General features: G+C 34.6%; 3 protein-coding genes across 6 annotated transcripts; 2 read left to right on the top strand and 1 right to left on the bottom strand.

The window, feature by feature from the left end:
• Positions 1–28,660: 28,660 nt before the first annotated feature.
• LOC112802095 (protein unc-13 homolog) lies at positions 28,661–33,731 on the top strand. 2 transcript variants are annotated; one of them, XM_025845117.3, is made up of 5 exons: positions 28,661–29,343; positions 30,357–31,208; positions 31,574–32,029; positions 32,218–32,407; positions 32,499–33,731. In XM_025845117.3, the coding sequence occupies exons 1-5, from the start codon at positions 28,924–28,926 to the stop codon at positions 33,425–33,427; spliced, it is 2,847 nt and encodes a 948-aa protein (XP_025700902.1). In that variant the 5' UTR covers positions 28,661–28,923; the 3' UTR covers positions 33,428–33,731. The 2 variants fall into 2 exon arrangements, with proteins under 2 accessions (XP_025700902.1, XP_025700903.1); XM_025845118.3 differs by having other exon boundaries at positions 28,793–29,343; positions 30,338–31,208.
• An 11,853-nt stretch (positions 33,732–45,584) lies between these two features.
• LOC112802094 (SNW/SKI-interacting protein A) lies at positions 45,585–50,210 on the top strand. 3 transcript variants are annotated; one of them, XM_025845114.3, is made up of 3 exons: positions 45,585–45,851; positions 47,313–47,411; positions 48,027–50,210. In XM_025845114.3, the coding sequence occupies exon 3, from the start codon at positions 48,031–48,033 to the stop codon at positions 49,855–49,857; it is 1,827 nt and encodes a 608-aa protein (XP_025700899.1). In that variant the 5' UTR covers positions 45,585–45,851; positions 47,313–47,411; positions 48,027–48,030; the 3' UTR covers positions 49,858–50,210. The 3 variants fall into 3 exon arrangements, with proteins under 3 accessions (XP_025700899.1, XP_025700901.1, XP_029154271.1); XM_025845116.3 differs by having other exon boundaries at positions 45,585–45,904; XM_029298438.2 differs by lacking the exon at positions 47,313–47,411 and having other exon boundaries at positions 45,622–45,851.
• Positions 50,211–51,382: 1,172 nt separating this feature from the next.
• Positions 51,383–52,390, bottom strand: LOC112802093 (lachrymatory-factor synthase). The gene has a single exon (XM_025845113.3). The coding sequence runs from the start codon at positions 52,090–52,092 to the stop codon at positions 51,541–51,543; it is 552 nt and encodes a 183-aa protein (XP_025700898.1). The 5' UTR covers positions 52,093–52,390; the 3' UTR covers positions 51,383–51,540.
• Between the last annotated feature and the right edge of the window lie 19,699 nt (positions 52,391–72,089).

Below are 72,089 nucleotides of genomic sequence, written 5' to 3'. Positions count from 1 at the left end.
TTTTAAACACCCAGTTAGTACCCGTAACTTTCTTACCATCCGGATGAGGTACTAGTGTCCAAACCTCATTCTTGTCAAATTGAGCAAGCTCCTCTTGCATGCCTTTCACCCATGATGGGTCTTCAAGAGGGGATCCATTTGTGACAAGAGTGTAAAGTTACTTGGTTCAGATTGTCTTTTGGTTGAGGATCTTGTTGTCACTTCTTGTGAGGGATCACCAATGATGAAGTTATGAGGATAACCCCTCATAGACTTCCATTCTCTAGGCTTCCTTTGTGGTGTTGAGCTTTGATAATTTTCTGTTGGTCTCACTGTTTCAGTTTCTCGTTCCGGATTTGGAGGCAAAATAGAAATGTCTCCTCCAATCTGATGAGACAAAACTGGACTGGCAGATTCTTCAATTTGGGCAGACTTGGGATTCTCTTTGCTTGTTCCAGCTCTTTCACAATCTGAATCATTATCTATCACAGTATTGGGAATTAAATTAGAATCACAAAAAGTAACATGTATGGATTCTTCTATGGTCCTATGTTCTTTAAGGTAAATCCTATAGGCCTTGCTAGTGGTGGAGTATCCAACAAACATTCCTTCATAAGATTTTGGATCAAACTTGCCAAGATTTTCTTTGTTGTTAAGCACAAAACATTTGCATCCAAAAACATGAAAATACTTAAGATTTGGAGGGGTTTCTTTCCAGAGTTCATAAGGAGTTCTTTTCAACCCTTTTTAATTATTGTCTTATTCAAAATATAGCATGCTGTATTTACAGCTTCAGCCCACAAAAATTTAGGAACCTCATTCTCACATAACATAGCCCTAGTCATTTCTTGAAGGCTTCTATTCCTTCTTTCAACAACCCCATTTTGTTAAGGTGTTCTAGGGCATGAAAAAGTATGAGTAATTCCAAAGTCATCACAGAATTTTTTAAAGTCTTGGTTTTCAAATTCTTTTCCATGATCACTTCTCAAATGGGCCACTTTCAAATCTTTTTCATTTTGAATTTTCTTGCAAAGGGTTAAGAAAGCATGAAAAGCATCATTTTTATGAGCAAGAAAAAGTACCCAACCAAATCTAGAGTAATCATCCACCACTACTAAACCATAGTGTTTACCTCCTAAACTTTGAGTTCTTGTTGGACCAAAAAGATCAATGTGTAATATCTCTAATGGCCTTTTGGTTGAAATTCCATCTTTTGGCTTAAAAGAGGATTTAACTTGTTTTCCTAATTGACAAGCATCACAAGTAAGATCCTTATCAAATTAGATTTTAGGAATTCCTCTAACCAGATTTTTCTTTACTAGCTTAAAAATTTGGTACATGCTAGCATGACTCAACTTTCTATGCCATAGCCATTTTTCAGATTCAAGAGAAGTAAAACATGTTACATTTTGTTCTTTCAAGTCCTCAACAGTTAATCCATACACATTATTGCATCTTTTAGCTTCAAACAAAATATCCCCAGTTTTTTCACAAACAACCAAACACACAAATTTTCTAAAAATAACTTCAAAACCTAAATCACACAATTGGCTTACACTAAGTAAATTATGTTTCAAACCATTTACAAGAAGAACATCATTTATACAAGAAGAAAAGCTTTTACCAACTTTACCAACAGCCACTATCTTTCCTTTACCATCATCACCAAAAGTGACAAGTCCTCCATCATACTCATCAAGCTTTATGAAGAAAGTTGTCTTTCCGGTCATGTGCCTAGAGCATCCGCTGTCCATGTACCACATATTTTCTTTCCTTTCGGATGCTAGGCATACCTACAAAATGAGCTCAAGTGACCTTAGGTATCCAAATCTTCTTGGATCCTTTCACGTTAAACCATCTCCTATGTCCCAAACCATTGTAATCAAAAACAACTTTGTAAACTTTATCACCTATCATTCTTTTACCAAAAAAACATTGAATGGAAAAATGACCGTTTCGGTTGCATAGCCGACAAAATCTTGGAGTTGCTGTTTTGTTAAAGTAGGTGGGATCTTGAAACCTTGTGTCATTAGAAGATGAAGCTCTATTTTCAAAGGAAGGTTTCTCATTAGATTTGTAAAACCCCAAACCAGCTTTATCAAAGAGTGGTTTTTGACTAGCCAATATTTGATTTAAATTTTCAGAACTTTGAGTGAACTTGGCTAAGTCATTTTCAAGGCTTCTAACCCTTTTTAGCAACTCTTCATTTTCCTTAAAACAGGTTACATATGCAACTACCGAATGATCACTTTCACAACTTCTAAGTTGAGCTTTCAACTGCTTATTTTCTTCTACAAGATCACAAGCAGTTTCGGCCTCCCTTACTTTTTCTTTAAGAAAACTATTTTCATCTTTAAGAATGATAATTTGTTGTTCAAGATCTTGGTTATCAAGTAGAAAATATCTTATTTTTTCAGAAAGGTGGTCTATCATAAGATGAAGATCTTCAAATGGAGTCTGTTTGGCACAGTTGCATATAACACCAGAAACCGTCAGGAACCCTGCAACCCTTAGAAATACCACAATGGACATGGGAGCAGATCACTATGGATTTTGTCATGAGATTGCCAAGGACTTCAACAGGACATGATGCCATTTGGGTAATTGTGGACAGGTTGACAAAATCAGCGCATTTCCTTCCGATTCGAGTTGACTATACATTACAAAGGCTGGCACGGATATATATTCAAGAAATCGTACGATTGCACGGAATACCTTCGTCAATTGTTTCAGATCGAGATCCGAGGTTTACTTCCAGATTCTGGGGAGCTTTCCAGAAAGCATTGGGAACAGAATTGCATATGAGTACAGCATACCATCCTCAGACAGACGGACAATCAGAGCGGACAATCCAGACATTGGAAGACATGCTAAGATCTTGTGTGATGGATAACCAAGGTAGTTGGGATAAATATTTGCCGTTGGTCGAGTTCATCTACAACAATAGTTACCAACAAAGTATCGGGATGGCACCATATGAAGCTCTCTATGGAAGGAGATGTCAGACACCATTGTGTTGGAATGATGATGGAGAAGCTAGTGTCTTGGGTCCAGACTTAGTGCAAGAAACTACTGAGAAGATAAAGGGGATTCGCCAGAAGATCCAGACAGCACAGAGTCATCAAAAGAGCTATGCCGATAATAGATGTAGACCCTTAGAGTTTAGTGAGGGAGACCATGTCTTTCTTAAAGTAACCCCGACTACTAGAATAGGTAGAGCCCTTAAGACTAAAAAGCTTAACCCTTGATACATAGGACCTTTCCAAATACTTAAAAGAGTCGGTCTAGTAGCTTATCAAGTAGCCCTCCCTCCATATCTGTCAAACCTTCATGATGTTTTCCATGTCTCACAACTTAAGAGATATATTCCTGATGAGAGTCACATTTTACAACCAGAGACAGTACAGTTACGAAACGATTTGACATATCAAGCATCACCAGTTCAGATCGTAGAAAGAAGTGATAAGCAGCTGAGAGGCAAGACTGTTCGCTTAGTCAAAGTAGCTTGGGGACAAAGAGGAGAAGAAGAACACACTTGGGAACTGGAGGATAAGATGAAAGCTGATTACCCGCATCTATTCTCAGGTAACTGAAATTTTGAGGGCAAAATTTTCTTTTAGGAGGGTAAAATGTAACAACCCCGGTTTTCGAGTACGCGAGATCTTTTCTGAAAGTACGGAGAACTCCGGAGGATCAGTAAGGGGAGAAGCTCTGATATATTATCAAGTATCTCAATCCTAATTGTCATTATGTCATCTTTAAGCTAGAACCTTTTATGAGGCAAGCTCGATAATGCAGTTATGAAGAACATAGTTTTTGAACCGTATCGGTTAGGAGTTTTGATCCGGTTTTTTGTAAATAGTCTCAGTTTGATGAACCGGACTCAATTCATGAGAGAAGAGAGATAATAGGGTAATATTATCATTATATTAGTAATAAAAGTTTCTTGAATGATATTATAAGGTTACCTGGTCAGTTTTAGTTAAAAACAGAAAATCGGTTTAACCGGGTTCACAGTTTACTGGTGCAGCTTAGCACCAGCACTCTCTGATGACTTTAGCAATGCTAAGGCCTCATTATTCATGTTTTATTCTCATGATAAATATGTTACTAGTGTTATTTATGCTAGTAGCTCAGAAAATAATTTTTAGAGATGTTTTTGCAAGTGTTCCGATACACCTAGTTTTAGTAGTTATACACCTGAGATATTTTAATATTATTTTAATCCACCTCCAAGCCAACCAATCACAACTCACCCTACACCCCCAAAACCCCCAAGGCTGGCTCATTTTCACTTTGTGGCCGAAAATAGGTAGAGAGAAAAAGAGAGAAAAGTTCTTAGTTCCAAATCTTCAAAGCTTGATTTCTGCTGAACTAAAACTCAAATCAAAATTTCAATCCGACCAAAATGATCCTCTCTTCTTTCTCAACATGATCATATGACTTATCAAGGCTGGGATCAAGGTGAGTTGGCTGCACCATCTCTCTTTTGATTCGGTTTCAAGGAAACATGGTTAAATATGTGTTTTCTTGATGTGATTTAGGAGGAAAACGTGCTTAAGGACCACCTGAAAGTTTGATTGAATTAGGAGCAGCAAAACCAGGTAGGGTGTCATGAAATTAATCTTGATTATTTGTGTTTGAGATGTGTGAATGTTGTATTATTTGGCTGTGCTAAAAAATTGGTTGCATATATGATTGATTCTTGGTGAAAATTTGGTGAAATTTTGATGAAATTTGATGAAATTCAAGATTTAAAGTTCATGTTCTTGGGCAGCTGGAAAAACGAAGCCCTAAGCTTAAATTGAGGGTCAATTTGTGTTGAAATCATGTAGAAAAGATGGGGTTTTAGTGGCTGCTAATTTATTATGAATTATAGTAAAAATCAGTTGCTGAAAAGACTAAAAAACGGGTAAAAAAAGAGAAAGGATATGAAGAATTTATGAAGAACATGAAGAACACTTTGAGTGTGATGAAGAAAAGACCTTATATCTTAAAAAGGGCAAGGAAGTAAAATTTTTGGTGTTTTAGGGGTTGTTTGGTAATTTCTGAAAGTTAGGGTGGTAAAAGTAGAAATATTAAAAGTTACGGATGGTAAAAAGTGAATTTTAAAGGTTAAAAGTAAAAGTGAGTTAATTTTCGAAAATTTAATAATAAAATAATAAATAATAATAAAATATTAAATAATAATATTTAATTAAAAATAATATTTTAATAAAAATAATAAAATAATGCGGAAAAAGCAGTTTTCTGTAAAAGCTTTAGAAAGACAATTTTAAGCGCAGAATCTCATAATTACCTTCATAAAACACTTAGGGAGTGGTAAGAACATATTAGTGAGGCAAAGATAAATAAAAGATAAAAAGTTGAAGAAAAGATAAAAATCGAAGAAAAAGTCTGTAAAGTTTTAACGACAGAAAAATAGACAGAGACTAGTGAACAAACTAGGGCAACATAGTTAGTCCTTGAGTTGCGACTAGGGTTAGGTATTATATGAAAAGTTAAACTATTTCAATATAGACTTAATGAACCTATACTTGGGACAGGCTAACTATTCATACCGAAATTTACATAAGTCTTAAAAACACACGTTAAACAGAGAAATAAGAGCAGAGTAAAGAGACTAAGAGCGGAATGCTTATCGAAGAGTTTTTTTGTTGCTTGAGGCAACCCAAGAGATATTGTTTGCTTATTCACTACTTAAAGCAACCCAAGAGCTTCTGTAGGGAAACTAGGATACCTACAGCAATTTTTCGTTCACAAGAGCTTCTGTAGGGAAACTAGGATACCTACAGCAATTTTCCGTTCCCAAGAGTATATTTCCTGCGAGTAGAAAGCAGAGGTTGTCTCAATAGAGCTGCTAATAATTATATGCACATTTATTTGAACGAAAAATCGTATCCGGGAAATCGGGAACTCGTGACCGGATAAATGTCGGGAATGCAGGTGCTAACCGACACATGAGCTCATGGCCTGTACTAGGACTAGACATGCATCATTCTTGTCTGCGCATCATTCTCTGTTGCATTCCTTTCTGTGTGTGGTCTGTTTCTTTATGTTTGTCTTCTTACATACTATTTTTGTGTTCTATTTTCTTGTATTCTTCTGTTTGTGTTCTACACTCTGTTGTCTCTACTTTTTATTTCTATCTTTATCTTCTGTTTATTATTTCGCTATATTATGTTATTCGTCTGCTAATCGACCCCAAATAAATGAACGTAACTAATAACCCCGACCCTACTAAGAACTCCCCAGTTCTTACCCCTTCTCTCCCTTCCTCCCCCTCAGATGGAGACAGGCGTGATCTTCTATGAGTTCGAGGACCCTTACGTCTACGATGATCCGGTACATCACAGTTACTTCATCATGGGATTGGAGCCTCGTATTAGACGATATGCATTACCTAATCGAGCCTTTCAACATCCTCTGTCTAGCCCGCATTTTGACCCTTATGCTCCTTACGACTTTTCCTTATCCTGGTTACATCCTGACGCACCTGTACATCCTTTTCCTGATGACCCCGAGCACGCTATACCAGCTCAACCTTTGAATGAGGTGGAACCTGAGCCTATCATTCCTGATGAGCCCGAGTTAGCTGGGGACTACGTACCTGTGATACCACCAGAGTGGGACCTTCCCCCTGAGCCGATCCCTGACTTTCCACAGCCTGATGAGCTGGCACTACCGGATGATGGGGTAGCTCCTATATATGCGAACGGACCTGTGCTCGCGAATGGTTTTGTACATAGTGACAGCAGTGTTTCTGGTGGATCTGAGGGTATAATTGTAGCTGCGGATGATGAGGAGGAGGAGGATCCTGAGATAGAGATAGAGCAGGATGAGGAGATGGACGAGCCTCACGGCGATTCTCCGAACGGCCACGTGTAGATATAGTTTGACTGCGGAAGGGGCATTCTTTTGATGACACTCTAGTCTAACATTATCTGATAGTTAGTCTCTCACTTGTGTTAGTACACTCGAGAGCTAGGAGCTATATAGTGGTTAGGCTAGCCTGGGTGCCAGTTTAGCGGCTTTTTGTATGGGCCAGGCCCTGGGAGTGTCGTGTAAATATTAGCTATGTAGGATGACGAGGATGTAAACTGACTTGATCTTGTGTAAACGCTACATGTTTTGTTATAGTGTACATGATGTATATTATCAGCTGTGTTTCTATATTTCTTTATGCCACTTTTCTATTACTCTCATTGTATGCTTGTTTACTTTACCTGAACATCCGCAACAAAAAAAAAGGTTACTCGTAAAATTGGCATCGCTCTAACAAGGAACAGGCTCCTATATTAGATAGTAAATAATAATTAGAAAGGATAAGTTAGTAATACTTAGCTTCTTGTATGACCATGGCATACTGGGAGTTGGGTCGTTACAAGTTGGTATCAGAGCAACTTGTGTAAACGCTTTTAATTTAAGAATGCCTACAATGTTTATTGAGTAACTGCAAATAGATTTAATACCTGTGAGTAATTGATTGATTATGTGAATATTGAATTGTGGCTGAAATTGTGATTGGAACGGTTGAGATTGTGATTTGGAATTGTTGATTAGTAATATTGATTGATTATGTGGATTGGGAATTGTTTGATGACCAATTGTTGTGAATTTTTGAATTTTAATGGGTTATGTTGGATTTGTTGCCGTTGAGTTGTTATTTGGTATATTGTAATGTTAATGAATTTGAGCTTCCTATGTATAAGAATTACTAATAATAATACTTCTGTGATTGTTATTATTATTTGCAATGTTTTCTTGTACTGGAGAGAAGGGGTAAGAACTGGGGAGTCCTTAGTAGGGTCGGGGTTGTTAGTTACGTTCATTTATTTGGGGTCGATTAGCAGACGAATAACATAATATAGCGAAATAGTAAATAGAAGATAAAGATAGAAATAAAAAGTAGAGACAACAGAGTGTAGAACACAAACAGAAGAATACAAGAAAATAGAACACGAAAATAGTATGTAAGAAGACAAACATAAAGAAACAGATCACACACAGAAAGGAATGCAACAGAGAGTGATGCGCAGACAAGAATGATGCATGTCTAGTCCTAGTACAGGCCATGAGCTCATGTGTCGGTTAGCACCTGCATTCCCGACATTTATCCGGTCACGAGTTCCCGATTTCCCGGATACGATTTTCCGTTCAAATAAATGCGCATATAATTATTAGCAGCTCTATTGAGACAGCCTCTGCTTTCTACTCGCAGGAAATATACTCTTGGGAACGGAAAATTGCTGTAGGTATCCTAGTTTCCCTACAGAAGCTCTTGTGAACGGAAAATTGCTGTAGGTATCCTAGTTTCCCTACAGAAGCTCTTGGGTTGCTTTAAGTAGTGAATAAGCAAACAATATCTCTTGGGTTGCCTCAAGCAACAAAAAAAACTCTTCGATAAGCATTCCGCTCTTAGTCTCTTTACTCTGCTCTTATTTCTCTGTTTAACGTGTGTTTTTAAGACATGTAAATTTCGGTATGAATAGTTAGCCTGTCCCAAGTATAGGTTCATTAAGTCTATATTGAAATAGTTTAACTTTTCATATAATACTTAACCCTAGTCGCAACTCAAGGACTAACTATGTTGCCCTAGTTTGTTCACTAGTCTCTGTCTGTTTTTCTGTCATTAAAATTTTACAGACTTTTTCTTCGATTTTTATCTCTTCTTTAACTTTTTATCTTTTATTTATGTTTGCCTCACTAACATGTTTTTATCACTCCCTAAGTGTTTTATGAAGGTAATTATGAGATTCTGCGCTTAAAGTTGTCTTTCTAAAGCTTTTACAGAAAACTGCTTTTTCCGCATTATTTTATTATTTTTATTAAAATATTATTTTTAATTAAATATTATTAATTAATATTTTATTATTATTTATTATTTTATTATTAAATTTTCGAAAATTAACTCACTTTTACTTTTAACCTTTAAAATTCACTTTTTACCACCCGTAACTTTTAATATTTCTACTTTTACCACCCTAACTTTCAGAAATTACCAAACAACCCCTAAAACACCAAAAATTTTACTTCCTTGCCCTTTTTAAGATCTAAGGCCTGTTCTTCATTGTTCTTCATCACACTCAAAGTGTTCTTCATGTTCTTCATAAATTCTTCAGATTCTTTCTCTGTTTTTACCCGTTTTTCAGTCTTTTCAGCAACCGATTTTTACTATAATTCATAATAAATTTGCAGCCACTAAAACCCCCATCTTTTCTACATGATTTCAACACAAATTGACCCTCAATTTAAGCTTAGGGTTTCGTTTTTCCAGCTGCCCAAGAACATGAACTTTAAAGCTTGAATTTCATCAAATTTCATCAAAATTTCACCAAATTTTCACCAAGAATCAATCATATATGCAACCAATTTTTTAGCACAACCAAATAATACAACATTCACACATCTCAAACACAAATAATCAAGATTAATTTCGTGACACCCTACCTGGTTTTGCTGCTCCTAATTCAATCAAACTTTCAGGTGGTCCTTAAGCACTTTTTCCTCCTAAATCACATCAAGAAAACACATATTTAACCATGTTTCCTTGAAACCGAATCAAAAGAGAGATGGTGCAGCCAACTCACCTTGATCCCAGCCTTGATAAGTCATATGATCATGTAGAGAAAGAAGAGAGGATCATTTTGGTCGGATTGGAATTTTGATTTGAGTTTTAGTTCAGCAGAAATCAAGCTTTGAAGATTTGGAACTAAGAACTTTTCTCTCTTTTTCTCTCTACCTATTTTCGGCCACAAAGTGAAAATGAGCCAGCCTTGGGGGTTTTGGGGGTGTAGGGTGAGTTGTGATTGGTTGGCTTGGAGGTGGATTAAAATAATATTAAAATATCTCAGGTGTATAACTACTAAAACTAGGTGTATCGGAACACTTGCAAAAACATCTCTAAAAATTATTTCTGAGCTACTAGCATAAATAACACTAGTAACATATTTATCATGAGAATAAAACATGAATAATGAGGCCTTAGCATTGCTAAAGTCATCAGAGAGTGCTGGTGCTAAGCTGCACCAGTAAACTGTGAACCCGGTTAAACCGATTTTCTATTTTTAACTAAAACTGACCAGGTAACCTTATAATATCATTCAAGGAACTTTTATTACTAATATAATGATAATATTACCCTATTATATCTCTTCTCTCATGAATCGAGTCCGGTTCGTCAAACTGAGACTATTTACGAAAAACCGGATCAAAACTCCTAACCGATACGGTTCAAAAACTATGTTCTTCGTAACTGCATTATCAAGATTGCCTCATAAAAGGTTCTAGCTTAAAGATGACATAATGACAATTAGGATTGAGATACTTTATAATATATCAGAGCTTCTCCCCTTACTGATCCTCCGGAGTTCTCCGTACTTTCAAAAAAGATCTCGCGTATAAATCTTAATTTCCCAACAAATAATTGAGCACATGTTCTCCGTACTTTCAGAAAAGATCTCACGTATAAATCTTAATTAAGATTTGTGGCTTGACTTCAAATCACAATCTCAACCATTCCAATCACAATTTCAGCCACAATTCAATATTCACATAATCAATCAATTACTCACAGGTATTAAATCTATTTGCAGTTACTCAATAAACGTTGTAGGCATTCTTAAATTGAAATCGTTTTAAACCCCCTACCTCGATGTCACAATTACAAGAGACCGTTGGCAGAATTGCTGCGAGACAGCTGGCTGGACCTCTACTAGTCACGCAACCATTTCTGCCCAGAAAGCAGCAGCATTACATCTCAACACAACTGGGACATCAGTAGCATTAGCTTCCACAACAATGACCATGGTTGCAGTGAAATGAAGATTTCGAATTCAATGGAATCGAAAGGCAGAAGCAGCTCTGGTAATTTAAAACGGAGCACAAGCCAAAGTTGAATTAAAACAAGAACAAGCAGTTTAATAAGAAATTGGCAGAATAAGGCGTGCAATTGGAGCATAAATAAGGGGAAAAGGCTAACCCAGGCCAATGGATGTTGAACCTAAGTATAGCGGAAGCAGGGCAGCATCGATTCCTAGCAACACCCCGCGGTGGTTCCGGCAGCAGCATCACCCCGCCAGTGGCTCCATTGAGACATGCTCCAACAAACATAACATAGCCAAGAACATCAGAGGCAGATACAAGCTATTTACAGAGTGACAAGGGTTCAAAGATGGTGGTTCTCATGGCTAGGGTTTAACTAACTCACCATTAATCATGGCGGCAACCAGAGATTCCGACGGCGGCGGTGGTGAAGAGGCGTGGCGTTGATGACAGAAGACTTCTCCTTTCCTCCTCTGTTGCATCGTATCTCTCTCTCTCTCCCTTTCTCAGATTCGCGCTTGCTCTCTCTCCAACGACGGCGGCTCCGACCGCACCAACGACGATGAAGACCTCGACGGCGGTGACGAAGCGGGCTCGGGCTCGGCTCTATAGACGGAACGGCGCTGCAAAGCAGCTCGACGGTGAGCTCCTCGCGGCTCCACAAACGGCGACGATGACTCTAATGATGACGGAACGTGCGGCAGCGCGAGCGGAGTTGAACAGTGGCAGTGCGACGGTCACGGCGACGGCGGGGCAAGAGCTCTTCCCTCTCTCTTTTCTCTGCTCTTCGTGCTCTCTCTCTCTGCGTTTCTTTCTTCTTTTGTGTGTGTGTGGTGTTTAGGAAGAAAAGGGGGTAGAGGCTGCGTTCAGTGGCTGAGGAAAGGGAAACATTAGGGTTAGGGTTTCTCAATTTGGGAAATTAGGGTTTCTGAGTTCGATTTGGGAATTAGGGTTAGAAATTAGGATTTTATAAAAGAATATGGATAGATATGAATAGATATTTTGATAAAATTGGAGGGTAGAGTGATTTTAAAATCAAATATACTCTCTTAAAAATATTTAGGAACATTATTTATCAACATATTGCTATGTTCAATCAATTATTTTTAATTTACATTATAAAATGAACAAGTTAATTATATTTTGTAAAGTACAATTTAAATTCAAATATCAATTTTCTAGATTAAATCATACAAATCTCTTTTATTTTTCTATCTCTGAAACTTTAATTTCAATTTATAAAATAATTAATTATAATAAAAATTATACATAAATATTAATTGACTTAAACTTAAAGTATTTATAAATATCAATCTAATCATTTATAATAAAATAATTCCTAGGAGTTCAAATTAATAACATAATTCATTTAAAATAGAATTTATTTAAATTAAATTATACAATTCTTTCTTATTTTTCAATTACCAAAATTATATGCGCATTTATTTGAACGGAAAATCGTATCCGGGAAATCGTGAACTCGTGACCGGATAAATGTCGGGAATGCAGGTGTTAACCGACACATGAGCTCATGGCCTGCACTAGGACTAGACATTCATCATATGCATCTATGTGTCATTGTTTGGGTGTGTATATTGTAATTGGTTTGCCTAAGTGAATAATTCTGTTTAACTGCTAATTGCTATACTTGATGTAATTGCTCTTGATTGTGTTTGAACCTCATTACCTGTGTTTGTAACTGATTGTTTGGATTGTGGTGATTGGATATTGATTGAGTTGTTTGGGCTTGAGGCCGTGATTGGTACGTTTGAGGTCTAGTTCTGTATAAAGTATCTGACTGGTTCAGCATAGACTTAATGAACCTATGCTTGGAGCAGGATGATCATTTATACTGCGTAGGTAACATAAAAGAAATCAATTAAGATTTAAATAGAAGCTGATTTTCTGCCAACTTTACTGAAATTAACCTTCTCTAGTATTAACTACTTAATTATTAAGCCTTTGTATCGAGTTCGCGTTTTAGTTTTAAGAAAATTCCAGAAAATTTTGTTTTTTTTCATTAAAGACATGTATCAAGGATAAACATTGCAAATAATAATAACAATCACCGAATTATTATTATTAGTAATTCTTATACATAGGAAGTCATATAAACCCAAATACAATACCTACCCCTCTGATAAAATAAAACTTCAAAGGAAAAGAGCGAGGGGACTCTATGAAAGCAATTAAAACCATAAAGAAAGCCTACTAATCGCTCGCAGCTTCAAATTGCGTCTTCAAACCTGTGTCACTAAAAGGGTGGAAAATTTGGGGGTAAGAACCAAACCACATGTTCTCAGTAGAGGTCGAGAATGCCGTGAAAGTAAAGAATAAAGCGCAAATAGTTAATTTCATTCAGAGACATCTAAAAAAAATTAACCTTCTTTAAAAGTATTAGTTAATTATTCAAAATCCTAGACCCATATTTTCTTTATAAAACTCTTAAAAGTTTCCTAAACTGTATGAATGACCAACCTGTTCCAAGCATAGGTTCATTAAGTCTATGCTGAACTAGTTTGATTTTTTATACTTTACTAGACCTTAACATAAAAGAAGTTACCTACGCAGTATAAATGATCATCCTGCTCCAAGCATAGGTTCACTAAGTCTATGCTGAACCAGTCAGATACTTTATACAGAACTAGACCTCAAACGTACCAATCACGGCCTCAGGCCCAAACAACTCAATCAATATCCAATCACCACAATCCAAACAATCAGTTACAAACACAGGTAATGAGGTTCAAACACAATCAAGAGCAATTACATCAAGTATAGCAATTAGCAGTTAAACAGAATTATTCACTTAGGCAAACCAATTACAATATACACACCCAAACAATGTCACATAGATGCATATGATGAATGTCTAGTCCTAGTGCAGGCCATGAGCTCATGTGTCGGTTAGCACCTGCATTCCCGACATTTATCCGGTCACGAGTTCACGATTTCCCGGATACGATTTTCCGTTCAAATAAATGCGCATATAATTATTAGCAGCTCTATTGAGACAGCCTCTGCTTTCTACTCGCAGGAAATATACTCTTGGGAACGGAAAATTGCTGTAGGTATCCTAGTTTCCCTACAGAAGCTCTTGTGAACGGAAAATTGCTGTAGGTATCCTAGTTTCCCTACAGAAGCTCTTGGGTTGCTTCAAGCAACATATAATCATACAATAAGTACATTACTCTTTCCTTTTTCTTTCATAATTGCAAATACGCAAGCGGGACAAGACCCACTTATATACATGTATTCTTGATTCTATCTCTAAAAGTTGTCTCATGCTTTGTACATGTAAGTAATGCATCCTTCTAGCATAATGAATGCATTTATTCTTAATAGTTTGTCTAGCGGTTTTTACTGATTTTTTGGTTTTAATTTGTTGTAGAAGCTTTTTGGTTTTGATTATTTTCTTGTCCATCTTTTTTATTTCTACTTTTAATTCCGAAGATTCAGTTATTAGTTCTCTTATTTTTCTATCTATTGCCATTAATCTTGTTTTGATATTTCTTCTAACTAATTTTAAAGATCTAAGCCTTTTATAAAACTCTTTCGTGGTATAAGAATAATAACTGAGAAAATAAATAAAAGAAAGATAGTAAGCTTACAAAGATGAACTTGTACTTTTATTGCTTGCAGAGTTGATACACTTCTTGAAGATGATTACAAATACTTGGAGAATTTATAAAGTAAGGAGATATAAGAGTAGAGAGATTTCTTGAGCTTTCAAGTTTTTGATGATCTTGAATGAGTGAGGCCTTTGGTATTTATAGACCCCAAATGATGACTATTTGGGTACGGTTTGCCGACAGTATTGTTTGCTTTTACTATTTCCCGACATTCACTGTTTGCTTTTACTGTTTGCCGACATTCACTGTTTGCTTTTACTTTTTACTTTTACTTTTTTACTTTTTACTTTTTACTTTTTTTTATGATTGGGCTTTTACATTGATTGCATATACAGTACTTGTTACATCTCAAATGGGTCTTGAGAGTCTTGATAGTAATGAGCTGGACTGGACTGGACCTCTTCGTCTTCTCCAAGAGGTACGGTCTGTATTGCTTGTAGAGAGTTTTGGATATCTTCCTCTGAGGTTGCTGCAGCTAGGGCTGCCATAATTTGTCTCTTTTGTGCTAAGAATTGGGTCTCTTTTTTATAAGCTATTTGTTCATTGGTGGTGCTTGAGGCTGTTATTGCTGGACGCTTTTGTAATGTTGTTAACCATTGATCAATAGCTGCTCTTCTTAGTAAATTTATATCATATTTGTTCCACCATTTAATTTTTATTACTCTTACTAGATATTGTATGCTTGGAGATTCTTCATATGCTGCTGAATCATATTCCCATGTCATAATCCAGCTTATTCCCATGGCTACTATGAATGAAATGAACTTATATTCTTGTAGGAATGATGACTTGCTTTTAAAGTATTCATATGCCATACTGGCTTCTTTTGGGAAGAAAGCTTCCATTGGTCCAAAGTTCTGGAACCATGCTTGAAACCATTTGGGAAATTGTAATGATATCCCCTTTCTGAACCAAATGAACCAAGAATGGGGATTTGGTGATAGAAATAAAACATAATTCCAAGCTTCTTGGTAATCATAGTAGGTATAGTTCTGAGGTTCAAATTTTAATGAGAAGCTTTTAGACTGATATGGGGGTATTTCCCAATCTTGCAAGGATAATATTTTTATAATTTTTATTTTTGAATAAATAGGCTGCTTGGTGTTGGAATCTCTGTAATGTGTTAACTCAACGGATCTGGTGTCTACTAATATGAATTCATAAAATTTTTGGGTTTTTTGTGGGTTAATAGGAATATAATGGAAAGTATTTGGGAAAATGGTCTTGTATAGGATTTTTCTGTCTTTTTTGAACCACTCTTTTTCAATGGTTAATATCTTTATAGGATTGGGTTTTTCATAGTAAGAAAATTGTTCTTTCAAGGGTTGAGTATTATAGAGGTCAGAGGGTTGTAGTAATGTGAATTTATTATTAGTAGTAATTAAAGGGCTCTTAGAAGGTGATGACGATGATGGTGCAGCTTTTACAACCTGTGACATTGTCATAGGTCTTAATGATAATTGTTTTGCTGGTACAACAGTAATAGGTAATTTTGTTTCTTTTATTTGGTCAAAAGGTTGACCATAATCTTCACTGGAGGCTGCTTTTTGCTCAATTCTTTCCCTGCAAAAATTCTCTAGTAAGAAAGTCAGGGAGTGAATTTAGTTCTCCTTTTATATGTTCAATAGTAAAATCGAAACATGATAAAATAGCTTGCCATCTTGCAAATATTTGTTTTGAAACCAAATTTTTGACATCATTTTCTAAAACATTTGGAGCTGCTTTACAATCAGTTCTTATTAAGAAGTTTTTATTAAATAAATCTTCTTGAAATTTTGAAACACATAATACTATGGCAAGTATTTCTTTTTTGACTGTGGGGTAGTTCTTTTGAGCTTGGTTCCAAATTCCCAAATGATATTTTACTATTTGTTCTTTTGAGTTATTAGGAGGTATTTGTTTAAGAATTCCTCCATATCTTAATTCTGATACATCTGTTTCTACAATTAATTTAGCCGATGGGTCTAGTATACTTATGCAAGGTATTTCTTTTACTACATTTTTTATTTTTATTATTATGGAAGTCATTTCTTTTGTCCATGGAGGTGGATTTTTTCTTAGTCTCTTATAAAGAGGTTCGCATGTAACTCTTATTCCAAGCAAGAATTCTGCTACATAATTTAAACATCCCAAAAATCTTTGTAGTTGTTTTTTGTCAGTTATTTCATTTGGAAATTTATCTGCAAATTCAATGGCTCTTTTAATAGGTACTATAGTTCCTTGATAAATTTCATATCCTAAGAACCTTACTTTAGTTGTAAAAATTTTCATTTTCTTTTCTGATAAAACTAATCCTTGTTCTTTTATAATATCCATGAATTTTTCTAGATGATATATATGCTGCTTTATTCCTTTTGAGTATACTAATACGTCATCAAGATATATTATAGTAAATTCTATATGCGGGTAAAATATATTATTCATTATTTGTTGGAATTCGCTTGGGGCATTTTTTAATCCTTGAGGCATTACATTCCATTCGTAATGTCCAAAGGGTACTATAAAAGCTGTCTTATATCTATCTTCGTCTTTTACTGCAATTTGATAATAACCTGATTTTAAATCAAATTTTGAAAAGATATTTGCTTTATTTAATCTTTTAATTAAATCACTTTTATTTGGTAAAGGATACCTAATCCATTTTAATACCTTGTTTAGAGGTTTATAATTGATAACTAATCTTGGAGCACCTCTTTCTATTTCAGATGCTTTCATCACATAGAAGCCTGTACAGCTCCAGGGTGATTTTGAAGGCCTTATTAGTCCCTTATCTAGATATTCTTGTATTTCTTTTTTACAATATTCTAGATACTCTTTGTTCATATGTATCGGTTTTGCCTTTGTTGGTATATCTTTTTCATTAGACCCATCTTCATATGGTAAAGATATTTCATGTAATTTTCTATGTTGAAAGGCTGTGGGATTTAAGCTACATAATTCTGTCTTAATTTTTTCTTCAATTGCTTTTATTTTATCTTGTATCTCCGGAGTTTGTAATTGTTCTTCTATTCTTTTATGTGTAACTTCTTGGTTTAAGTAGTTAATTTGTCTTGTCTTCCTTTCTATAATATTAACTTGACGCGGTAAGTGTTGTAAAATTTTCTCTAGACTCAAACAATTAATTTGCCTTACTTCTGTTTCCATTACACTAACATGTGTAGATAGGTGTTGTAACATATTGAGTTCATGCTGTTTTGGTCTTGTGAGAAATTCAAAATGGACAGGGTGATTGGGGATTCTTGTACAAGTTATTCCGTCGATGTCGACATTAAAGGGATATAATAATAAAGTAAAAGGATTTCCTAATATAACTTGATGAGATATATTTCTTGCTAAAAAGAATGTAGTGGCGAAACATACCCTATTTTTACAAATTTTTGCTTTAGATAACTTATAGTCTATAGTCATTTTGTCATTTTCTGCCATTAAGACTCTTTCTGTAGTTTTCTCATAATATTTTGTGGGTATTAATCCTTCTTGTATACAGTTAACATCAGCTCCTGAATCTACCATAGCTATTAAATCAAATTTTTCTTCTCCTACTATTAAAGTTATCGTAGTGAACCATTTTTGACTTACTAATAATGTTAAAATATTTATATAATTTTCTGTACCTAGGTTAATATAATTCTCAGAAATTGTTATATTACTAGTCCCTTCATTATTTTGAGAAGATTGTTCTTGGATTTTTATTATGTTTTCACCTTCTATTTTTAGTAATCTGTAGTCCATATTAATGTTTTGTTGTTTTAATTCTGAAACTTCTCTTTTTAACCTTTTTACCTCTTCTTTGAGAGAATTAACGGAAACTTCTTCTTGTGGGTTTTTAAAACGATTATAAATTTCTTTTATTTCTATTGGTCTTATTTCTTGCTTATTTTCTTCTTCTTTTTTAACTAATTCAGCTAATTGTCTTATAAACTCATCCCTTAATGGTGTATCTTCTAACTTGTCAATTATTTTAACTAGTGTAGAAGTTTGTTCTTTAGTTAAAACATTTACAGTTTTTTCACAGTTTCTACAGTTACATAATCCTATTCCTAAACAATTATTATTATCCTGTTCCTCCTTTCCACTATTTTCTCCTGAACTCTATTCTTCTGACATAAAGTCTAATTGTTGTATAAAATAGTCTTCAGTTTCAGAAGAACCCTCATAACTTGATTCTTCTTCTGACTCTAAATTGATTAGTATAACTGTCAAAGCATGCTTAATTTCTTTATTTTTTATTTTATTTATTTTTTGTTCTGTCGTACACTTATTAGCATAATGTCCTTGTTTTTTACATTTCCAACATGTTACTTGTTTTCTCTTATTAGAAAATTTAGGTTTTCCTTCAGGGATTTTATGTAATTTTTTATGATATTTCTGTTCATAATAAAGGGGTTTGTCTATATTATATTTAGGTTTTTTATAAAAAAATTTTCTTTTAACTTTATGCTGTCCACTAGGTGCTTTTTTAGGAGTTATTCCATATTGGTAGCAGAAAGTGCTTAGCTCTCTTTTTCCCGTGATACTTTCTTGTTTTATTTTCTGTTGTATCTTGGTATCTGTGCATACTTCTATACCTGTTTGTACTATTATATTATGCAATTGTCCAAAGGTTAATGAATTATAGGGAATCTGGTCCCAAACTGTGTTTGTAGTTTTTGTAATACTTTTTCAGAGAATAATTTTGGTAAGGCTGCTACGAATCTTTCTTTCCAGAAAGGCGCATGTGCATCATCTCTTATCATAACTTTTGACATAAAAACATCTTTATACCATCTATAATCAGACATAGTTGGACATCTTAAATTCATTAATTGAGTATGTATCCTATCTTTAAAAATACTGGGATCTCCTACAAAATTTTTAATAATGGTATATATTAACGTGGATGTAGCGTCTGGTGACTGATCTTCTTGTTTAATACTACTAATAATTAATTCTTTTTCTTGGAGGCTGAGAAAATTATCCCACCAACCTTTTAATTGTCCTGTAAATCCTTGGGTTATCGTAATTGCTGCTTCTTTATCAGAGGCTTTTCTCATCTTATAGGCAGTTGCAGCCATAGTCATATTACACATTTGATCTAAAATGGCTTGTTCACTTAATCCATCTATATTCCATTCTACTAAGTCTGATCTTAAAAAACTATTTTGTACTAATTGTGTTCGTTCTTCTAGGCCTACATCTACTGGTGATGGTCTAGGATAATAATTTCTGGTTTTAGGATAATCTCTTTTATAGGATATTTTATTTAGTTCTAATTCTTCTTCCTTTTGCAATGTATTAATTGTTAATTTTCCTAGACTAATACTTCTAAGTTTTTCTTTTAGTTCTTCAACTTCTGTTTCTACTTTAGATTTTAAGCTAATATTATCTAAACTTTGTAATTTATATATAGGTTCTTCTATGGGTTTTTCTACCTTAATAACTTTTTCCATATTTTCCATTCTTCCTAACTGATTTTTCATTATATCTAACATGGTATTAGTAAAGTTTAATTGCTGATGTAATTTCTTAATATCTCTTTTTTCTATATTTCCATCTGCATTGCTATCTTTATAGGGTGTTGCTTCAACTTCTAAGTCTTTTCCAATTGGTATTTTAATAGTTTCTTTAGGGGGATATTCAAATTTTATTGCTGATCCTGAGCTTGTTTTCCAAACAACAGTTGGCTTTGTTAAAGGACATAATTTCTTATCGGGTTTGGAGTAATAATTAACGTACCAGTCAAAGAAGTATAAGCTAATTCTATTTTCTTTCATAAAATCATAGAATAGTTCTCTTAGTCTAATAACTTCATTTTCTGAATGGTTGGTAAAATACCAATCTCTTAGTGATTTATTATAATCAGCATTAAAATCTTGTCTTATCCACTCTTTATCAATCTCAAATGATTCTTCCTTTATAATTACTGATAAAACTTGTGATTCCCTTGGATCAAATTCTAAAGGTGATTTATATACAGCAGTGGCTATATGTGGCCTTCTGTTGTCAATTCCTACAATATCATCAATATTTCCTATTGATGAGTTATCTATAGAATTTCTATGATTAATAGTTTCAACATTATCAGGAATTCTTAATGATTGGGATCTATTCATCCTAATTCTAATATCAGGTCCTTCTCTTATTATTTCCCTTATTCTAGTATTTTGTATTTGTGGTTCTTCAATACCATCAGGTATTATCCATTCTTCAGGCATACGACTTTTTAATTCTTCATGTCTTAATCTTCTAGGTGTTTGTATATTAGATCTTTTTAGATTTGCATGCATAATTATCGTTTCGTCTTTTGAGGATTGTCTTAATGCTCTAAAGTCATAATCAATTTTAGTAATTTTATAATATATTCTATAGATTATTTCGAATGGATCATATTTCTCATTTATAATGGTCTCATCAGATGTTACTTGTAATTTTAAGGCTTGCCAGGTGTATTCATTTTTTAGATTCATAGCATAATTTGGGTAACAATTAAAAAAAACTGGCCCATCATGACAGTTACTTTCTAATATTCCTATTAATGAATCATTAAAATTTTTTAATCTGGTATCTCTTAAGGTTAATAATATAGGCAGATTAATTCCTATTCTAAAATTAGGCTTTATGGCTACTTGTATTAATCCTATATGGATGAAGTTATATCCTTTACTGCTATGTTCTTTCAATTTATCTTCTTCTAAGATGGTGATAATTTTATTACTACTCGTTCCTGGTTTACAATATTCTAACATGTGGATTTCATAATTTCTTCCTTCCCAGAAGTTTCTCTTTTTATATATTTTATCTTTTTCTACTATAGGTATATTCCAATTATGAAAACTTTCTTCTAATTTGACTATTTCTAATTCATTTTTAGTTCCAGAGGTGGAGGCTTCATCATTATCTGTCTTTATTACTAAGGAATTATTTTTTCCTAGATTTAAACGATTCATCGTTCTCAATAAACTAGCCATTTTATGGTTAGAACTTTGTGAGCTATGAGACCACCCTCGTTAACCAACGGATTCACTGTCTTTCTAGGACTTACAACCGGAACTACGATCTGGGCTGACCAACATATTAATAGTTCTCACTACTACTTTAAAGTTGTAACTATAAAATATTTGAGGCTTATCAAGAAGACTTGTAATAAAAATCCAGTTAAAAATAATTCTTTATAAATATTATCAGATATCAGAGCCTGCTCTTTTATATATATATATATATTCTGAAGATTTTATATATATATTAATTCTGAAGATTTTAAATCCATACCCTACTACAATAGAAAAATAAAAGACTAGAATTTAGAATTCTTAATATATATATATATATATAATAGAAGTATTTTAGTCATTGTTTATAATAGGATACTATAGTTATTCTATATAAAAAATAATATTAATTTAGACCAGTTTAAGATTTGATTCACTATTTTTTCGGTCAAATCAATTTGTCTAGTCTAATTGTGACAAAAATAACATGATTTACTCAATTATACGTATTAAAATTTAATTATTAAAAAAAATTTTAAAAATAGACGTTCTAGGCGTCCTTATCTGAATGGCTCCCATATAAAAAATAGTGTTTGTATTAAAAAAACATGTATTAAAAGAAAACATTTTAACTTACATATATATTAAGCACATATTTTGTTTAATACCAAAATATTTTTTAAAACGGTAGATTTTTGGATTATATTAAATACAAAAAATATCAAATCATTTTAGCCTTGTATTTCTTGTAAAATAATTGCCAATAATTTTATTTATTATTATTATTATTATTATTATTATTATTATTATTATTAAACTTGTTATTGTTATTATTGACTATATATACGCGAATCTAATGAATAAGCTTATCAATATTTTTGTCTAAAAAAATACAAAAAATAAAGTACATTATTAGTGTACAAATAATAATAATAATAATAATAATAATAATAATAATAATAATAATAATAGTATTTTTATTTTATTTTATTTTCAGATGAAAGACTGTTATGTCTAATATGTCTAATAAGGATTTTATTGGGCATTCATTTATATATTAAATTTTTTTAATGACTACAAATGTCTATCTTTAAATCTCTAATATTTTTTACAACCTCTAATATTTTTTAATGGCTTTTACTTAAAGCATGACAACATGGTATATGTTCATTCCTCTTCCTCCTTTTTTTTTTTATTTAACCTATTCTCTCTTTAATTTTTGGTTCGGCCTCAACAATTAACTGCAATGACCCGAAATCCTGAACCCTCTTTAATTTTTAATTTTGCATTGACTATTTTTCATTAATAACACCCAAAACTCACCTCAATACTATGCTCAAAACCAACAAACCCAACTGCATCTAATAACCTTATCTTTTTTTTCCTTTTTGGAATAACCTTATATTAACCCCATTGGGTTAGCAGTTTCACTATAAGGACAATTTTTCTTTTGATTCATTTCTCTCCTACGTTTTTTTCACTCTTTTTTTTTTTCCACCACTTCCTTACTTTTGACTTGAATAAAACATTTTTCAGTCCACTATTAATACGGACCAAACACTCTCAACAAAGCATATCATTGGGCCCATTCTTTGGAGAATACAAGGTCTACAACAACCCACCGTTACGTTACACAGGCGTTATATGTGTCCCTATAAGAGCTGCCTCCAGCCAGCTATCAGTCATCACGGGCCCTATGCAACAAATTTGTCAAGCCGCCTCCCCACAGCTTCGACACCATAATCACGTGTCGCTCACAAACTAAAGCAGAGAAAATATACGAATCATTCATCTGTACACTATAATTCTCCATAACTAAATATAGATATACAAAATGGTTTCTCACAGAATTGATTGTCTTCACGTGTCTTTAAATTTTTGGTGTCCAGCAAGAATTATCAAAACGTGGCCGGATGAGCTTTTGGTTAAAATGGGTATTGACATATATATATATAGCAATTGCTAAATGCTAAATGAATAGCCCAATAAATGAGTCAGCAAGTTTTATTTAATTGTATAATCAAGAATTGAAGCTCATGACCAAAAGAGAAAAAATAATTGAAGCCCATGAGGAGACGAAAAAAAACAGAACAAAAAAAAAAAAAACAGCAGCCAAGACTTTAATTTAGTGGCAAATCTTAGTGTTTTTTAGTATGTTTGTTTATAAACATAGAACACTAAGATATAAATATAGAGATATAAAAGTATATTTAACAAATAAGATATAAATAAAGAGATATTATATTTTGAAATATTAAATTAACGTATTTTATATTTTTTCTATCAGAAATAATATAGAGACACTAAATGGAGACACATTTTTTTATCGTCAATATTAATTTTTTATAATTATATTTTTTATTATTCTATTTTTTTAAATTATGGGAAGGAAACAATAAAAAATAAGGTTAATTGGGTTTTTTATTGTTTATTCTATCTTGTATTTAATTTATCACTAAACAAAATACAAAAATACTAATTTTTGTATTTCTGTATTTTGTGTGTTGTTTTTGTTAATATTAGAAGTGTGAGAAATATATGAAATTAATCTCATATTAAAAAAAAAAAAGAAATAGTAAGAATTTATAACATGAAAAATTCCTTAACTTACTAATTTAAAATTTTGAGTTGAATGTAATATTTTTTTATTTTATATTCTCTTATTTGATTTCAAATTTGTGATAACTTCTAGCATGTGATAAGTTTTTAGAGTTAGAATTTTTATAGGTTATTATCAATCTTACCCTAAACTAGTTGTTGTTTAGCGTTTAAAAAAATATCAATATTTAATCTTTTATAAAATACATAATTTTATAACAAAAAATATAATCGAAGGGAATTGAGAAAGAGAAACCACTATTTAAGTAAGATTGTAGTTTTTTATAGTCATTTTATTAATATAATATAATATAAAATAAAATAAAATAAAATAAAATGCAACTTCCATTTTAAATAAGGTTCGACCATTTTACTTTATTCTAATAAAATAATGAGTCTAAAATGAATATAAAAGAGAAAATATTGTAATTAGGGCATCACTCAAACATATAACATTTTTATAATTATTAATTAATAAATGTGTATTAGCATAGGAAATAAATAGACGTTCCTTTATATCTCTAGCTATTCTTTTAGCCCAAAATAATCTAATCTAATAACTTTTTAAGATTCTATGCAGCCAGCAACCATCCACCAGCGGATTTTTTATTTTAATATGGAAGAGTGAAAAGAGTTTTACATGTTATAAAAAATAGAACTTTATAATATTCTGAGAATACTGTTTTGTGTAAACACAGTACACAAAATATGTATTGTATTGATAATACGTAGTTTGTGTATTTACAATTTGCAGACTGTGTATTATAATTTAATATTAAAATAATATAATACATACGTACTGTAATTTAATATTAAAATAATACAATACGTAATCTGTGTATTGTCTTTATAAACTAAAAAAAATTAATCTGACAATTCGCACTCTGTGAATTTTATAGTCCCCATAATTTTGTTAAACACCGTAACTTCCAATATTAAAGGATTACACCAATTTTTATCCAATATCAAAAAAAATTAACCTCCACCAGCTGCCCAAAATAGCAACCAAATTGGGAACAAGCAATTAAATTAAATTGGTGCAAAGAGATTCCATCAATAATCAAAATGATTTAATTGAAACAAAAGAACGAAGACAAAAGATGAAATTGAAAGAACAAGAAAAGGGGGAGAAAACGAACCAAAAAGCAAAAAGAGGATGTGTTTGAGCGGCGCACAACAAAGCAAGGAAAGAAGGTTGAGGACGACGATACCGGGACGGTTGAGAAGCCACACGACGACATTGAAACTTGCACGGCAAAGGGACAAACAATGGATGTGCCTCTCCATCTTTCTTTTGCGCGCGGGAGCTATGTGGGAACTTGAGCAGATCCATGACGAAGAAGGATGTAACGGCTGCAGCTGATGAACAGAAGGTATACGGCGGCAAAAAGTCTTAGAAACTGGTGATTGGCACCTTTGTCCCCCTTTGATTTCACGCAAAACCGAAGATTAATGGCCCTAACTTCACCCAGTTTCAATTATGAAATAAATTTGAGCAACATATTATCTGCGTCGGTTGATACACAAAACCGCCCTTATCTTGAGCAGTCTTTAACGAAAACAAATAACACATCAAGAACCGCAGCTATTCAGTGAATTTGCGGTCATTTGAGAAAACGCCGACAATTTTTCGCTGCAATTATCTGTTTCTCTTGTAGTGGAAGCATGCAAAATTTGGCTTTTTTCTACCTTCATGTTCATATCTCTAATTTTCTTTGTTATATATCCATGTTGTAGTTTGTTCTTCTCTTCCATGTGAAAAAGTTAGTGCAAATAATTTTGTTATAATGACAGTATAAAATATTTTACGCAATCATGTAATTATATTTATTTATTTAGATGATTATTTGCGTGATTAATATAAAATATAATTATTTTTATTGAATATTACGTAATTAGGTATATGTGTAAAATTATTTTACAATTATAGTATATTAAAATTAAATTTTATTTATTTTTGGATATTGAAGTTAGTGCAGATATATATACTTGGTAATTGGTTTATAATAATTGATAGGTTAGTTGGTCGCAAGGCTGGACATCATTATAATAATGAGAGAGATTAATCAATCAATCAATAGCAACTTTATGATTAGGCACCCCACTCAACTATTTTGAAGTACCAATACTTTTCTTGACACAACCAACCTAGCTACCGGCTACCGGAAATATAATTTCTTGTATTTTTTTCTATTAAAAAATGATTTTATATTTATATATTATTTGGAAGTAAGTTATCTTGTATTATTCATCATAATAAACTGTTCTTATCTATTTGCTGAATTTAATGATATCTATTTGTACTTAACTTTTGATTCTTTCTTTCTTCATCTTAGCTTAGCTGCTTGTATTTTATTAGAAGTTCCATTCTCAAATGAAAATTTCCTGTGTACTATAAAAGCAAATGAAAAGTCACCCAAACAAAAAAGGCAAATGAATGCTTTTATTCTGTATTTTATTTTATTAGTTTAAAGTCAAATTGTATTGTATTTTTAAAATAAAAATAATAATGAATTTATATAATATTGATTTGATACCCAATTAATTAAATCAGATTATAGAGGAATTGATTTACTCTCAATATATTTAACAATTTATCAATTATATTAAATATATATTAAAATTAACTATTAAATAATATATATTTATATATAAATATATAATAAATAATTATTTTAGTGACTAATTTTAATATACATATAGTATTTTTGTTAATCATTTCTGTTCTCAAATATATTTTAACTACAAAATCTACCAAGTAAACAACAAACTAAACAACACCATAACTGGAAAGAAGAAAACGCGTATATATATTAGTTAAGGGTTGAAGTGTTAAACATATAATAAAATATTTGAATATGTAAATGACAAAATTCTCCACAAAACTACAAGAAGAGAGAAAGTTGAATTATTGATGAGGACCTGAAATAAAAGACAAGGCAAAACCATATATTAAACTACTGTAGTTGAAATAAGCTAAAAATTATGCCATTGCCAATGCATATGCATGTCAGAGGAATTAAACCTCGTATAAGAATTATTATTGGGTTATTATGCTAGTAAGATTCACTGGCATCCAGTAGAGACAATATGGGCATATGGCTTTCTAATTTTTAGGAAGGAAAATTAAAATTTTAATAATATTTTTTAAAAAAAATATTTTTATTTAATTTTTTAAATTTTAAATTTATTTTTTAATTTTTATATTTATTTTAAATTAAATATGATCTGACTATATAATTTATTTTAGTACATTTTTTTCAATACATTTTATATTAAATATAATATAAAAATTTAATTTAATTTTTATTTTTTAGTTTCTGTCAGTTTTAATCTTTTTTCTAAATGCAGCCTACAAAACATATAACACAAATGAAAAGGAAGACAAAATCATGTGCATACTATAAAAGAAAATTATAAATAAAATACTTAATGTTGAATGCATTAAAAAAGGAATTGTTGATGATACACAAATGTTTTATGCAGTTATGTGATATATATTTGTATCATTAAAAGTTTAATCTAACAACAAAGATGTAAATGTTCAACAAAATAAAGACACATATAAAGAAGTGTAAATCTAAGAACTCTATTATTTAACTCTATTATTTAGATGGTAAATTATATTTTCTTTGTTACATATATATAAGATTTGTTTTGTATGCTATTAACAGTTTAATACATTAAATAATTACACATTTAATCAATTTAACACAGTTAAAAATTTGGATAAAATAAGTTTTTGGAACATTCATTAAATAAGATTATGCAAAGATTTATCAAGTTTTATAGTCCTGTGAGAATATATAAAAATGATGTAGTAAGTTATTTGTGTAGAGTTTAACTTAAATGTTATCCTGAAATTATTTTTTTTAAGTTTAAATTGATATAAAGAATTATATAAATAGTCTTGTTATAAGAGAATATAATTTTTCAATTTTTTTAATTATTTAGTAAAGTGTGATCTCTCACTTTACACTCTTTAAATATGATCACGAAAACACATGTGAAAAAAAATATTAAATAATAAAAAATTATATTTTACCAAGTAATTGAAAAAAAATTAAAAAAAGTCACTCTCTAATTTATAATAACATATTTTTTAAGTAAAAACTTCTTTTGGATAAAATAAAACTCTAAATCTTTTAATCATAAAAATTCTAATATTATGTTATAATTTTTTTAGTTTAAATTAATAAAAAAACTGAAAAAGACACTGAATAATTATATTTTTTACAAATATAATACTTTATGTTCAAATAAAATATATAAAAGTTTTATTTCGCATATTAAATACCAGCACAATTAACATTATTACACGATAATATACAATAATATAATTTATCCTCTAATTTAAAAAAATATCAAAATAATTTCCTCTAAGAATTTATTCTCAATGCTCGTTGTTCATTTTAATAAAATCTAATTATATCTTTATATTATTATTATTATGAGGAAAATATTCACATAATATTTTTATATAAAGATAATAAATTAAATATTAATATATTATGTTAAATAATTTAATTAATTAAATATATTAAATTATTTAATAATTATTATTTTTGATAAGAGTAACAATTTACCATCATTATTAGTACTGCCATAAGAAAAATAGTTAGTTAGAAGTTAGTAGCAATTTAGATTCCCTTTGTCCTCGCACCCTACACTACTGATTAATGAAGCTCTTGACACTTGAAACCTTGAAACCGAAGCAAGAATAATCCAACAGGGACCCAAAAACAAAAAGAGAAAGTAAATATAATTAAATAATAAATAAAGGTCGCACCTGCAACGACAAAGTCTCGCTCCCTTTATCGGGTTGTTATCCCAATCTTCATTCATTCTTTTCTTTCCATTAAGGAAAGGAGGGACTATTCACCAATTTCCACAACTTTCAGGGACGAAAAACAAAAACCGCCATGCCGGTGCACCCAATGGAGGATCTTCCATCACCGTTCGGAGACCCGCCTTCCAATTGGTCGGAATCAGAGCTCCGAGAAACGGCATACGAGGTACTCGTCTGCGCATGCCGAAGCTCCGGCCCCAAGCCTCTCACTTTCATATCCAGTTCCGACAGAGGAGGGGATCGGGATCGGGATCGGTCTTCTGCTGCGGCGACTCCCTCGCTGCACCGGTCGCTGACGTCGACGGCGGCTAGCAAGGTGAAGAAGGCGTTGGGACTTAAAACGAGGAGGAAAGATGGCGGCGGCGGCGGCGGCGGTGGGAGGAGCGCGAAGCGTGCGGTTACGACAGGGGAGTTGGTGAGAGTGCAGATGAAGATTTCGGAGCAGAGTGATTCAAGGATTAGACGTGCCTTGTTGAGAATTGCTGCAGGCCAGGTATTTCTGTAACTGTGATTTTTGTTATTTTTTTTAGGGATTAAAGAGATTGTTATGTGTGTGGTTTTTGTTTGATGATACTGTGATAGTCGTTCTTGTTTTTGCAGCTGAAAAGATATGCTTAAACCGTTTAGACTTATTTTGACTAACTTGTGTTAGGCTAAATGGTATTAAAATCCATGCCATTCATCACTAATTGTTTATTCTTTTCACTATCTGATGTATGGTGACACTTCTGAGTGATATTCACCAAATGGTGAATAGCACCTTTTGATAATATTGATACTGTTCATGAGAATGGCCAGAAGCAACGACTTGATTCTAAATCATTGGTTGAACTGGTGTGGCTTGCAAGTTGTCACATGTAATAAAAGAAGTTCGTTCATGCCTAACACTGTTAAGAGCAAGGATTACAGTCATAGGAAGCCCCATGTGACACTAAAAAAGATTGCAGGCCACTTGTCTTGAGGAACAATTGGTGTTGGATTATCTAGATTTTATTGCTAGTTTTAACATAAGATGCAAAAATTAACCATGGACAGTTGCTTATGCAAAATATATTTTCATAATTGAATCCTTTAGTCAAAAGTCGTCAACAGGCTAGAATGTAATTTTAACTGTAAACTGTGGTAGTAATTGCAGTGCAACCACAGTGGTAATTTTTCTCTTTATTACCACAACCCTAAATAAAGCAATGTGATTGATTACGGCAACAAGAACAGCCAAGCATTTTCCTGATGACGAATGGTTAATGATTTCCGAAAAGATAAAAGAAAGAACAAAAACAAGAAGCTAATGTACATCATGAGTTGCCTACATTTATGCACATTTCATTGGTTATGTGTATTGTCGTTTTGACATGTGAAGATCCATTTCACTCTTTGTATTGCTTGCTTGTTTTTCATCAACTGATTCAGATGTGGACAAAAATTTAAAATATGAATATGTATTATGGATCCTTACAGTTATTTGATCACTAATGATAGCTTACTAGGTCTTTGTTCATGAAATAGCTTGGAAGACGCATGGAATCAGTGGTTCTTCCACTAGAACTAATTCAACAGTTCAAGTGTTCAGATTTTCCGAGTCAACAAGATTATGAGGCTTGGCTGAGGAGAAATTTGAAGGTTCTTGAAGCAGGACTCCTCTTGTATCCTCACTTTCCATTAGATAAGGCAGACACTTCTTCGCAGAGCCTTCGCCGTATAATCCGTGAAGCATTTGAGAAACCCATGGATCTTGGAAAGACAGGTGAATCAATGCAAAACTTCCGGAATGTTGTTCTATCTCTTGCGTTTAGATCATTTGATGGATCTGTTCCAGAGACATGCCATTGGGCTGACGGATTTCCGCTGAACCTCTGGATCTATCAAACTCTTTTAGGATCTTGTTTTGATATACATGAAGAAATTTCTGTGATAGAAGAGGTTGATGAGGTCTTAGAGCTCATTAAGAAGACCTGGGTTATGCTTGGAATTAACGAGATGCTGCATAATATTTGTTTCTCATGGGTCTTATTTCATCGGTATGTTGCCACTGGTCAACTGGAAAATGATCTGCTTTTTGCATCCAGTAACCTGTTAGCGGAAGTTGAAAATGATGCTAAGACTGTGAAAGGTCCTTTTTATTCGAAGGTTGTGAGCAATGTAGTGAGTTTGATGTTAAATTGGGCAGAGAAAAGGCTCCTTGCATACCATGATACTTTCCATGATGGTAATATTGAACCAATGGAAAGCATTGTTTCTATTGCTGTATTGTCTGCAAAGATATTGTCAGAGTATAATCGGAAGAAGAGGGATCATGATGTAGCCTATACCAGAGTTGAAAATTATATAAGATCATCTTTGCGGGCTGCTTTCGCTCAGGTAATTTCCATCCTTGAAACTCCCTAAACATGACTACTCCATCGCAGTATTTACATGTGGTCAATTTTGAGTTTTTGACATATTTGTAACGTATTTGGTGTATTTTGAACCCGCTGAATGAAATAGGATAAAGTCATCTGTTATGCTCCATTATAGTGAAAAATTCTGAAAATTCTCTTTACCAAGTTTTCCATTGTATTTTGAATGTTGCTATTTAATTATCTTTATACGGTATTGGAGATCAAGAACCTTAGCAACCACTTCAGGTGTCATGTTTTAATATACATACATCATTTGCAAAAAAGCTAATAGGTATTTTTGAGGCCATCAGCATATCCTAACTCTTTTCAATCTCTTTAATGCAGAAATTAGATAAACTGGATCCCAGCAAGCATTCATCGAGAAAACAGAATAGAGCTTTTCCCACTCTTTCTATCCTCGCCCAGCATGTTACTGAACTGGCTTATAATGAGAAAGCAATGTTCAGTCCGAATCTAAAGAGATGGCATCCTCTTGCTGCTGGTGTTGCCGTTGCTACCCTTCATGTATGTTATGGAGATGAACTGAAGAAATATGTAAAGAGTATTACTGAGCTGACACCTGATGCTATAGAAGTGTTAATGGCCGCTGACAAATTGGAGAAAGATCTGGTGCAGATTGCGGTGGCAGATTCTGTTGACAGTGAAGATGGTGGAAAATCCGTTATTAGGGAGATGCAACCTTATGAGGCTGAGGCTGTAATTGCTAATTTGGTTAAGTCATGGATAAAGATTAGAGTAGAAAGACTAGGGGAATGGGTCAACAGAAATCTGCAACATGAGGTATGTGAAATATTGGTTGCTTCTAAATTAATCAAGTTAGCATGGTATTTCTTTTTTTCTGAACAAAGCAATTATGATTTTCTTTTGTGACATCCAAAACTTATTAAGCTTTCATTCCTTTACTACCAAGGAACATGATTGTTGACAATGGCAAGTTTTGATATATTTGTTACACCATCTTTCTGTAGGTATGGAATCCACAGGCAAACAAAGAGGGGTTGGCTCCTTCAGCTGTTGAAGTCCTACGGGTTGTAGATGACACTCTTGAAGCTTTCTTTCTGTTGCCTATATCCATGCATGCAGTTTTGGTTCCTGAATTGATGTCTGGTCTTGACAAATCACTCCAGCAATACATTTTGAAAGCCAAAGCTGGCTGTGGTATATATTTAATGCATAGCATGATATTGGATTTACCAACTCATTTATTAATCCTCATCTTACCATCCTTTCTGTTTTGCATGATCTGCAGGGGACCGTAATACTTTCGCCCCAACTTTGCCTCCTTTGACGAGGTGTTCAACTGGATCAAAGTTTCACGGTGTGTTCCGGAAAAAAGAGAAGTTACAATCAGCTCAGAGGAGAAAAGCTCAAGTTGGAGCCACAAGAGATAACTCATTTGATACACCCCAGTTGTGTGTTCGCATCAATACTATGCAGCGCGTTCGCCTGGAGTTGGTGGTTTTGGAAAAGAGGATACTGGCCAATCTTAGTAGTTCTAAATCTTCTAACGATGATGATATTTATGGGGTGAACTTGAAGTTCAAGCTTTCAGCAGCTGCTGCTGTAGAAGGTATCCATCAAATCTGTGAGTTTATGGCATACAAAATTGTTTTCCATGATCTAGGTCATGTTCTATGGGATGGCCTATATGTCGGAGAAGTTTCATACTCCAGGATTGAACCTTTCCTTCATGAGCTTGAGCAATACTTGGAGATCATATCATCAACAGTGCACGACAAAGTTAGAACGCGCGTAATTGTTGACATAATGCAAGCTTCTTTTGATGGGTTCTTGTTGGTTTTGTTGGCCGGAGGGCCACCACGGGCTTTCTCTCTGCAAGATTCTGCCATAATAGAGGAAGATTTCAAGTATTTGACTGGGTTATTCTGGTCCAATGGTGATGGATTGCCTGTTGAATTGATAGAAAAACATTCTGCTACTGTGCAAGCCATACTTCCCTTGTTCCATGCGGATACTGAACACATAATTCAGCAATTCATTCAGCTCACCATGGAAATGTATGGTTCTTCTGTCAAATCCCGGCTCCCGATGCCTCCAACACCAGATCAATGGAGCCCGGGAGATCCAAACACCCTTTTGCGAGTTCTTTGCCATAGGAATGATGAGGTAGCCGCCAAGTTCCTCAAGAAAAATTACAACTTGTCTAAGAAAGTCTAACAACTGATGAGTAACCCCTCTAGCTAGGAATTTTAGTGGCTTCATTTTGTGTGGTTTTAAAGTCTCACTTGTCGATTGCTGAGTGTATGATCAAGGTATAACTTGGAATTCATAATACTGTTAACCACTATCAGGGAATAACTTTAGGACATAGTGTACTTGCAATAACAACAATATACCTTGTACAGGTTAGTTTCATCCGGTTCTGTTTGCAGCTTGTGAAAAATGCAATTTGTGATATGGAGGTTGTATACAGAGAAGTATTTGTATTTGTGTCATTATTTATCTTTAATTATTTTTTAAATGAATTGTCTTTTTATTGGCAAATTAAAGCACTTATCTTGTTCTGAAGATTTGAGCTTGACCATGTTAATGATTGAAGTTATAGGTTGGGCTGTGGTCTTCATCTAATGGTCAAAGTAAGCAGCTAAAATAGATTATTTGTTCTACCGACTACCAATAAAACCTCATCTTTCAAGTACTTATGTCTGTGCTTGTAATCATGTCCATTTTCAAAATAATTTTAAAGTGGAAATCATTGTGAAAATAAGTGTATTCGTTGAAACTGAATTTTTCAAAAGTTTATTTTTGATATAATGATAATGAATTTTATATAATTATTTAATTAAATTTATATATTTAAATATTTTTAAAATGATAAGTAAAAAAATTAATTATTTTTAATAATATAATAATATATAATTAAATAATTATATAAATCTGTTTTATATTTTTAGTAGATGAAGATTAAATTCATTTTTTAAAAAATTTATATATAATTATTTTTATATAAAATTAATAATTATAAATTATAAAATAATAATATAATCAACAACAAATGTATGCCAACAAGTCATAATTCAAAAGATATATAGTCTTTCCATTTCTATACAGAGGTTACAAATTTGAGTTTTACTAGTCACCATAATTCTAAAAACCGAATCAAAATTGGTAAAATTGGTCAAACCGATGATTAATCGGTGAACTGCTAGACCGATTGGTTTTTTAATTTTTTTTAGAAGATTTTCGGTTCAGAATCCCCTCTCTCTCAAAGTTCAAACGACGCCATTTTTAAATTATAAAAAAAATAATAAAAGAACCCTACATTCCCAACGCACCCAACCCCATTCCTCTTCTATCCTCCCTGAAACTAAACTGCAAATTTTAAATTGAAAGCCCTCCAGACCCTTAGCCCTCCAGACCCCAGCCACTGCAGCCACCGCATCCCGCGGCCCCAGAGCCACGCAATCACGCTTCACTGTCATTGCCGAACTCGTCTCCGCTGGGTAGAGGCGTCGCGTGCGAAAAGCTCCGTCACCATTGCAGGAGCTGTGTCGCCGTTGTAGGAAGCTTCGTCGCCGTCCTAGGAAGCTGTGTCGCCATCGTAGGAAGCTCCCTCGCCGTCGTGTGGAAGCTCTGTGGCCGTCATCGTCTCCTCTGTCCGAGCACACACACTCTCTCTCTCTCTCTCTCTCTCTCTCTCTCTCTCTCTCTCTCTCTCTCTCTCTCTCTCTGTACGCCGGTGTCGCCATCTCCTCTGTCGTCGCCGTCACTCCCTTTCCTTGTCGCCGCCGGTAAGCACTGTAACATGGATTTCGATAATACTGTGTTCTCCGGTGTCGCCGCCTCCTCTTCGTCTCCTCTGTGTTTGCTGGTTTTACTGTTAATAATTGAGTTGCTGATTTAGGGTTTGTCCTTCTGAGTTATTGATTTTGTTAATTTGTGCTTATTTTGTTAAATTTTCTGGAAAGAATTTGTTATTGATCCTCAGATATTTTGTGTTATTGATTTTGTGAATGTTATTTTATTCTGAGTTGCCAATGTTTATGAAACTTATGCTTATTTTGTTAAATTTTCTGGAAAGAATTTGTTATTGATCCTCAGATATTTTTTGTTACTGATTTTGTGAATCTGAAAATCTCTGCATACAAGCCATTAAGGCTTGTATGCTTTACAAGTTAATTAACGAATAAAAACCCAAAATGCGCTGCAAGGGTTACGTCCCATACACGCGCTATATAAAGATCCCGCGTATATATAACTACCAAATTTAAAAGATTTGTTTCCTTTTTCGTTCTCCTTATTTCTAGATTTGCTCGTTCTCCTTATTTCCTTCTTCGTTCTTCTTCTCGTTCTTCTTCTTCTTGTTCTTCTCTCTCTGTAACTCCAGCTTCGTTTTCTATTCAATTTTTTGTTTTCTGAAATCAAAGTTTGAACTCGTTTTGAAGATAATGGATGATTCAACCTCAGATTGTCAGCTGAATCAGGGCGAAGTGGATTATGAATTTGAATCTAACGAAGTTCTTGATATTTGATTTACATACGATTACTCTGAATTTTGTTGCAGTAATTTGTATAGCATTGTGTAGCTGAATAATTCGTGAACATTGACTGTGAAACTAACACGTAAACATAAATCTGTGGATTGAATCTAATGTATTAGTTTTGATTGATTATCTAGAATTTATAGCAGATGCTCGGGTACAAATCAGAACTTTTTGGGTGTATTTTTGCGGGAAGTGTGGGTGTATTTACAGTTTATGATTTTTTTTGTTATTTTAGCTGAGTTGTTATCGTTCGGGTGTATTATATCAGACATGATTGGGTGTGTTTTTAGTTTTTGACATGGTGTATTCTGCAGCATGTGTATTTACAGTTTATTATTTTTTTTGTTATTTTAGCTGAGTTGTTGTTGTTCGGGTGTATTATATCAGACATGATTGGGTGTATTTTTATTTTTTGTCATGGTGTATTCTATAGCCTGTGTATTTACAGTTTATGGCTTTTATTATTATTTTAGTTGAGTTGTTGCCATTCGGGTGTATTATATCAGTAATGATTGGGTGTATTTTTAGTTTTTGACATGATGTATTCTGCAGCCTCTCTATGTTGTTGATGACTAGTTTGTTCCGAAGGTTGGAATGACCTTTACCACCCTTGAAGATGCTGAAAAATTTTACAGGAACTACGCCAAGGCTGCAGGTTTTTTTTACAAGAGTTCGGAGCACAAATAGGAAGGGAAACGAGATTAAGAACCAATTGATTACATGTTGCAGAGAGGGAAAATGGAAATCTAAAATATCTCCGACCGAGAAGATGAATCCGACAGCTGGTTTAAACTGTCCTGCAAGAATTTATATACACACATTGAAGGATGTTGGTGCTTGGATCATTTCAAAGGTTATGCTGGATCATTCATACCCTTGCTGTCCAAGTAAAGTAGAGATGCTCAAACAACACAGGAAACTAAGCATGTCCATTCGTCGTACAATAGAGAATAATGAGGAGGCTGGTATTAGACCAAGCAAAACTTACCAATCATTTGTTGCAGCTGTCGGTGGTCACCGCGAGTTAAATTTTATTGAAAAGGATGTGAGAAATTACATTACGAGAGAAGTGCGTAATGTTTCTGAACAAGAAGATGCAAAGGAATTCGGGAAATATTTGTTACGAATGAAAGAGAAGAATCAGAATTTCTTTTTTGAGCTTGAACTCGAGGAGGATCAATCGATTAAGCTGGCTTTTTGGGCCGATGCAAGAAGTATAGCTGCCTTTGAGTATTTCGGAGATGTTATTTCATTTGACACCACCTACAATACAAACAGGTAACAAACTGTCCCTTTTTATGATTCTAAATTAATGTAATTTTATGAATCCGCGGCAGAGGTATATATTGGTTGTTTTTTGGGAGTATAAAAAGCATTTGTTGGGTGTACCTAATGATTTTTCATTCTGCACTATGGTAACTTGTTTCAAGTATAATTTGGTTTATGGTTCTTTTGTCGGGGTGAATCACCACGGTCAGTCAACACTTCTTGGATGCTCTTTGATGAAAAATGAAGAAATTGAATCATTCAAATGGTTATTTCAATGTTGGCTTCGTTGCATGGGAGGAAATGCTCCGAAAGGGTTCCTCACCGATCAATGCGCATCAATGAAAAGGGCTTTAGAGGCCTGTATGCCAACAACAATTCACCGTTGGTGTATTTGGCACATCATGAAGAATATTCCAAGCAAATTAAACGGGTACAAGGGACATGCAAAAATTGAACAAGAAATGAGCCAAGTTGTTTGGAACTCTCATAGTAAAGACTCATTTGATAGGAATTGGAATGATTTTCTGCTGAATTTTGGTCTTGTGGACAACAAGTGGCTTTCAGATAATGTTTGTTTAAAATCTGCAGCAGAGGTGTAATTTAAATTTATGTCGGGTGTATTTATAGTCTGTTTTTGGGTGTATTCTGCAGATCTCTATGAAGACCGTCATATATGGTTCCAATCTATTTGGATCACCATTTCTGGGCAGGGATGAGAAGCACGCAAAGGAGCGAGAGCATGCATTCATTTTTTAACAAGTTTATTACCCGGAATAGCTCGCTTATTCAATTTGTCAAACAATACGATAATTGCCTCGGAAGCAGGGAGCAAGCAAAGAGAGAATCAGATGCAACAGATTTTTATACGGTCATACCGTGTGCAACCAAATCCTCCATTGAAGCTCAGTTTCAAGATGTGTATACTCATCAAAAGTTTAGGGAAGTCCAAGCACAATTCAGAGGAAAGGCAAATTGCATAACTAGATTAACGAATTCTGCTCTAGGCTATTCAGTATACGAAGTTGGAGAACAAGTTTCCAGCTCAATATTCAATAAGTTTGTGGTTACTTACGACTCAGTAGCAGCCGAGATAAAATGTCAATGCTTATTATTCGAGTCAAGAGGGATATTGTGCCGTCATGCACTAAGCGTGTTAAGCTTTGAACAAGTAAGCCAAGTGTCACTTAGATATATACTTGAACGATGGAGCAAGAAGGTAAAGAGGCGACACACACACATCAAGAACAGCCACGACGAGCCATTGTTGGAGCAAAGAAGCAAGAGTTTTGACGAATTGGTTTTTCGTTCGCAAAATATTTGTGAATTTGCATCAGAATCGGAGGAGCTGACTGTAATTCTGCACCGTGCGTACGATACCGTCATGATTGAGATGGAAGAATTGAAAGCCAAAAGGAAGGGGACATCTTCTTTATCTCACGAAGATGCCAACTTGGAATCCGTTAATGAGCTTCAGAGCCCTCCAAGGATTCGAACAAGAGGGCGTCCAAAAAATAGGCTAGGTTCAAAAAAATACTGATTTGGGTGTATAGTAGTTTCGTTGGTTTAGGGTTTAGGGTAGGGGTTAGGGTTTTAGGGTTTAGGATTTAGGGTTAGGTTTTTAGAGTTTAGGGTTTTAGGGTTTAGGGTTTTAAGGTTTAGGGTTTATGGTTTATGGTTTTAGGGTTTAGGGTTTTAGGGTTTAGGTCTTTAGGGTTTTGGCTTTAGGGTTTTAGGGTTTAGGGTTTAGGGTTTAGGGTTTAAGGTTTTGGTTTTTAGGGTTTAGGGTTTTAGGGTTTTATGGTTTTTAGGGTTTTGGGTTTAGGGTTTAGGGGGATAGAAGTTTGGGTGTATATTAAACTTTTCTTGGGTGTAAAATTTTATAATGTGTTTATATTGTTTGATGTTTTCCTTTATATTTTACCACCTGTAATACAGAGCTTTTGAATATAGCACAGACAGTTTAACTATGGAAAAAAATTTCATTGAAAAAAAGTTGTTTATAATTGGCAATTTTTTACACCATGTGTTCAATTTACAAACTAGCTAGCAGTTACATTACTCAATTTCTATATCATTAGAATCTATTTGACAAAATGGACTCAATAATACTGAGGATGGCTTGGACAGTCTTATTACATTACTCCCTCTAATTGCTTCAGCTCTGTCTTTATTCTTTTCACTGAATAGTATCCGGAAAGCATATTCTACTCTATAGTGGTCCACCTCGTCCTACAATTAAAAAGTATATTCTGTTTAAATAACAATATTAATTCAGTAAAGTAATACAGAGTTATATAGTTTTAAAGACAGTTACCTGTGTCCAATTATCCCACTCATACTTCGCTCTTTTAATATTTTCGGGCTCAATTAACTCAAGCCACTTCATAACGTAAATAGCACAGTCATAGATGAAAACGAAGAAAATAAATTACAAATCTCATTTAGGAAAGTTTAATGTTCAGAGTCACAAATTTATACCTTGTCTTTTGTCCTGAGATGTTAACGTATGATGCTCTAATTTCCTTCTCCTTTCTCTTCAGAGGTGCCCCGCCAGCATATACTCTCATTCTTGAAATTACATATCCCTTAAAAAATAAAACAAATCAGTAATACATCCGAAGGAAATACACCTAAAGGAGAACATACTTACACCCAAAGCAAAACATATATACACCTTATATTGAATTGAAATACACCTAACTATTAAAATAAAGAACACAGAGCCAACTTACAATGAATTTATTAAGCTCCTTTCTATCATCGGTTGGACATTTCGTGTGTACCGAGTTGAGTATATAAAATATCTGCTTTCTTGTATCAATTAGCCATAACCACCAATGGTTTGAGTGGCAAACAGGTGTAAAATTCCGAAGAATAGCGACATTTCAACAATGTTTTATTTTATTTGACATATAAGTAAAGAATGGTACTAACAAATTTTATAAATGAAAACTTACATATCGATGTGATGTTAATTTTTTTCATCTATGAAGGGAATAAATATTGGGTAGTCTTCCACCCTGAATTCTTTATTGGTTTTAGGTGATATGAATTCTCCCTTTGGATGCTTCGCAATGGCCACGTTCTGCAACAATTGTGAAACAACAAATGAAATACTGAAAATATACCCAACTGAATACTTTAAATAAACCAAAATGAATACACAACTTACACCCAAATGAATACACAACTTACACCCAATTGAACGTAAAAAATACACCCAAATGAGTATAAAAGAGACCCAGTTGATCAAAGAAAATACACCCTAAGAAATACAGAAAATACACCCAAAATTCGTAGAAGTAAAACTTACCACAATATTAGGGGGGAGATATTATACTTCTTCTTGAAACCTTTTATCATTTTTCTGGTTGAGGATGAGGCACATGGCAGATACAATCTAGAAAAATATGCCGAAATCAATTTACATTAATAAACAATGTAGTTAACTTTGATGTAAAAATATTAATGTTATTCTAATATTACCTCAGCTTCTATATAACTTTCTGCTTTGAGTGATGCAATGTGCATTCTTGTCAAAATGTATTTATCCTGGGCAATCAGAGTGCACACGTTGTCAAACTCATTAGTTCTGCCATCTGCGTATTTTTTCAATCGCGTCCCCCAGATGTAGCACTTCTCTTTCATCTCAGCTGTATTCTGATTTATTCTCACAGGAGTTTCAAACTTCCCAGAACTTTCTCCGCCATTCTCCTTTTGAATTTGTGGACTTTTACTTTCTGCTTTCACCCCACTGTTTGCTATTTTTCCACCAAATCCCCTAATTGTTCTAGCAGCTTTGGGGTTTCTGGAGTTTTTTCCATCCCTCCTTCTTGCGTTGACGCCCCCTCTTGCGTTGTTGCTTCTTCTTGGCTTGAATCAGTCAAGCCAAGGCTGAATGATGGCAACGGATCTGCTTTAGGAACATACGATGCTGTCAGTGCCATCATCATCAACGTAGCAGCGTCTTCTGGGGCTGGATTACTGCATGATTATGTATAATGTATTATAAGAATAAGAATATACGGATAATAACCAAACATTGATTTTACTTTAATGAACTTACATTTTAGATGGAGCTGGGGGAAGCGTGGGTGTGCTTTCTTCAAGTTGTTGGGGGGTTCAGGAGTGCTGCACGGTACATAAATTTAATCATGATGTAAAAAAATTAGTCCTGGATCAATCGTCAAAATATACACCCCTAACACGAACAATATACACCCAAACTGTAACCAAATATACACCCAACACTATTTCTTACCTTTTTGTAGTTCCTTCAATTTGTAGCAGAGGGGTTGGTTCATTTTCTGTCTCAGGTGTAGTGGTTGTTTGGGACAGTGGTAGACACACTTGAATCGGAACTCTAAACAAGAAGAAAAACAAAAGGTTAACAATGCCTTTGAAAATAAAAAGGTTATAAGGTTGAAATTTTTTTGAAAAACTCACATCACAAGCACTTCAGATAGTGTCTCTTCTCTCATAACCATCATATTCTCTTCAACCGACTCATTGGCTGACTCTTCAAACAGACTCAACCTAAAATACACCCTAAGAAAGTCAAAAATACACCCGAACAATTTAAAAGAAAGACAGGCTTTGTTTTTTGAGAACTTACATACTTGCAGTTTTTGCTTTTTTTTCTGCCTTTTTTTTTCTCGAATAAAACAATAAAGGGCTTTTTTTCTAAAAAAATATATACAGAATTAGAAGTAGAACGTAATAAAATAATAAAAGCAACAGTTATTTAAAAGAGAAATTACACGCTCTCTACCAGTTTGTTTACGCTACTTTGTTCTGTGTGTCCTTGAGAGGAAGGATCATCACTTCCCAAGTTTACATCCGGTATTCTAAACATAATAGAATACATGTTATTCACAAAAAATACCATACTGTTAAATCATGATAACAAAATTTAATCAAATAAAGATTCTTACGTTTCAGATGAGACATAATGACCTTCGGTCGATTGCAGGTCAGCTTGTTTCTCCCTGCGAAACAAGAAACAATTCTTAGCAAATAAAACACCCCTAAAATCTAAAATATACACCCCAACAAGACATACCCCTGTGCAGCAGATTTTTCATTATTTTCCCTTAAGAATTCATCTAATTCTTGAGTTCCAATTTCAGATCTGACAGTACATGCATAAAAGAACATGTTAACAAATATAATTTTGATGATAGAAGGTAATATTGATTAGAAAGTACTGTACCCATGATAGGATTAAGTTTGCTCAGGAGATGAATCCTGCACAATGACCTTTTTCTTTTTGGATTGTGTCCTAGGGAAAAAAAACAAGTATGAATCAGAAATACAAAATTAATCTGATCACAGAACACTATCCAAAGAAGTGCTTACTTTTTTGGTGTTCTCTGAGTCTTTTTCTTTGTTTTTTGCTTCTCCACTGGTGATGATTCTTCGCTTCTATAAGTTAATAAGAGACACTCTGTTAATACATGAAATCTCGATAATAAACCCAAAAGAAAGGAGTAATAATTTCAGAACATTACTCATTAGTTGATTCAGATTCAGTTGATTTAGATTCTGAATCAGAATCCTCCTCAATCTTCTTTCTTTTTTTGGACTCCATTCTGGAAGACAAACAATCATTATTTAAAAATATTCTAAAAGGGATAAAATATACCCAAATGAATGCACAAGATACACCCAAAGAAATGCACAAAATACACCCAAAGGAATACACAAAATACATGCAAATGGAGAATTAAAATACACCCAAATGGATAAGACCCAAATGTAGAAACAAAATACACCCAAGCATGTTACTTACTTTTTGGATTTTCAGGTTGGTTGTTTTCTTGTTGAATCCTCTGAGTCTTCTTCAGTCTCAGACTCAGAGGTAGAATGGTCACTTTTAGTTTTTTCAGTCTCAGATGATGATGTTGAACTTGCCTTTCTTTTTTTTTGTTTTTTTTTTTGCTTTCTTCTTTTTTTTTCTTTTTTCTTTATTTCTTTCATTTTTTCCTTTGCTTCACCCATCTCTACAACCCCCTGAAACATTAGAAATTGTAGTTAGCAGCATTCAGGTAAATAAAATACACCCAAGATATTTTGTCACTTACCATATGGTCCTCCATTTCTCCCCTCATTCTTTTGACCAACTGTTCCTTAGTCCAGTTGGCAATCCATGGTTCTAGAGGTCTTTCTTCCCTTTTTTGTCTTTATTTTTTGAAAGATAAAAGTAAATTATCATCAGGGCAAAGAGGTAGCCATCAATTGCCTTTTTTCTTTTTCACCTTGTAATCTGTTATGCCCTTGATGATAAAACTCAAAACATGTCCTCCCCAGTTCCGCTCTGTTATGTCCATCTCAAAAATTGGGGCCAGGTGCACAGGTGAGATTTTGTTTATTGTCGTTGGTAATAGGAACGTCATCGGTACATAGAGGATGAAAATCCTCTTGAACATGAGGCGATCCTGTTCATTATCAACGGCAATAGCCATCATCTCATCTGTTAGATTTTTTAGGGTCTTACCCTGGAATCTTCTAAAAATTTGTTTCTCGTCTTCAGAAAGTTTGTTATAATTGACTTTCTGATGAAATGTATCTCCTACAAAAAGGAAAACAACATAGTATGAAAATCAGTTCAAATACACCCAAGCATCAATTGAAATACAACTGAATATGGCTCATATACACCTATAATTTTTAGCGAGTTATCTGACGCGTTGATGCCAAGCGCAGCCGCTATTGTTTTTAGTCTTATTTTAAATGAACCATAGCCGGTTTCCAGTTTGTTTTCCCCTAATTTGAAGGAGTTAGCCAACTCCCTTAATATTTGGTGATGCACCCTCAGCGGCGGGATGTGCATCAGGTCGCCAAATCCCAAATCCCTAACTATTGTTTTCTTCTCCTCACTCATGTTTCTGAATTTCTCACTTAACAAATGTGTTGCACACTTAAGGTCCTTGGTTTGCTGTAAACAAAGAAAAATTATAGTAAGATATATTTCTATTATATAAAACTGCGTCTAAGACATATATTTGTTCTTACATTTTTTCCAACTTGGTTTCTGCCTGCCATTGTTTCTGAAATGAAAAATACACCCATAGATATCAGTAAGATACACCCATACATATGATTCAGATACACCCATACATATGACTCAGATACACCCATACATATGAGTCAAGTACACCCATAGATATCAGTCAGATATTACTCAAACATGCATTAACATACAAGGTCAAGCAACATTACAAGGTCAAGCAATATATACTGATGGACAAGCAAATATTAGAACAGTTGCAACTGATCACTATATTACAGTATATCAGTTCAGAAATATACACCCAACAAAATACTCCATATACACCCACCAAATCAAGCAATATACTTCCAAAAATCAGTTACTAGAAGAACTAGAACAACAAAAATAGTAACACCTAGAACAACTAAGAAGAACAGTATAACCTAGAACCAAGAATAACATTAAAACTAGAACAAGTAGAACATTAAAAACTGTAAAACCTAGAAGAACATAGAAGAACAGTAAAACCTACAACAACGTAGAAGAACAGGAAAACCTAGTTCTTCGATTTCGAAATGTGAAAAATATACAGGATGAGTAAAATAATAACGTAACGTACCTTGAGTATTATAACTTTGTTTTTTCTGGAGATTCTTGATCGAGAGTTCTATGTTGTGTTGATGGAGAGTTCGAATCTTCGCGACGATTGCTATCTCTGCCGTTTGCAATGTTGCTCGAAAATGGAACGATTGTGTTTTCTTCGAATGGCTTGGAGAAGTGGGAGAATGCGCCATTAAGGAGCGGTTTTCGCGAAGCGCGAGTGTTGAGTGGAGCGCGTGAATGTTACGCTCCATTCAAAGTAATTCAGTGCGCATGTGCAAGGAGTGTGGGCTGGGAGCTTGTATGACTTGTAGGGCCTTTTAGCTTGTATGACTTGTTATTTTATTCTGAGTTGCCAATGTTTATGAAACTGGAGTTGATTATAATGATCCTCAGATTCTGAATTACTCTTCTGTTGATTTTGGAGTCTGATTTTTGGACAGAACTTTTGTTGCTGTTAAATCCTTTTTTCTTGGTTGATTGTAACCATTGTGAGTTGCTGTTTTTGTTTTTCTTTTTTTATTTTGTTTTTGTTGATTATAATGATTGTGAGAAGTTGTTTATTAGAATGATTTTGGAATAATTTGTTAATTTTTTGGATTAAGTCTGAGTTGTTGTTAATTATGATTTGTGATGAAGAATTTTTTTATTTAGTTGAAACTTTTTTTATCAATTTATTTATTTTGGTTTTAGAAAGTATGAAATCCAAAGCATTTCAATTCTATTGATAAAAGTTCTATTGATAAAAGATTATATGATAAATTTATATATTTAAAATCATATATATATTTTTAATAATTTTTTTAATGTTTAATTAAACTGATTGAATTTACTAATAAATCAGTGAATTAATAATTTTATCGGTTTATTGATCAGTTCGATTTTTGAAACTTTACTGGTCACTCTTAACTTTGAGGGAAAAAAAACCAACAGATGCACACTTAACAGGTTGAACCGCCATCAATAAACCGTCCCTCAAATAATTAAAAGAAATTCGTCTACTAAATAGGGTTATCAAATATACAGTTATCAAATATCCAGTATCTTCGTCGTCGTGGATTTAGCTTTGTTCTCTATAAACCCACGCATCGTTCTGCTCTACCTCTTTAACGCCGCACAGCCACCCCATTTCCGTCGTTGCCGTCGTCGTCTCTCTTCTCTCCTTCGTCGATTCTACGTTGGATCCCCCTCGTCTATCCTCTCTCCTTCTCCTCAGCTCGCCGCTACCATCCTTGAGGTAGCAAGACTAACTTTGTTGATAACCTGCAAAGTTGATCTAATTAATCAAATGTATGCTATTGACTTTAAAGTTGTAGTTTTTATTTATTTATGATTTTGAATTGTTGATTCAATTGCATCTCGCCAATCTAGGGTTTTTTTTTGGGTATTTATTTTGATGACTGCTAATTTGGTAATTAGGTGTGCTTTTGAAGCTGATATTTTATTGTGTTAATTTTAGCTTCAATAGGTGGATGGCTTGTGCTCTTTGCTTATGTGGTAGGGGCTCTTGCCATGATGCCGATTCCACTTGATGCCCCTCATGAAATGTTATTATTTTTTTCTCCCACAGTAGTGAATCTATGGTAGCATTAAATGATAAAGAGTCTCATTGAAAATATTTCTTTAGTGTGTCGTTTTGGCTATTATATGTGATTACTGAGTACCCCGGGATTAGGAACGGGAACCTGGACATCCAAACTATCCAAGAGAGCCATTGATTAATTTCTTTTTCTTATGTTGGAATGCCTTAAATTGGAATTAGCATGGGATATGTGGCAACTAACTATAAGTTTCTTAACATTATCTCAATTTGATGCTACTGATCTCATTTCCCCTTGTCAAGTTTATTTCCTCTTGCAAATTTGTTCATGTTTCCTCCTTTGATGATGATAGTTGAAGAGGATGTGTGTCAATTAAGTCATACCTAATGATTTGATTAACTAAGGGTTTATTCTATTTAGCCTCCACTTTCTGTGCCAAGTTATAGGGAAGGCAATGTGAGGGAGCGGATGCGGGGGACAATCCCACTTCCCACCCCATACCATACAAATTCTTAACATCCCCATCCCTGTTCCCATTGCAGCGAAAGTTTCCTCCCCGTCCAGCCATCCCCAATCCTCATGGCGATATATAACCCCATGGATCCCATAGGGGTTATCCTATTTAATAAAAACAAGATCAAATCTAGTATAATAAGATAAAATAAATTTAATATTTTTTCAATTATCCCATATAATAACACATTATAAATTAAGTCTAAATGCCAAATTATCAAATTTTAAACAAAGTATAATACACTTTAAAGATAAAACAAGTGTTGTTGATGTTGTACAATTTCCATTTGAAGCACATTCCAAACACCAAGTATTAGCATCTTTATAAAAAAAAAAAATTGTTGCTATGAGTTAAATTAATTAATATAAATATAATCTTCGGTATATGGATATCCATGGGGTGGGGGATGTAGTCCCATTCCCACGCTAAAATTTCCCTCAGGGAGATCTCCATCACCATCCCTATAGGGAGATTTTTACCCCCTTCTCCATCCATCCTCATTGCCCTCGCTACCAAGTTATATCCGTTTGACTAAGTTGGAGGGAAGCTGCAGTTTTCTTTTCACTCTCATATAGTTACTTATATTTGACAAAAATCTAGATTGCTTATCACTTTATTCATGTTCTATCTCAACTTTGTTTAGAATCTTGGCTTTTGCTGCATTGTTGGAGCAGAGGGATACAGACTGATCAAGAAGCTGCTGCACTTGCTTTCTCTTGAATTAGTGTTTACACGCCAAGAGGTTGGTGAATTTTCTTTCATTTTTGTTGAGAATAAGAAATAAATGTTTGTAATTAGGATAGAGACTTAAAATTTTAATTAGGAGAAAGTTGTAGGACTGGAGAAGAGTATGAAGCAGGGAGAAGGCATAGTGATCCTTCTCAATTGTTTGCTGTGGACTTTACCTGTGATCGCTCCGTTCTTGTTGCGGGGAATAAGGTGTTGCAAATAAAACAGCTAGGATTATTTGATTTTGGTCCTAATCGCTAAAACTATAAGTCTTCTTAAAATTTTCTGTTTTGGTGGTTTCTGTGAACTTGTTGGCTGCTTATTCTTCATTTTTTTGTCATTTCTTTTTCCTTGCAACTTTTTCTTCTGCTTTGTGTACTAAGTGATGCTATGTTTTGTTATTGAATTTCAATTGCGAAACCTATTCTCTGTACTGCTGCATTATATATTGATTTATACCTAATTTTATAGTTTATATATTCTGAGGCTGTTTAAGGGTACTCTTTTGTTTTCTTTTCCTTGAGGCTATGTTATTGTGAATTTGATGGGTTTTAAAAATTGTTTTAATTTCTCATGTGAATCTGAATTTTAAAAAGTTGATAATCTTTTGGTAATTTTTCTGTCTCAGAATTATGGCGGCTTTGAAGGAGCTTCTTCCTCCAGCAAAATCATCGTCAACAACTTACTATGATCACAGTAACGATCCATGGTTCAAGCAGAGATTCTCCTCTTCATCCGAGGAGGAAAAAGCCGCAGCCATCAAGCACAAGCCAGTGCCGCCTTATATGAAGCGTGCCGGTTTTGTTCCTCGCAAGGTGGAGGATTTTGGGGATGGTGGTGCCTTTCCTGAGATCCATGTTGCTCAGTACCCACTTGACATGGGAAGGAATAAGTCCTCAAAACCAGGTTCAAAGATCCTTCCGGTAACAGTTGATGCTCATGGGAATGTTGCATATGATGCAATAGTGAAGCAGAATGAGAATGCTAAGAAGATTGTGTACACACAACAGAAGGATCTGATACCAAAGATTTTGAAGAATGATGAGGACAGTGACATGGAAGATGATGAGGATGAGCAAAATGAGATTGAGGAGACAACTCAGGAGACTAAGGCTGCACTTGAGAAGATAGTTAATGTGAGATTGAGTGCAGCACAGCCAAAAAATGTTCCCAAGCAGTCATCTGATACAAAGTATATTAAGTATAAGCCTTCACAGCAGAATGCGGCTTTCAATTCTGGGGCGAAAGAAAGGGTTATTAGGATGGTTGAGATGCCAGTTGATCCACTTGAGCCTCCAAAGTTCAAGCATAAGCGTGTCCCCAAGGCATCTGGCTCCCCTCCAGTGCCTGTGATGCATTCGCCACCGAGGCCAGTTACTGTGAAAGACCAGCAGGATTGGAAGATACCTCCTTGTATTTCTAATTGGAAGAATCCAAAAGGTTATACTATCCCTCTTGACAAGCGTCTTGCAGCTGATGGGAGAGGTCTTCAGGATGTTCAGATCAATGATAATTTTGCAAAGCTTTCAGAGGCATTATATGTTGCAGAGCAGAAGGCTAGAGAAGCAGTTGCAATGAGGTCCAAGGTTCAGAAGGAGATGCTTCTAAAGGAGAAGGAAAGGAAAGAACAGGAGCTGAGGGCTTTGGCCCAGAAAGCACGTTCAGAGAGAACTGGTGTAGCCCCTCCAGCTGCCATTCCTGTTCCATCTGAGAGGAGCGCCATGGATGATGCTGACATGGCAGATGATTATGAGCAACCACGTGAACGCGAAAGAGGTGAAAGGGAGAAGAACTATCCAAAGGAGTCAAGGGAGGAAAGGGAGGAGCGGCTGCATAGGGAAAAAATCCGTGAGGAACGGCGAAGAGAAAGGGAAAGGGAGAGACGATTAGAGGCTAAGGATGCTGCTATGGGAAAGAAAAGCAAGATCACAAGAGACAGGGATCGTGATATAAGTGAGAAAGTTGCTCTTGGTATGGCCTCTACCAAGGCGGGTACTGAGGTCATGTATGATGAGAGGCTATTCAACCAGGAAAAAGGAATATCATCTGGGTTTGCCACTGATGATCAGTACAATGTTTATGACAAAGGCTTGTTCACTGCACAGCCAACACTCTCAACCCTCTATAGGCCAAAGAAGGATGTTGATAATGAGACTTATGGTGGTGCAGATGAGCAGTTAGAGAAGATTAGGAAGACGGATCGATTCAAGCCTGATAGAGGATTTGCGGGGACTTCTGAAAGGTCTGGACCCAGGGACAGGCCTCTTGAATTTGAGAATCAAGATGAAGCTGATCCATTTGGTCTGGATCAGTTCTTGACAGACGTCAAGAGTGGTAAGAAAGCAATGGAAAATGTTGGTAGTGGAGGAACAATGAGAGCAAGTGCCGGATCTTCAATGCGGGATGGTTATGAGGGAGGTTCTGGTAGGACTCGCATTGGATTCGAAAGAGGCCACTAAGTAGATTATTATCAAAAGATGTCAATTTCTGATGGCTGGTCAGTTCACTCCTACATATTCCAACTGGTGGTTGAGGTTGTGTTAGAACTTGGAATTTTCTTGACACCCCCTAGTTGGGGGAATAAAATGTCTCTGTACTCTGGTTCTAAAATGTTTATGGCTTTTGATTGAGTTATATACTTATATGTCGAATGAAATCATGAATTGGAATGTTTTAAAGTAGATATTTGCCTATTGATGGTAAGTAGTCTCTTAAAAATCTGGACTCCTTGATGTTGATTCGAAATATTTGCTACGGTTTCATAATATATATAGATATATATCCAGATGAAAGATGTTGATTTCAGTTGTTATATCCTTTCTATTTCAATTTCATACATTTCACTTGAATATTCAAGTCAGAATAACAAATTTCTTTGAAGTTCAAATAGTTTGTGTGTTCTCCTAGTTTTAGGTATCTTATTGAGTGTCATACACTGATGACACACACAGCAAGTTTGCTGCAATATTCTGGATTTTTGCCAAACAAACAATAATAATGGTAGTAAAATCTTCCTGATTTTTTCTTTTGCTGGAATAATGTTCAATTTTGTTCTCCATCGTCACATGAATTAAGTTTTGAGTGCATCGTTTTATGAATCAGTCAAACTTGATAATGATTAAAATATCATCCATGTAACTATCGTAACTAAATTGGATCTTAATCTTGATTGATTTTGGATTTCCTTCTTTTTTTTTTTTTTTTTTACTTTTTTTATCTCAAAAGTTTAAAACAATACTTCGACATATATGAAATGGATTTTCAGACCCATTGATGCCTACTCCATTTCATCTAAAAGACCAAATTGGTGAGACAAATCTTTATTGAAATCTCATATATCTTGATGTCTAACATCACGAAATTGTATTTTCACGATGAAATTTGTTTATGACATATTCAATTGTCATTATTATTTTTATGTTCAAGCAGCCAAAAGTGTTCTTATATACCCACTATTTCCGAAGTCTTGCATACGGGGGATAATTTTGGTTTTTGGATACAGTTTAAAAGGACGTTTCACATTACTAAGTGTATTCAACATTAATTATTATTATTATTAGCATTACTCAATATTTTAATTCAATCATGTTGCATGCATATAAAGAATTATTACTCATATAAATTAAATATTAGAAAATAGAATACACATTAAAAATATATAAAGTAATACACACAAATACAAATACATGGTGGTTGGTTTTAGTGTATATATACTATATAGTATAGTATTTTCCATTACTATTTTTATCAAGGAATATGTGCTCAATTTTAAGGTTTATGTCAATTTTCTATATATTTTTTTTTAAATTAGAGAAAATAAGAGACACAAATAATCTGTTTCACTTCCAACTATCAAAGCATCAAACATAGTGGAAGTGTTTATTGGAATCTCAACCTTTGGACTCCTTCAAATTGATGGATAAAAAAGAACGAGAGTTTCCAGTGAAGTAGCACCTTATACCCAGAGATGAGCACCATATGAAATTCAGAACAAATAGCTATTTTATTGTTGCAACTTTTCAAACAAACAGCATAAATTCCAAATCATTCATGTTCAACTAATTACTACTAGTACTTATTCATAACAAAGTTATACACTAGAACACACAAAGGATACATCAACTGAAGAAGTAGTAGTAGCTTTATTGCATTTCTTGGTAGCCACTCACATGATTACTTAGAGTTTTAACTGCTTCTTGCATGGTCTCCAAAGCTCCCTGAATCCTCTGAGCCATCACCTGCAAACCGGAACCAATAAAAAGTTCGAGATCTTCCGGCCGCCACCCTTGGACAGGTTCAACTTCATATAGCCACTCAATCTCGCATCCCTGATCTTCCTTAGGTGTCACCTTCAAGGTTGAAATGTAGGAGTAGAATCCAACATTTCCATCTATGATTGAGTAGCTAAATGTATGCAATGTTGGGTCAATGGACAAAAGCTTCTGCTTAGTCCAATTTATAGTTTGTTTGCCTTGTTCATCCACAGGGGTCTTGAATCCGGCACAGAAGCGCACGCAGCCGGGTCGGCCGGAGATGCCTTCGACAGCAAGGCATGTAGAGAGAGTAGGGAACCACTTGTCAAGGCCAAAGAAATCTTCCAAGAGAGGCCATACTTGCTCTACTTTGAATCCTAGTACTTCTGTTTTGGCCTTGCCCTTCCATTTTTCAACTTGTTGAGTTGAAGCTTCCATCATATTACAAATTCCACACAAAACACAAGTATGATAAGCTGTGTAATGTGTATATATAATCTCATGATAGTGGCCTAATTACATAACATGTATTAGAATCCATCACTTTTTTCCTTTTTTTTTTTAATAGAAACTCTTGAGGATAGCAATTTTTAATATTTTGTATCATTATTTGGCTAGCACAAACACGAAATTATTTTTAACAAATAAATTTTACTAATTCATGTGTATAAACTCTGAAAAATATATGTATAAACTGTATTGATTCATGTATGTAAAATTTTGATAAATATAGGTACAAATTATATGTTTCTTGTGTGTAAAACGTGTAAATATAAGTGCAAATTATTATAGACCAAAAATAATAATATTTGCTAGTCATGTAGGATTTTTTTTTTAAATACTAAGAAAAAGAGATATACAGATAAACAAAGGTTAGTTTTCGAACTAATTTAAAGATCATTAGAAATCAATTTGATCATTAAAAATTCAACACCTTAATTGGATTCTTAAAAAATATTAATATAAGAGAAATTAATTTTTCTAACTTGTTATCGTTAAGTACCATATGATGACTATGTCAATGAATAATAACTCAAATGACATAGTCTTCCCATACTCAATTAAGAAGTTACGGTCTTGCGGATTTGAGTCTCTTATCTTTGATAAAAAAAAAGTACCGTATGACATATTAATAAAGTGATCAATGACATATTTTTATCTCACATATTAGTGTGACGTATCAACAAGAAGTTAATGAAATGACCTACTTAACTCATATCATATATTTTTCAGGAATCAAATTGAGACATTAAACATTTAAAGTGACCAAATTGACTTATAAAAGATGTTTCAAAAACCATTTCAAAAATTAACCCTTATAAATAATTAATTTTAATTGGCATGTCTAAACTTTATCCTAATTTTTTTTGGACAGGAACTTCATCCTAATTTAATTATAATGCTTGCCATTGTGAGAGTATTTTGAATTACAGAAGATTTTTTATTAGGCCTAATTTTTTTAGTCACTTATTCGGCCTATCATTAATAAACTAAGAAATGTGTGTATAGTGTATACATTTTTTATAAGAAAATATTTACATGCATTTTTCTTTTTGGTTTTTAGAAAGAATGATAAAAATGAATATAATTAGATAAAATGATCTGAATTTTATCTAATATACTGAAGATTATATAAGTTGTCTTTTTTAATTTTGATATGATTATGGAAGATGTGTTTTTACAGAAAATAGTAAAAAAGTGAGTTACGCGGATATATTCTGTCTGGAATTCGCTTTTAACATATTATTTTTTCACAATTCGTCTCTAACGAATTTCATTTATAAATATTTTTTTTAGAAAAAAAATTCACTCACAGTAGATTTATTTTCCATTTTTTTTAAATTACAATCCATCTCAAACAAATTTATTTTTTAAAGGTTTTAGAAAAATACAATTCAGCATAACAAATTGTTTTTCTAAATTAAAAAAATACAATTCGGCCTAACAAAATTACTTTTTAAAATTAATAAAAAAAATTTTATAATTCGCCTCCAACATCTTCTTTATTCCGATATTTTAGAAAAACACGAAAAACCTTATTTGTTGGATATCTCTCAAATTTCTGCTATATAAAATTTTTTCGGCCTAGTTGATCTGACATTCTGTGGCTAATTAAATCCTCGAAATTTGTGAGGAAAAGTCAACTGAGGTCACAAATAGAGAAAAAAGACTTTAAATGTCAAAATGGAGAGTCATAGACTCATAGTAACTTCAAATGATATTAATATTCGACGATAATATAAAATATCATAATTTTAGGAGTTATTTTATTTTTATTTTCAGTATCTTATCATTTTTAAGATTTTGTTTCAAATTGAGAATATATATGTTCATTTATAAAAAAATTAAATTTCATAGATTAATAGTATAAAGAGGTATACAAAGATATTTAATAATGTATTATAATATCAGTAAAAATAATTAATTTTTAAATTTATTATTTAAAAAATTATTTAAATAGATAGAACTAATTGAATTATCCTGTGAAATTCTTTATACATTTTTATATTAAAATTAAATTCTAAAAAATATTATAAAAAAATAAAAAAAAACTTTAGATGTTAAAATGGAGAATCATAGTAAATTCAATTGATATTAATATTAGATGATAATATAGAATATTATACTTTTAAGAGTTTGTTTGGTTTGTGCTTTTACATTTTGCTTTTATTTTAAGTATATATCCTATCGGCTTTTAAATTTTGTTTGACATTTGAAAATATGAGTTTCACTTATAAAAAAAATGTTTATTAAATCAGATGTTAAAATGGAGAGTCATAGTAAACCCAAATGATATTAATAATAGAAAAAATAATTATTTGTTGTTAGATCAATGAATGAAAATTATGAAACTGCACATGAATGGGATGAAATGTGGATGAAAAATGAGAATTAAGCAAAATTCAGCAACCACTAGTAATCACAATGACGCTACTCCCAGCTTTGAGTCCTGGGAGAATGATTCCATTACACACTTTGGTAATTCTCTCTACCCTCTCTCTCTTCTCACCCATTACCTTTTATTCCTCTGAGATCTTAACTAACTACCTATATAGAATCACTATCATGCTCTCCCTCTATTTGTTCATATGGTAATCCTTCATCCATGATGGAGCTCTTCTTTCTCTCTTACTTGTTGGGCCTTTTTCGGTTGCTAGCCCATCTTCTGCTTCCACATTCTTTTCTGATTCCTCAATTGGGCTGTTGTTGTTTTGAGTTTGCTGGCTTGGTTCCTTGTTAGGCGTATCAATTACACCCTCCCTGAGAACAACCTTGTCCTCAAGGTTGAGTTCGGGAAACAACTTCAGTAACTCATCCCAATCCACCCATGATGTCTCATCTCTTGGCAAGCCTTCCCAGTCCACCAAGACTTGCATCACTTGCCTCCCATCCCTCTCAACTGAGCGCTGTCCCACAATCGCCGTCGGCACTGGCTGGAACGATGCAGGGGCCACGGTTAGGATGGGTGCGTCAACAGTTTGCGCGCCGTGGAACTCTTTCAGCATAGATACGTGGAAGACGGGGTGGATCGTACTCCCCTCCGGCAGCTCTAAGCGATACGCAGTCTTCCCCACTTTACTCCTCACTCGGTAGGGCCCGAAATATCTTCGGCCAAGTTTAGGATGTTCCCGGCGAGACAACGACAATTGCCGGTAAGGTTTGAGCTTAAGCAACACCCAATCTCCCACCTTAAATTCCTTATCTTTCCGATTCTGATCTGCTTGCTTCTTCATGCGCCGTCTAGCTTGGTGCAGGTAATACGCGAGTTCATCATTCAAAATCTCACGAGTGCGTAAAAACAAGTCAACCTCTAGTACTGGAGAGGACCCCGGTGTATATCCTGGTGGTAGATTCATTGGAAACCCATGTAAAGCTTCGTGTGGTGTCATTTGGATTGCTGAATGGTAGGAACTGTTATAACAAAACTCTGCCCATGGTAGGAAGGTTGCCCATTGTTGTGGTTGAGAATGAGAAAAGGCACGCAGATATTGTTCAAGGGAGCGATTAGTGACTTCCGTTTGGCCGTCAGTTTGAGGGTGATATGCCGTACTGTAGTGGAGGTGAGTGCCACTAAATTCGAAAAGGTTGCGCCAGAAACGACTGAGGAATAGGGGGTCTCTATCAGATACAATGGAGGAAGGGAACCCATGAAGCTTCACTACTGACCCAATGAAAATTCTTGCTACCGTACTAGCAGTGAACCCAGCTCGTAATGGTTCAAAGTGTGCCGTTTTGCTAAAGCGATCCACAACCACCAAGATTGCAGAGTATCCAGCAGATTTCGGCAGTTGAACAATGAAGTCCATTGAGAGTTCCATCCACGGCCCACTTGGCACAGGTAAAGGTTGCAATAACCCTTGTTGCTTAGAAGTCATATATTTGGTTGATTGGCAAACATCACATTCCTGAATGAACTTATGAATATTTTTACGCAGACCCGGCCAAAAGAAAAGCTCCCCAATAGCCTTATAGGTTTTGAGCTCACCATGATGCCCAGCCATTGGAGTGTTATGAAACTTCTGAAGCAGTTGTGTGCGGATACCTTCGAAATCGGGGACCCAAATTTTGCCACGATAAACCAACAACCCATCTTGAAAGATGAAATCAGAGGGCAATTCTCCTTGCTTATATTGTTCAATCAGCAATTTTGTTTCTGGATCTTCTCTAGTGGCACGCAACAATGTAGGAATTAAAGCCGATTGAACTGATGAGAAAGCTTGAAAGCAAACTGGTGGTGCTTCCTCCCCTTGTCGAGACAAAGCATCAGCAGCTTTGTTCGAGGATCCCGACCGATACATCACCTCAAAATCATACCCCAGCAGCTTAGTAAGGTAATACTGTTGGTCAGGGGTCAACACCACTTGCTTCATAAGCTCACGAAGGCCCTGGTGATCAGTCTTAATGACGAAACGGCGACCCAGAAGGTAATGCCTCCATTTTGCAACAGTTTGTGTGATAGCATAAAGTTCTCTAACATACACCAATGCCATCGACAACCTTCCACTGAGTTTCTTGCTGAAATAAGCAATGGGGTGTCCCTTTTGGGATAAAACAGCTCCGATTCCATGACTCGAAGCATCTGTCTCCACTATAAAGGGTTGAGAAAAATCAGGAAGGGCAAGTACTGGAGTGTGAGTAAGAGCAGCTTTAAGCCTCTCAAAGGCCAAGTCAGCTAGATGATCCCAGTGAAAGCTACTTTGCTTGAGCAGGTCCGTCAATGGGGCAGCAAGATGCACATACTGAGCTACAAAGCGTTGATAGTAACCAGTGAGACCAAGAAAACCCCGTAGTTGGCAGCTATGGCAGCTATCTTGGAAGCATCTACTTGCACCCCGGCACCACTGGCCACATGACCAAGATATTCTACTTGGGTTTGACAGAAAATAAATTTCGAAAGTTTGGCAACAAATTGGTTCTGTTGCAGCACTGACAGGGTAGTGTGCAAATGGCAAAGGTGTTCTTCCTTAGACTGGCTATAAACGAGAATGTCGTCAAAGAAAACCGCTACAAATTTCCGAATATAAGGACGAAACAATTTGTTCATAGTAGCCTGAAATGTGGAAGGGGCATTGGTTAACCCAAAGGGCATAACAATGAACTCATAATGTCCCAAGTGCGTCCAAAAGGCTGTTTTCAGAATGTCACTTTCACGCACTCTAATTTGATGGTAGCCAGAACGGAGGTCAATCTTGGAAAAATACTCGGCACCACCTAATTCATCAAGGATTTCATCAATATTTGGGATCGAAAACTTATCTTTAATGGTAATTGCATTCAATGCGCGATAGTCCACGCAAAAACGCCAGCTCCCATCCTTCTTGCGCACGAGTAATACTGGCCTGGAGAAAGCACTGTGACTCTCTCTAATAACCCCTGCTTGTAGCATTTCCTCCACCAATTTCTCAGTCTCCTCCTTCTGATAGTGTGGGTAACGATAGGGGCGTACATTTACCGGTTCTGCTCCATGTTGGAGGTGAATTTGGTGCTCAATTTCTCTGGGTGGAGGTAACTCAATGGGTTCTTGGAACACCTCGTGGTACGCTTCCAATACCTGCTGCACTTGTTGGTCTTGCTGTGCTGGTGTGGCTACAAGTTCATTCGATTCCAGCACTCTTAAATGAAGGAAGGAAGCGATGACATCGGCAGTGACCATCTTGTTAAGAGTTCTGCCTCTGATTGCCCCTGGCTGGAACAACCGCTCACCTTGCAGCTTAACAGTCTGTCCCCTACCACGAATTCCATTGTTAAATTCAGGTAATTCATTGTTACATCACCTAATTGCATTAACCATTGTGCACCCAAAACAATATCAACTCCCTTGATATCAAGAATGAAGGTTTCTAACCGGAATCCAAATCCTTGCATATGCAGCGGCACCTGATTGCATTTGGAAACGCAGCCAATACACTCGCCATTACTAACATACACATTCAACTGCGGTACTTGAGTGATTGCTAAGCCCACTTTCCTTGCTGTCGCTGATTTCATGAAATTATGGGTGCTTCCCCCATCCATTAATACCATCACCGGGTTCCCTTCACAGGTTCCAGCAATTCTAATAGTTTCTGGATGGTACACCCCCACCATGGCATTGAAGCTTATCTCCACCACGCCTTCCTCTGGAATGGGTGTTCCCAAGCTGGCCGAGTCACCTTCTGGGTTAGTCATTTCGATCTGCCACCCCTGAAGTATCTCATCCATTTCTTCACCTCCCACCAGTAGTAGAAAGGACGATTTGCACTTATGTCCCACCGAATACTTTTCATCACAATAATAGCAAAGTCCCTTCTCGCGCCGCTGTTTAATCTCGGCAGCTGTGAGTCGCCGATGAGGAGTATTGCTCCCGCTCTGTGAGCCAGGAGGTCCCTTTTCAGGTGCCGGGGACTTCAATGATGCGGATGACGAGGGTGGTCGTAGCAATGGTGGCCGAATAGGGCTGAGAGTGGTAAGAGTACCTCCGGTAGTACGGTGGCTGTGCGGTCGCAGGTTGAGAGCATTTGCACTATGCTTCTGCTCATGAAGTTTGGCAAGGGCGACCGCTTCTACATATGTCTTAGGCTTTGCAAGCATGAGCTCGCACTTGAGTGCATCGTTCAACCCGGCCGTAAAGAGCGACACTAGCCAATCCTCCGTCAGTCCCGTGACTTGGTTGGACAGATCTTCGAATTGGGACTGGTACTCTGCGACCGTGGAATGTTGTTGCAGATCTTTCAACGCTGCCTTTGGGTCATGAAAAATATTGCGGCCGAACCGAGTGCATAACGCCTCCAAGAATCCCTCCCAAGTATACGTGATGCCATTATTTACGCACCAACGGTACCATGTATATGCTGGGCCGGTGAGGTGGAAGGACAAGAGCCGCACTCTCCAAGCCTCTGGTACCGCGTAAAGCTCGAAATACTCCCTGGCTCGGAAGGTCCATTCCTCCACTCCCTCGCCGTTAAAAACCGGTAGCTCGGCCCGAACTCCCTTCGGCCATTGTGACAGATGAAGGTTCCCCGTAGACCCCGCAGAATCCAAACTCTCTCCATGTTTCGGTATCGCTTGCTTGAGCTTCAAGCTTTCCTTGAGCATCTTCTCAATTCTCTTAACCGACGTTTCCACAGATCCAAGTCGGCTTTGGGTTTTCGCAACCTGAGCAATGGTTTCGATCTGCCCTCTCTGAAGTGCTGCGATCTCGGACCGATGTTGTTGGTAAGCATCCTCCAAGCGGGACAGTGGAGTTCCTAATTCCATTTTCAAATCTCTCAACGAGAGCACCAATTTGTTAGATCAATGAATGAAAATTATGAAACTGCACATGAATGGGATGAAATGTGGATGAAAAATGAGAATTAAGCAAAATTCAGCAACCACTAGTAATCACAATGACGCTACCCCCAGCTTTGAGTCCTGGGAGAATGACTCCATTACACACTTTGGTAATTCTCTCTACCCCCTCTCTCTTCTCACCCATTACCTTTTATTCCTCTGAGATCCTAACTAACTGCCTATATGGAATCACTATCATGCTCTCCCTCTATTTGTTCATATGGTAATCCTTCATCCATGATGGGGCTCTTCTTTATCTCTTACTTGTTGGGCCTTTTTCGGTTGCTAGCCCATCTTCTGCTTCCACATTCTTTTCTGGTTCCTCAATTGGGTTGTTGTTGTTTTGAGTTTGCTGGCTTGGTTCCTTGTTAGGCGTATCAATTGTCCTCATAAATTTTACGAACGTTAATAAAAGTACCTATTAAATAAGAAAACTAACGTTATATCTATAAAAAATAGATTTTGTACATCAAAAATATTTAAATTCTCATTTTTTGTTAATTTTTTAATAAAATTTTTAAATTATTCTATCATTTATCTTTTACCTCAATTTCGTACCATTTCGTCTTCTCCAACTCCCAAAGTGGAGTTTAAGGGTCGATTGTAGCGGTTCTAGACAACAACGACAGCGACGTCTCCTTTATAAAAAACGGAACATGTTGACTACATAGAGTTTTGGATGCAGAAGAATAACCTCAAACCTAGCCTTTATTTTATTGGAACACCAACTAAAAATTTTGAAGATATCACAGTGGTATGTACCCTTTTCAAATTCAATCTTTCTTTTTTCTAATCTTCTCTTTTTAAATTTTTGGTTTCTTTTTTCTTTTTTTTTTTAGATTTCTTCGCGTGTTGAATTCTGCAAATGTGATTCTCTCAAAAGATACAAGACACTCTGGTTAATTCGTTTTATCATTATAACATCAAAACGTTTTTCGTATGTTAAATCCAGATTCTCTTTTTTTCTTTATTTTTTTTGATTCCTCTTTACAATTGTATTATTATGATTGTGTTATTTAGGGGTTCAGATGAGTTATCACAAATTCAACAGGTTGCCGTCCAAAATTGCCGCAAGCTTCACTTTGGAATTTGGAAAAGAAGAGATGGGGCGGAACTGAAGTTGAAGATAAAGAGTGAGATAATTTGAAAATTTTATTAAAACGTCAACAAAAAATTAAAGTTTTAGTACTTTTGTTGCATAGAATCTATCTTTTATGGATATAATATTAGGTTTTTTGTTTAATAGATACTTTTATCAGCGTTTGCAAAATTCATGAGTATAAATAGTTATTTTTCTTTAATAAAAGTATAGAATATGAGAAATTAAGAGTTTGCTTTATTTGTGTTTTGTCGATTTTTAGTAAATCGATGGTGGTTCGATATCTAGTGGTTTGGGAGCGAAACCTACTCCTCTGTACGAATACCAGTTTTCTAGAAGTGTATCAAAGCGTCTTCGATTAGACAAATTTTGACAGAAAAATAAAATAAATTTGAGAATTGATAAAATACTGAAAATTAAAGTTTTAAAAATTCAATGAATAGTAAATAGACAGGTTTGCATGAAGATTAAAAGAAAAAATAATAACAATGCCGTCGATTAAATTAAAGAACTTAAGCATGAGGAATGTAAACATAAAAAGATAAATTAGATAAAGAACATAAAAAAACACTTCAAGAATAAAATTAATTGAAAAGTTAAGTTTACAAAGAAACTAAATTGAATAAAGAAGGTAGAAGGAATTCTATAGAAAGTGTAACTCGATCGCAATTTCAGAGATTCGCTGGGATGTGAGAATGTTTAGAGTGTTTTTTCTGAATGAAAGTTCCAACCTTTATTCCCTAACACTTTACATTATTTATAGACTATCTTACATAACGGTTAATTTGATTACAATTAATTACAATTAAATGAGCCACGAACTTTCTCGTTTCCACAACTATTCGATAAGCTTTCTCGAAGGCCTTACTCAATTCTTCGAATTGAAACTTCCATTCGATTTGGCTTACTCGATCAACCACATAATCGAAATTCAATCAGCGCTGAATACCTCCAACCTTATACTCACATGCATATCTTCTTGAGAGACTAAACTTTACTTCTTTCGATTCACCTCATTTATATTGAAAATATTTTTCGATCAAGTGTTTTTATATATATTTTATTCTTGCTTTCAGTATTTTATCGTTTGTAATTTTTTTTAAAGAAATTGAAAATAAAAATAAAATCATTTTTATTTTTCTTTCCAAAAATTATAAAATTATAAACACTGAAATAAAGAAAATCACAATACGTCTTCCACAAATCGAATAAGTCTAAATGTTTGAAAATCATTTCTCTATGCATTAGTATAATGCTGTTGTGGGAACTACCAGAAATAATGAATGAATATTTAATTTCCTCCACGATAATGAAAGGACAAAGAATGAATATTTAACTTCTAGTACGATGATATTGAAAGAACAGTGCTAGTGCTTTAGTGGGGGCACAAGCAAACAAGTGCACAAAGAGAAAATTCAAGAAATAAGAGGCTACAAAATTAGTAACCATCAATCTATCACCTCTTATATATGGATATGAAATAATTCTACGATATTTAAAAGAGTATGTTATTTAAACAATTAAAACAATTTAAAAGGAATCTTAGTGGTTGTATTTAGATAGTTATTTTATCATTATATTAAATGTGATTGTTTTCCACTCGATTACCATCCTATCAATCCAATAATGACATTGTATCGACATGAAACAATTTTACTTTTTTAGTTGTTGAAATAACATTTTTATTTAATAATAATAATAATAATAATAATAATAATAATAATAATAATAATAATAATAATAATAATAATAATAATAATAATAATAATGGTGTATTTGAGAGATAGCGGATACTAATCTAGGACTCTATCTAAATGAGGTTTGACACTTGATATCATTTTATTTTGCTTGACTTTTTTCCACTACAAAAATTACAATTTGAAGAGCAGATATAACTCTTTTTATGAGTTGTTATTAAGATTTAGAATAGTGTCATAATTGAGGAGTGTAGTATATAAAACTAAAAATAATTAAATATCATTTTTTGATTATTGTTACGGTGAGAAACTCAATTTTTTTGTCTATATGTGAGGAACTTATGCGTCCCACACGTAAGTCTGACGTGTATTTTGATAAAGTGACATAAGTACAACAGATCTCTCTAACACTCTTTAGATACTCCTGGTAAAAAATTTTCTTTTTTTTTTGGCTAAAGCAATTAAATATAATCTCATGATATAGTTTTTTATTTAATTTTTGGGCTTCCTTTGGTTGGAATGAAACAATTGGGTTCACTTGGTAATAATACATTTGGCTAAAAAATTTTACTTCCTCATAGAGTACTTTTTTTTTTGGTAAAAAATATCAGCAAATTTAATGGAAAACGATTGGACGATTCAGTTGCATCTTTTTTTAATATATTTTTGGTCTGAGTTGGACCATACTTAAGAAAAGTAACCATTTTTATTGGGCTTTGGTTGTGCCCCTTTCGTTTAATAATAAATAAATAAATTTTATTTAAGCCAATAACAAATTCTTAAATAGAATTCAGATTCACGATTGATTAGTTTTTGATTTATCAAATTAAGAGATACCTGAAAAATAAAAATAAAAAGCAATACTTCCAATAATTGAGGAAGGTAATAAAGAAGGATAGAGAATCGGGTTCAGGTTCAGTTCGAGCTGGTGGGGTGTGCAGGTTTGGGTAGGGTTGATGGGCTTGACCCAAGACTAAACAAAAGGAGGAGACAATTAAAAATATAGTTAGAGCATTAAGATGGCTTAACCCACGACACTGAGAGTCTCTTGGGAGGATGGCGAGGCTAGTGGAAAATTTGTAAGCCTCGTAAACCCCGTCAGTGGAGAACCTTTATTAAAAGAGAGTCCTGGACCTGGAGTGTCTGTAAATTGTATGATAAAAAAAAAAATTAGTTTAGGATTTGACCAAAAAAGAGATTTAGGGTAGCAAACCATAAATGTCTCAATGCCTTAATTTACTTGAGCTAGATAAAGTGATTCTCCTTCTCTTCTGTTTAAATAAATGTTAAAAATTTAAAATAATCTTATTTTGTGTATATATGCAACAATATATTAATTAATAATAAACTTTTAAATAGATCTCAAATCTATAACAAATTAATCATTAACCTAATAGCCTAAAAATACCATACCTAAAAATCAATTAGAATATATATATATATATATATATATATATAAAATATTTTCTTATGACTTTCAAATTGACTTTTGCTAATCTAAATCATTTAAATAAATAAGCTCATCCTTTTTAAAAGTGTACAATATATAACAACTAACTGGTATTTTTGCCTGTAATAACATTACAAAAATACAATTTTTTTAAAATTACAGTTTATTTTGTTTTGACAGTATAGATTATACATGTCACAAAAGATTTATAAAATCAAACTACTTTTACAAAAAAAAGTCGTAAGTTGACAAAAGTCTCTGACTAAAAAGACCAAAGTATCTTCGAAAAAAATTAAATAATAAAATTTTTATTTATTATTTTTATATGAAAAAGTCTAATTTTTTCTTAATAATTAATTTTAACATTCGTTATCTAAAATTTAAAACAATTTAACGTGTATACTTTTACATTTAATTAGGTGTTAGCCGTTAAGTCTGTTGCACAAATAGAAATAATTAATTTTTATATTTTCTATTTAAAAATAATATGTTTTCTCTCTATGTATATAAAAATATAATTAGATATTAGTATAAAAATATTATACTGATAGTTATAAAATTAACTCAAAATTAATTTTTTTTAAAAAATAATTGAATCTTGATTCTAACTTTTAATTATAATATTAGTATTCTCTCAAAATTATATATGTAATAAATATTTGAAAGAAGATAAATAAAAATATAGATTAAAAAGATAAACAGTATAAAAATTTAACATTAAATAAAAAACTAAAAAATTATGCATATAATAACAATAATAATAATAATAACAATAATAATAATAATAACAATAATAATAATAATAATAATAATAATATTTTTTATTTAAATTATATTATTTTGTTAATTTTATTTTCTGTAGAAGAGAAAAATAGAAAAATAGAGAAGGAGAAAAAAGAGAGAGAAAGATAAAAATATTTATTGTCTTTTACTGAGTAAACATTCAATTCGATTTTTGTCTATCACACAAAAGACATAACATGACCCTTAACAAAAAAAAAAAAGGGATAACACCGCTCTTAATTTTATTATTTTGAGATCACGCAATTTTTATGTTAAAAATTTCGTTAAATATTAACAGAATTTGATTTTATGTCGTTTTATTTATAATATACTAGTATTTTTATCTGTAATACTATAATGGGAGGAGCCATTTAGATAAAGACGCTTAAAACGTCTTTTTTTAAAAATATTTTTTAATAATTAAAATTCAATACATATAATTGATTAAACCGTACTATTTTTATCAAAATTAGATCAGACAAATTGATTTGACCAAAAAATCGGTGAACTACACCTTAAATCGGTCTAAATTAATATTTTTTTATAAAAAATGACTACAATATCCTTATTATAAAAAATGACTAAAATACTCTTATTATTATTATTGTTATTAAATTTTGAGAATCGTAAATCTTAATCCTTCTCTTGTCTCTGTGCTATCATAGAATCAGAATTTAGGATTCTCAAAATTAAAAAAGAATATATATATATATATATATATATATATATATATATATATATATATAAAAGAATATTTTAGTCATTTTCTATAATAAGGTTATAGTAGTCATTTTCTATAAAAAAAATTAATTTAGTCGATTCAACGTTTGGTTTACCGATTTTTCGGCTAAATCAATTTGTCTGATCTAATTTTGACAAAAATAACACAGTTTAATCGATTATATGTATTTAATTTTAATTATTAAAAATCATCTTTAAAAAAGACGTTTTAAGCATCTTTGTGTGAGTGGCTCCGATTACGGAAATATAAATCTTTCAAAATTACGTTGGTCCTAGTATTATAGATTATGACACGAAAAATTTATAACATTAAAATACTTTTATAAAATGGTTGTAAGGGACAAAAGTCCCCGTCGGCTAAGAAGATCACAGTCTTAAACAAAATTAAATAATAAATTTTTTAGTTATTATTTTTAAATGAAAGAGTTTAATTTTTTTACTTAATTTTAACATTTGTTATCTAAAATTTGAAAGAATTTAACGTATATATTTTTATATTTGATTACGTATTAAGTTTGTTGTACAAATAGAAATAATTAATTTTTATGCTTGCTATTTAAAAATAATATTTTTTTATATATATAAAAATATAATTAGATATTAACATAAAAAAATTATATTGATAGTTATAAAATTAACTCATTTTTTTAACAATTGAATCTTGATTCTAATTTTTAATCCAAACATTAGTATTTTTTTAAATTATATGTAATAAATAGTTAAAAAAAGAAGAAGTAAAAATATATATTAAAAAGATAAGTAGTAAAAATTTAAAATTAACTAAAAAATATGTATACAATAATATTTTTATTTAAATTATATTATGTTGTTAATATTGTTTATTTAGTATTTTTTATATTAATATCTCAAGTTTAATAAACATGATGCAAAGAAAATAGGTTATAGTAAAAAAATGGTATAAATTATTATAATTAGTCAGGTTTTTTTTTAAGCTCATTTAAAAAATTGCGGCGGTTCAAAACCATCACAACTTTTTTAAAAAACACACAAATTTGTGGCGGATTTGTAACTATCGCAATTTATTTTTTTAAATCCACTTACTGAAATAGCGACGGTTATAAAGGGCCGCTAAATCAAACAACGCTAATCCTTGATTTTGTAGCGGTTGTGCCAGCAGTTTCATCAAACCGCCGCAAAATCAAATCTCCAGTCCCTAACCCGCAACGTTTTTAAAACCGCTGGTATCTAAACCGCCGCAAATCTATAAAAAAACCGCCGCTATTCGGCATGTGTCTTGTAGTTTAACATAAATGTAGAGAAAAATAGAGAATGAGAGAAAAAAAGAGAGAAAGATAAAGAAGAAGAATGAGAGAGGGAGTTTGTTAATTTTGGAAGCTAAGTAAAAATTTTATTTTAATTATAATAAAAATATCTTGTGACACATTTTGATTTGTCAAATTACTAATATAAAATATGAATTATAAATAGAGTGGGAATGATAGAGAGAAATAAGAAAAAAGAGAGAAGTAGATAAGAAAATATAAGAAGGATGCTTACTAATTTTAGAGAAAAATATTTTCTCTAAATTTTAATAAGAGAGTGTCATGTGACACATTTTCGTTATTAAATTAGTTAGTAATATATAAATATAATATATAATATAGCTATATTTCAATTTTAGTATTTTAATTTTAATTTAATTTAAATACAATTAGAGAATGTTGTGTTGTATATTTTGATTGTCGAATTTGTAATTAGTCATTGATAATGATATATAAGAGAGATAGAGTGAGTGAAGGAATGAGAGAGATAGAGAAAGAAAGAAAAAAGAGGGGATAGTTCTTTAATTTTTGAGAGAAAGATTTGATTTTAATTGTAATGAGGGAATGACATGTGACAAATTTTGGTCTTAAAATTAGTAATATATAATAGATGAGATTTATATGGAGTTTATAAATTATTAATAAGTTTATTTAAAAAAACTATATTGGTATTATTTAGTAGAAAATGATCATCATTATCACAAATGATGCCGTAAGGCAATACAAAAACTTTCAAAAACAAGAAAATAGAGTGGAACGAGAAATTAATGAGATAAGGAATGATAATGTTGATGCATGGTGGTGATGGTGGTGATCATGGTCGCAGTGGTGGTCGATAAGATAATTATGGTAATTGTTCAGTAGGTCGGGTACCGGACGGTTCGGGTTGGTATCCTGGTTGATAAAGTGGGGGTCTTGTCTAGTCGTGAGCTCCCGGGCCGGCGAAGACAATGTTCCGAGTACTTCGTGCCAGGAGTGGGGGGTGTCACCTGCAAAGACATTCCGACGCTCTAGTCAATAGAGTGTGCAGGCGAAAAAGGGTGAGTGATAGGTGACGTACCTTGGGGGAAGGGTATGTCCCTCTCCATTTATACCGTGTCAGAGGTGGACCCTGTAAGGACAGGCCCACCTTCTTTGAGACCTCCCTTGCACAGCTGTAGAGCAGACGCACCAGCAACGACCGTAGGGATCGTTGGTGGCGTGTCATCTCTCCTTTCGTGCATTGTCACCAGGTCGGCCGTCCGTAGGGTAGACGTGCCTCTTGCGCGCGTTTGTTCATTGCTGGAATAGCCGCTTGTCGCCTCGTTCTTCGCGCGGATCATTAAATGTTCATTATGGGTTGAAAAATCCTGTATGTAAGGACTATTTTGCCCCCAGGCCTTTCGCGCTTCCTGGGTGGCAGTTTTAAACAATTTTTGCCTTGGATTTTTCCCTTTACACTCTTACTCCTACTTTCTCCCTACTATCTCCTTCTTTTTCACTCAAAAATCCCCAGAGCTTCGCTCTAGTATCCTCGTACATTTTTCCTTCTCCCTTCTCAGTTTTTGCAACTAATTCAGGTAATCTCTGATCCTTTCTCTCTTCTGCTTTGATTCTTTCTTGCATATCTGCTGCGTGTTTTTGCTGCATGTTGTTTGATTTTCGTAGGATAGACATCTTTGTAATGTCAAGCAGGGTGTGTTTAGGGGGTATACCATTCTGGGATAGGTCTCACTTGTTATTGACTTCAGGCATGTTTAGTTCGGGTTGTAGGGTAGACTAGTAGACGTAGTTTCTGGGTTTCTTTCGGGTTTCCGACCTCATAGACTAACCAAGTGGTGCCCCCACTGTAGGTATGTCTCGTGTGGTCGCTCGGGCTTCCACCTCCGACGCGGGTTATGAACCGTACGCCTGGGTGGTCTCCGACCTCAAGGATTTCCCAAACCAAATGGGTGAGGAGGAGCTCACCAAGTTCCGTCAGGACAATTACTTGTGTGGGGGTACCGATGAAGAGGCTAACTACGATGTGTACATCCCTGCTCCTCATGAGCGGTTGTATGAGCTCAACTTCCATGCTCCCTGGGTCCCCGATTGGATTTGGTTCTATAAGGCCATGTTCACTCAAGTGGGGGTTCGCATTCCCCTATCCGCCTTTCAAATGGGACTCTTAAGCCAGATTTTCATGGCCCCGTCGCAGCTGCATCCAAATAGTTGGGCGTCGATTCGCTGCTTCGAGATGGTATGTGAGTACCTAGAGCTGCCGGTGTCTGTTGACGTCTTCCTTTTCTTCTTCAACCTAACGAACCCTTCCAAGGAGGGAAAAGCGAGGAAGGGGTTTATGTCCTTCCGATCTGCCCAGGGGCGGAGGATTTTTTGTGTGTTCGAGGACTCTTATCATGGGTTCAAGGACAAATACTTCAAGGTTTGCCCGGTCAAGGGTCATCACCCCTTCTGGTTATCGTTGGAGAGAGAACGCCTCATTCCGACCTATTGGAGTTTCGGGGCGGGCTCCAATACTTTCATAAAGGTTACCTACAAGGGGATGTCGGTTGTGGATCGGAAGATAGCCAACGTGCTATGGGACGTTTCCGGGAGGAACCATGTAAATCCCCACCTCCTCATGGGTAGTCGGGAGGTCGCCCGGGATTATATTCGTGAGTCGTCCGTGTCGTATTTTCATTTTGAATGGTTACTTGCTTTGTCTTAGTATGCTGGTTACTAATTTGTTCATTTTTTGTTTGTAGTGGGGATGTCTGCTGAAGTGACCGGCCTCGAGAATCTGTACAAGACTTTCCTGGTGGAGGATGATGGTGAAGAGGCCGGAGATCAATCAGCGGCGCCTCCTGAGGACGAGGGGACGCAGACGGCACCCATGCCTCCTGAGGTGGCCATGGCGGAAAAGGTTGCCACTCCAACACCTGTGTCCTCCATTCTCCAGAAGGTGGCTGTCCCCGGGCACTCGTCTTCCGTTCGTCAGGAGAAGGATGAGGAGTTGAGTGCCATCCCCACTTCCAAGAGACAAAGGTCGTAGTCTAGCCCTGAGGGGGTCCTTACCGTTATGTAAAGGAACTTTAATGTCGGGTCGTTCATAGATACCTAATTGCTTCCCAGCACGGAGGAACATTTTCATGGTACCAACCTTTCGGGGTAGGCACGATGGAAGTACTGCACCCTCCTTCGTGGCGCGGCCATAGATCGGAAGGCTGAGTTCGAGCTTTCGGGTATGGCCTCGCTTCGTCGGAAGCTCGAGACCGTCGCCACAACCAACAATAAACTCAAGGCTCAAGTTGAAACACTTCAGGAGCAACTGACAGAGGCGAGGAATAAGCTTGATGCTGCCGAGAAGAAGACTGCGTCGGTCGAAGAGAAGCTGAAGACTGCCGACGCTTCTGTGTCCCGTTTGACCGAGCAAGAAATGACTTTGAAGAGCCAGTTAAGTGCTGCACAAGGTCGAGTGGCCGTGTTGGAGAAAGAGCGGGACACAGCCGTGGCAGCCGCCAAGACTGCTCAAGATGAGGCCGATGCGTTCAAGAGAAAGCACAAGGAGGTTAGAGAGCAGGGCAAGAATGCGATTTTCATTACCGAAGAGGCTTTCAAGGCTCAAGTGAAGGTTATTGCTCCCGATTTCGACATATCGGCAATTGATGTCTTCAAGACCATTAAAGACGGGAAGGTTGTCGATATGCCGAAGAAGTGATTTCTTGTAACTTTTTATAGAACTTTTTCGTACCAAAACTTTCACGCCCGTTAGTGGGTCGGTTGGTTTGTATATACGTTTGCTCATTTATTATGTTGGTTGTTTTGTTTGCCGATTTACTCGCTTTACCGTTATGTTGGTAATTTACTCGCTTTACCGTTATGTTGGTACTTCTTCGAGGTCAAGTTTTCTCTTTTCTATGGTCGTTTGTTATGTTCTTGGCCTAGGGGGCTCCTGGGGTGATCAGTCCCAGGGCCGTATATCGCCGTGCTTTCTGGTTCGTATGGCGCGGGACTCGTTTGCGCGATAGTCGTCCCAGGAAAGTAAACAAAAGAGAGCAAAAATATGGGCAAGTATAACTTAACCGGTAATCAAGCAAGTCTATAACCATGGCAAAGGTATTGTTACAAAGTAAACGACTTAGGAATAAAACCTTCTCAAGTTGTCCGGATTCCATGTTCTCGGGATCTCCTTGCCATTGAGCTTTTCCAACTTGTAGGCGCCCTTGCCGATCACCTCTTTAACTCTGTAGGGGCCTTCCCATTTTGCCGCCAGTTTGCCTTCTCCCGGGGCCGGTAAACCGATGTCATTGCGTCTTAGGACGAGGTCGTTCTGTTCAAATTCTCTTTTGAGTATTTTGGCGTTGTATCGCACGGTCATCCTTTGCTTGAGTGCTGTTTCCGACAAGTGGGACATCTCCCTTGTTTTGTCCACAAGATCCTTTTCCACCGCTTCCTCTACTCCCTTCAAGAGCAGTCTCGGGCTCGGCTCACCGACTTCCACGGGTATTATCGCATCTAATCAGTATGTTAGTCGGAAAGGTGTTTCTCCGGTGGATGACTACTCGGTTGTCCGGTAGGACCAGAGGACCGAGGCAAGTTCATCGGTCCAAGCACCTTTTTTATTATCAAGCCGCTTCTTCAGCCCCAGCAGGATGATCTTGTTTGCAGATTCGACCTGGCCGTTTGTCTGAGGGTGCTCTACCGAGGAGAATTTCTGTTTTACGCCAAGGCCGGCAAGGAAATCTGTAAATTTCTTGTCGGTGAACTGCGTGCCGTTGTCTGAGATGACAGTTTTCAGAATACCGAATCGGGTTATTACTTGCCTCCACATGAACTTCTTGCAGTTGGAAGAGGATATACTGGCCAGTGGCTCGGCCTCTATCCACTTGGTGTAGTAATCAATGGCGACTACGAGGTACTTGACCTGTCCTGGACCGAGTGAGAAAGGTCCCAAAAGGTCGATTCCCCATTGTGAGAAAGGTCAGGAGGTCGTTAACAGACTCAGCTCCGAAGCTGGTGCTTTGTGGAAGTTAGCATTCTCTTGACACTTAACGCACTTTCTCACGAATTCTTTAGAATCTGCCATCATCGAAGGCCAGTAGTATCCTGCTCGGATTAGCTTCCTGGCTAGGGCTTTCCCCCCTATATGGTGGCCGCAGCATCCTTCGTGGACTTCTATGAGCACGTAGTCCGTCTGATCGGGATGTAGGCACTTCAGCAGGGGTTGACTGAGTCCTTTTTTGAATAGCTGTCCCTGAATGATAGCGTACTTGGCCGCCTCCTGATGATTAGATTTTTGACGGTTTAGAATTTCACAAATGAATTCTCATTGCAAGTATAGTTTCCAAACCAATCAAAAATCCTTTCATACAAAAGATTGTTTGTCACAAGTAACAAACCTCTAATTTTATAAACCAAAGTATTCAAACCTCGGGTCGTTCTCCCTAGGAATTACAATAAAGTGCCTTGTTATTGGTTAGAAATGTGTTTTGGGGTTTTGGATAGGAAGCATGAAAAGTAAATGGCAATGAAAATAAACTAACAACTATAAAAGGCTCTTGGCAAGGTATGAAAATTAGAAGTCCTATCCTAGTTATCCTTCTCAATTGTGATGA

The sequence above is a fragment of the Arachis hypogaea genome, chromosome 5, assembly GCF_003086295.3.
Source record: "Arachis hypogaea cultivar Tifrunner chromosome 5, arahy.Tifrunner.gnm2.J5K5, whole genome shotgun sequence".
NCBI lineage: Eukaryota > Viridiplantae > Streptophyta > Magnoliopsida > Fabales > Fabaceae > Arachis > Arachis hypogaea.
This window is presented reverse-complemented; position numbering and strand designations above follow the sequence as displayed.

Excerpts from the sequence above, each read along its gene's own strand:
- LOC112802094 (XM_025845114.3), top strand. The coding sequence starts at position 48,031 with ATGGCGGCTTTGAAGGAGCTTCTTCCTCCAGCAAAATCATCGTCAACA.
- LOC112802095 (XM_025845117.3), top strand. The coding sequence starts at position 28,924 with ATGCCGGTGCACCCAATGGAGGATCTTCCATCACCGTTCGGAGACCCG. Across the intron at positions 29,344-30,356 it reads TGAGAATTGCTGCAGGCCAG|CTTGGAAGACGCATGGAATC; the intron begins GTATTTCTGTAA and ends TTCATGAAATAG. Across the intron at positions 32,408-32,498 it reads GAAAGCCAAAGCTGGCTGTG|GGGACCGTAATACTTTCGCC; the intron begins GTATATATTTAA and ends CATGATCTGCAG.
- LOC112802093 (XM_025845113.3), bottom strand. The coding sequence starts at position 52,092 with ATGATGGAAGCTTCAACTCAACAAGTTGAAAAATGGAAGGGCAAGGCC.